Raw genomic sequence first — 72,089 nt, forward strand, 5'->3', positions numbered from 1 at the left:
CTTCATAGCAGAGAAATGATGATGACTTTGAGACAAACGGAACTTTGCCAGATTGACCTTGACGGGTGTGCTTAAGTGCTTGTCGTTACCTGTAGCAAGCCGTGGTGGCCGAGCGGTTCTAGGCGCTTCAGTCCCGAACCGCGCCGCTGCTACGTTCGCAGGTTCGAATCCTGCCTCGGGCATGGAAGTGTGTGATGTCCTTAGGTTAGTTAGGTTTAAGTAGTTATAAATCTAGGGGACTGATGATCTTAGATGTTAAGTCCCATAGGGCTCAGAACCATTTGAACGTTACCAGGAGTTGATCAGTTCCTCGTAGGCGTGGCCGTTGCAGGATATGTATGCTATACCTTTGAGATAAACTGCTTCTCCCGTCGGCTGCGATCTACTGTAGAACTAATCTGTCAGTTCAGGCTCTACTTCTCGCTAATCGGAAAATTGAAATTTAGGTGAATGTCATGATTGTACATTCTTTAGACGAAAGAAGAAACGGATGCCCAAAATTCGTTTAGTTTGTAATTTCTGCATTTCCACCAAAATAATGTAAACACTACGAAGAAATGAAAAAGCAGACCATGCGCATCATTTGAACGTCAGGCATAGACTCAGTAATGCTAAAATTGGTCAAGTATACAAACCATCACTGTTTCCCTGTTGAAGCTATAAAGGTTCCACCGTTTTCAATGTTTCCAGACAAACTGTTTTTTCTGCCTCCTAATTCATAACTAGCTGCACCAGCAACTTTGTTCGCGTGGAATTTTCTGTTTGCACAGTTGTCATCCAGACAAACATACCTTGTTTACAGAGGCTCATTCAGAAAGAGCAGCCAGCGTGCTCTTGCGCACGGCGCACGAGCTGCCGGTGAAATTTGAAGGTAGAATTTCTAAACACGGTATGTTTTTCAGGTTAATGTTCTGTTGAGTGGGATCACACAGAAGCACGAAATTGTTTCTGATTGGCACGTGCGTACACCAATGATTTTCGCCCACATTTTTCCAACGTGTAAAAAGTTAATAATAAATTAATTACATACAATCACGTACGCTGAAAGCGAATGGCGATTAACGACGATTCCGGCGAATTTATTGAGGAGTTCGTGCACTAGGGTAACTGAAGACTAGTGAATATGCACAAATACTGGAAATGTGAAGTGAATAGCATCCGATGTTAAGATATGGAGATGGTTTTAGTATTTTAAAGCAAATACTCAATATTCCACTATTGTGCACTAAACGGTAGTGACACACGAACTTGCGTGGTCATACTATCCTCAAACTGGAAATAACCCAACACTATGAAAAATACGCAGAGATATGCAAGAAAGAACATTAAGACGAATATGTGAGACAAGCCAGAGGAGTGAGGATATCAGGGTGATTATTATGAAGCTGATTATAGTTAAAAGAATATGTACCTACATAAATGGATCGAAAGTAGTTTGTTAAGTCCATATTCTTAGTTCTGCCTGATTTCCTGGATTGTTCTAATCTCATGGACGAATGGAATAAACACGTAGAAATTTTCTTCCTGGATTGTTCATGATCACTTTTTTAGAAGAAGGAATAAGTTTCAAGGTAGCAGGTAAATGTTTCAGGAATCACCTGTTTGGGTAATGCTGTGTATGAAGATTACGAATAAAAGCCTACAGTTTACAGAAAATGTAAAGATAGCAGCTGTTTGAGGATGATGTACACAGTTGCGATGCGAGAGAGAATTTCTGGAGCAGAAGTCACTTAAACGATTATGATGGCTAAATCGAAAGAATAGTTTTAAGCTGACGGTAGTACAAGGATAGAAAACAACTCGGCAAGTCTTTACACTTGCTAGAAATGTTAAAAGGCTATTCAGTTCTGGGTTGTTAACTAGAAATGCCTTTCGTCCTTTGTTGAATTTCAAGTTTGTGCGAAACTCTTCTTCGATGCTAGCGAAACTGTTAAATTTCTCAGTATGCACAGCACTTCTGAAAATTGAAATTCAGCTGAGCATAACGACCTCTAAACATAGTTGTAACACAAAAATAAGTACGTGTTTAGTTGGTGTTGATTTTTAGGTGTTTAACTGGTGTTGATTTTTATCTATCATGTATGTCATCTGTTACGGAATCATTGTCTCGTTTTCATTAAAGTGTGCGGCAAATTTATTCAGAGAATGGGCTCTACAGATTGTAATTTGGCTGTAGAGCGACTGACAGTAATCAACTTGTTCCACTTGTTTTCTTCTAAGAGCAAATTTCTCATATGACGGCGTAGCAACACTTGTGATTCATGTCCCCGTTAATATTAAAATCCACATACACTTTTCAATCACATTTTAAACGCAATTGAGTGTGCTGTGCATGATGATAAAGAGTTAACTACACCTGTTAGTTTACTAAATAGACTTATACAGCTCATGTAGGGAAATTGTTGCAGGAAAGTTGCCTTTGTTACTGGAAGTGATGACCTTGGCTACAAGATGGAATATGTACTGAAACATGTCTGTGCGTTCATACTATTACTTGTGCTCGTGCTAACTGAACTCAGTTACTTTCTTTCTTGTGTTTACCTTCGTTGTACATATTGCTAGGGACTTCGGGGGCATATCAAATATTTGGGAAGCACTGCAGCAAATACTTCATACCCTTCTATCTCATATACATTATAGATAATAAAGCGTGATTCCAATTGCGAGCACAGGACCGCAGCAAAAGTGGAAAAATATCAGTTAAATTATATGGAAATTATACACATTGGAACATTAGAAGCAAGCTAGCACAAGTGAAGATTTTACAAAACAGTAGTTGAAATGAGCTTCAACACGATGAAGAACTAAAGTAAGTAAAATAGCAGCAGGTGTTGACAAGACAGATTCGAAATTAATTTGCTGGCCGTGAATTCTTTGATATCGACTGTATTAGGTACAGGTCCAGTACAGTAGATACATGAAGTCTGTGCTGGACTGGGATTCGAACCAGCATTTTCCACTTCTCACCAGTGGTCATCTTAATCACTTCGGCTATCCGATCAATTGTCAGTAGCGATTAGCGGGAAATCCGGCTTTGAGTACCTGTTTGGCACAAATTTTCATATGTTACTATTATCCAGCTGACCTCGAGGAATTCATAATCAGCGAATTAGTTACGAATTATTTCGTACAGCTGTGGATGGTCAACAGTGTCTGTTCTATCAGGCATGTAAAGATAGATTATCTTTCTCAGTCAACACAACTCATCAGATATTCCTGAAGTTTGCCACCATAAAATCTTGTATCATCCGATAGAACAAATATCGGGAAACGACAAGAATATCGGAAATGAGCAGTGTTTATGCTAGCAAATCTACGACTCGATTCCTAAAACAATGTTGGCAGAACCCGAAACCGAGCGTCCTCAGTGGTTTTGTCACTTCAATGATCCTCATACACCAGCGGTTTACTTGTCAAACTACATAAATGAAGAAACTACAGGGCGATTTTTATTTTCAACATCCGGTCGGTCGCGAAATGGAAACAAAATAAACATCAAAAATACTTTATTTGCCAAATGTAGCTAACCCTTTCAGCTGCCAGCCTGAGAGGCCGAGCGGTTCTAGACGCTACAGTCTGGAACCGCGCGAACGCTGCGGTCGCAGGTTCGAATCCTGCCTCGGGCATGTGTGTTTGTGACGACCTTAGGTTAGTTAGGTTTAAGTAGTTCTAAGTTCTAGGGGACTAATGACCACAGCAGTGAAGTCCCATAGTGCTCAGAGCCATTTTTGAACCCTTGCAGCCACTTCTCGACATAGTCACCGCCCTGACTAAAACGTTTGTCGTGGTGTGGCATCACCTGGCCAATGATGTTGTTGTTGTTGTTGTGGTCTTCAGTCCTGAGACTGGTTTGATGCAGCTCTCCATGCTACTCTTTCCTGTACAAGCTTCTTCATCTCCCAGTACCTACCGCAACCTACATCCTTCTGAATCTGCTTAGTTTATTCATCTCTTGGTCTCCCTCTAAGATTTTTACCCTCCACGCTGCCCTCCAATACTAAATTGGTGATCCCTTGATGCCTCAGAACATGACCTACCAACCGATCCCTTCTTCCAGTCAAGTTGTGCCACAAACTTCTCTTCTCCCCAATCTTATACAATATTTCCTCATCAGTTATGTGATCTACCCATCTAACCTTCAGCATTCTTCTGTAGCACCACATTTCAAAAGCTTCTATTCCCTTCTTGTCCGAACTATTTATCGTCCATGTTTCACTTCCATACATGGCTACACTCCATACAAATACCTTCAGAAATGACTTCCTGACACTTAAATCTATACTCGATGTTAACAAATTTCTCCTCTTCAGAAACGCTTTCCTTGCCATTGCAAGTCTACATTTTATATCCTCTCTACTTCGACCATCATCAGTTATTTGTCTCCCCAAATTGCAAAACTCCTTTACTACTATAACGGTCTCATTTCCTAATCTAATTCCCTTAGCATCATCCGACTTAATTCGACTACATTCCACTATCCTTGTTTTGCCTTTGTTGATTCTCATCCTATATCCCCCTTTCAAGACACTATCCATTCCGTTCAACTGCTCTTCCAAGTCCTTTGCTGTCTCTGACAGAATTACAATGTCATCGGCGAACCTCGAAGTTTTTAATTATTCTCCGTGGATTTTAATACCTACTCCGAATTTTTCTTTTGTTTCCTTCACTGCTTGCTCAATATACAGATTGAATAACATCGGGGATAGGCTACAGCCCTGCCTCACTCCCTTCCCAACCACTGCTTCCCTTTCATGCCCCTCGATTCTTATAACTGCCATCTGGTTTCTGAACAAATTGTAAATAGCCTTTCGCTCCCTTTATTTTACCCCTGCTACCTTTAGAATTTGAACGAGAGTAATCCAGTCAACATTGTCAAAAGCTTTCTCCAAGTCTACAAATGCTAGAACCGTAGGTTTGCCCTTCCTTAATCTAGCTTCTAAGATGAGTCGTAGGGTCAGTATTGCCTCAAGTGTTCCAACATTTCTACGGAATCGACACTGATCTTCTCCGAGGTCGGCTTCTACTAGTTTTTACATTCTTCTGTAAAGAATTCGCGTTAGTATTTTGCAGCTGTGACTTATTAAAGTGATAGTTCAGTAATTTTCACATCTGTAACACCTGCTTTCTTTGGGATTGGAATTATTTTATTCTTCTTGAAGTCTGGGAGTATTTCGCCTGTCTCATACATCTTGCTCACCAGATGGTACAGTTTTGTCAGGACTGGCTCTCCCAAGGCCGTCAGTAGTTCCAATGGAATGTTGTCTACTCCGGGGGCCTTGATTCTACTCAGGTCTTTCAGTGCTCTGTCAAACTCTTCACGCAGTATGGGATCTCCTATTTAATCTTCATCTACATCTTCTTCCATTTCCATAATATTGTCCTCAAGTACATCGCCCGTGTATAGACCTTCTATATACTCCTTCCACCTTTCTGCTTTCCCTTCATTGCTTAGAACTGGGTTTCCATCTTAGCTCTTGATGTTCATTCAAGTAGTTCTCTTATCTCCAAAGGTCTCTTTAATTTTCCTGTAGGCAGTATCTGTCTTACCCCTAGTGAGATAAGCCTCTACGTCCTTACATTTGTCCTCTAGCCATCCCTGCTTAGCCATTTTGCACTTCCTGTCGATCTCATTTTTGAGACGTTTGTATTCCTTTTTGCCTGCTTCATTTACGTTATTTTTATATTTTCTCCTTTCATCAATTAAATTCAATATATCTTCTGTTACCCAAGGATTACTACTAGCCCTCGTCTTTTTACCTACTTGATCCTCTGCTGCCTTCACTACTTCATCCCTCAAAGCTACCCGTTGTTCTCCTACTGTACTTCTTTCCCCCATTCCTTTCAGTTGTTCCCTTATGCTCTCCATGAAACTATGTACAGCCTCTGGTTCTTTCAGTTTATCCAGGTCCTATCTCCTTAAATTCCCACCTTTTCGCAGTTTCTTCAGTTTTAATCTACAGGTCATAACCAATAGATTGTTGTCAGAGTCCACATCTGCCTCTGAAAATGTCTTACAATTTAAAACCTGGTTCCTAAATCTCTGTCTTACCATTAGAAAATCTATCTGAAACCTTTTAGTATCTCCAGGCTTCTTCCATCTATACAGTCTTTTTTTATGATTCTTAAACCAAGTGTTAGCCATGATTAAGTTGTGCTATGTGCAAAATTCTACCAGGCGGCTTCTTCTTTCATTTCTTAGCCCCAATCCATATTCACCTACTACGTTTCCATCTCTCCCTTTTCCTACTACCGAATTCCAGTCACCCATGACTATTAGGTTTTCGTCACGCTTCACTATCTAAATAATTTCTTTTATTTCATCATACATTTCTTCAATTTCTTCATCATCTGCAGAGCTAGTTGGCATAAAACATGTACTATTGTAGAAGGCGTGGGCTTCATATCTATCTTGGCCAAAATAATGCGTTCACTATGCTGTTTGTAGTAGCTTGCCCGCATTCCTATTTTCCTATTCATTATTAAACCTACTCCTGCCTTACCCCTATTTGATTTTGTGTTTATAACTCTGTAGTCACCTGACCAGTAGTCTTGTTCCTCCTGCCACCGAACTTCACTAAATCCCACTGTATCTAAATTTAACCTATCCATTTCCCTTTTTAAATTTTCTAACCTACCTGCCCGATTAAGGGATCTGACATTCCACGCTCCGATCCGTAGAGTGCCAGTTTTCTTTCTCCTGATAACGACGTCCTCCTGAGTAGTCCCCGCCCAGAGATACGAATGGGGGACTATTTTACCTCCGGAATATTTTACCCAAGAGGACGCCATCATCATTTAACCATACAGTAAAGCTGCATGCCCTCGGGAAAAATTACGGCCGTAGTTTCCCCTTGCTTTCAGCCATTCGCAGCACTAACACAGCAAGGCCGTTTTGGTTATTGTTACAAGACCAGATCAGTCAATCATCTAGACTGTTGCCCTTGCAACTACTGAAAGGGCTGCTGCCCCTTTCAGGAACCACACGTTTGTCTGGCCTCTCAACAGATACCCTTCCGTTGTGGTTGCACCTACGGTACGGCTATCTGTATCGCTGAGGCACGCAAGCCTCCTCACTAACGGCAAGGTCCATGGTTCATGGGGGGTTCACCTGGCCAATATCGTCTTCATATCGTCTATCTTATGAAGACACCTGGCCAATATCGTCTTCATAAAAGGTAGCCGACTGCGAACTCCGCCAATTCTCCACGATCGTAGTCTGTACGAAAGTGCTGTCCCCGTAACCATCGGTTCGCGTGAGCGAAGAGATGAAAATCAGTTGGAGCCAAGTCTGGGCTGTATGGTGGGTGATCAAACACTTTGCATCCAAAATACTGCAGGAGCGTCTTCTTTGCCCTTGCAGTGTGCGGCCGATCATTTTCATGAAAAAGGAACTGTAAGACAGTTAAATTACGTGGGCTCGTTGAAATCAGGCGAAACCACTCATCAAGAAATGAAACTTGGCGGAGACACTATTTTCTAGCAATATTTGCCATTTTACTATGCACTCAGAACAAAAAAGAGATCGTGACGCGATAGAAGGGCATACTAGAGACACTGCAGAGCACATCTGCACAAAGTTTCAGCAGATTTTCACTGTGGTTTTAATTTCGCGGCCGATTGTAAGTTGGAGAAATAGAAGGCAATCCTCGCACCAAGCCAAAGTTATTACGTGCGACAGCTGGACATGAGTGATGATAAAAAGAGGTGAAAAAAAGCTTCCGTTCAGTATTTACGGAATGATGGAGTCCAGACATAACTTATGCACTGGTTAACACACAATTTACATGTCTGATAAGTTTTTGGCCGATCACAAGTCGCTGGGTCCTATTCCAGCATATTTTTGTTTGTGGTAACGCAAAGTCCTCAGAGAAAAGATAAACCAGGAAAAACGTTAGGCATTTGTCATCCGGGAAACACTTACACATAATGAAGCGAAAGGAAATGAAAACGATTTTGAGGAGGTTATTGGAGTTTACAAAGACTTTCTTTAGTATGTTCATTACTTTTTTTGTATGAATAACATGCTCTAATATGTATGTAATTCTCGTGGATGAGATACGGAACGGTGCTTGTATTAAGGACATTCAAATCACAGTAAAAATTTCAAATTAGAGAATACGTATATATGAATTTCCCAATTCTAAATTAAAATCACAGTTCTGGTGGAATACACATAGAAATAATGTATTTAATATAATTTATTGCATCCACAGAAAAGCGTATGCAAAAATATTCCTTCTGGAACGCCTCTCACTGCTCATCGAACGCATAGTACAACAGAACATTAGCAAAAACTAACACCTGATACGTGCTTTGGACAGCGATGTGTTTTGAGAAACACTAGCGGTGTTGCAGAGTGAGTTAGCGTCGAAACCGTGGAGGCGTTTGCGGGCAGGCGTCCATCGCTTGGAGCGTAGCCTAAAGTAACCGGCAGTAAACCGGGGTGCAGTAAATAAATGGAGGCCAGCCACGCTACCGTGCCAAGCCTAGGCTGGTGTGGTGGGCTGATGTAACGGCTTTGCCGTCACTCCGGCCCACTGGCGGCCGTCCGTGCGTCACTCCAGTGACGTCAGCCGCAGCCGCTGTCACGCCAGCCTTCAGGCCCTTCCGGCGACTGTTCGATGTTCCGTCAAGATTCCTTAGATATACTGCGACAGCTGCTGTTTTCTATTGGCATCCGATTTGCGGTAATCGGTACGTGCGTGCTTCCACAATCGCTACATGTCCAACTACAAAATCTCGATTGATGTACTTGTTACAAAGGGTGATGATAATTAAAGTTCCGGTTACAAAACGCTGTAAAAAACGAACCACTGCTCAGTATGATTTCAAATTTGACGGAAACGTTATGAAAACAAAAAAAATCTACAAAAATTTTACCACTACGTGGCACTGTTAGCGGGAGAACATGCAAAACAAAAGTCATGGTGTACAAGACTGTTCGTCAGGTTGCATCTGAGACGCTGACTCTCTGAAGGCAGGATCGCGCGCTGCTGATAAAGTTCTCTTACAAGAAGATGGCTGTGCGATTGCAGAATTTCCGACTCAGGTGTCTGAATAAAAAAATTGAAATGACAGGTTCTTTAGAAGTGCAATGTGGCAGAGAGAGGAAAACAGTTGATCCAACAACAGTAGGAGATGTGGCCACAACACTGCAGGAGAGATCGAGGAGTGCAAAAAACAGTGCATGGGGAATTGTCTGATCTTTGGACATGCCTCTGAGCACGGTGCATAAAATTACACTACGCTATCTGTAAAAAATTACTCATCTTCCAGAGTTGCATCATGTTGACTTGCCAGTAAGACAAACACTTGTCCTAAAATTTCTCGCTCACATGAGGGCATAAATGGCCATGGATCATTTGGCAACAACTGCAGAATATTAGCAACGAAAAATACACTCAGATATCAATCGGTACTGCTTCATTCTGCAAAGAAACTAAGTGGTGTGGGTTGAGAGCATCGTTTATTGTGGCGTCTTTCTTTAGTTTCGGAAAGAGCGATCCTCTTTGGTAAACGATGTGAGAGTCTTTTGCGTACCAGTGTCATTCCTACCCATCAACAGCGAAGATGTGTGGGTAGGATCATTTTTATGCAATGTGGCTCTCCCATGCAGATTGCAGAGACACTGAAGCACCTGCTGCAGAGGCATTTTCGAATTGCTAGAATCATCAGTCGTCATTAAGCTAACGCCTGGCCTTCCAGATCACCTGATCTTATTCCGTGTGACTTCTCGTTGTGTCGTTGTCTGAAAGATGCTCCTATTATGAGTGTAATGCAATTGAAGGCACACATGGGTAAAGCATTCTGAGACACTCCGAACTGTTGTGGAATATGGTGTTTCTCGATTTCAACTTTTGGCAGAAAATAGTGAGCAGTATATTGAACAGGTCTTGCACCAGTCTCACGACAGTTAAAAACCGAGTTCATTGTTGTCTTTTACGCTGTATTTCACCTCAGTAAATTAAAATCTGATTTTCCCATGTGGTTTGGGACAACTTTGCCGTGGTGGATGCGCTTACATAAATAACATTGCCACGACTTAGGACGCCAAACTTGTGCGGTCACGCACACTGCACTGTAAGGTTGGTTTAATGTGCAACCCACACCTAACCGTCGTATTGCTATTCAACTGACATTTGCAGCTTACAGAACTATCTAGAGGAAAATTATTCTCAATTTTTTTTTTCTTTCCATCAAGTGTTCCAATTCTTCGATAACGTTCCGTTCAAACTTGACGTTATTCTTAGCAGCCGCTCTTTCTTCACAGTGTTTTGAAACTTTAATTACAATCATCGTGTAGATTAATATACTGGGTGTGTAAGAAACAACTGCCTCTTACTGGTTGTGGTACTAGTCTAAATGGGAAAAATACCACGAGATTGTTAGTAGATGATGCGGTTTTCTATTAAAAGGTAGCTACGCCACAATACTACAGTCAACTGCAAAAAGACTTGCGAAGGATTCACAAATGGTGCAGCGACTGGCAGTTGAACCTGAACATAAATAAGTGTAAGGTTTTGCGCATAGGTAGGAGAAGAAATCCACTTCAGTACCATTACAGTACTGGTGATAAACTACTGGGAACATCAACTACCGTGTGATATCTAGGAGTAACCATCCAGAGCGGTCTTAACTTCAACAGACACATAGAACAAATTCTAGAAATTGCGAACGTCACACTGAAGAGTCGTAGGCAGAACTCTACGAAAGTGTAATTCATTCACGAAAGAAGTGACTTAAAGACACTTAGTATACCGATTCTTGAGTATTGCTCATGAATTTGTGACACTTACTAGGTTGAATTAATAGAAGAGGTGGACAAGATCCAATGAAAAGCAGCGCGTTTCGTCACGGGATCGTTTAGTCGTTGCGAGAGTGTTACAGAGATGCTCAACAAACTACAGTGGCAGACGCTACAAGAGATGCGATGTATGTGGCGAATGGTTTTACTACCGGAATTACTCCAACATTATTCTCTCAAAATGACCACAACGAGAAAATTCGAGAGAGCTAAAAGAATGGTTCAAACGGCTCTGAGCACTACGGGACTTAACTTCTGAGGTCATCAGTCCCCTATAACTTAGAACTACTTAAACCTAACTAACCGAAAGACATCAAACACATTCATGCCCGAGGCAGAATTCGAACCTGCGACCGTAGCGGTACAGCCGGCGGAGAGAGCTAACAGAGAGGTTTACCGACAATCATTCTTCGAACGCGCCTTTCGCGAATGCAACAGAGAAGGGGGATAATTTAGCGATGTCAGAAGGACCCTCGGCCACACACCTCAGGTGTCTTAGGAGCATACAGAGGTTGGACAAATATACGAAAGCACCGCATGCCAGCCAAGCCTGCAGGTGCCCTATTCTATTTGACAAAAAACGGCGCAATGTCCTCAGTAACTGCAACTCTCAGCAGTGGTCAGAACAGTGTTCCAGGAAGTTGTGAATGCATTACGTCGGAGCTAAGTGAATTCGAACGTGGGAAAATAGTTGGTGCTCTTATGACGGTGGTTCCGTACCCACGGTATCCGAAGTGTATGGTGTTTCAACAGGTTCCGTATCGAAAATCTATTCCGCATACAGGGAACGTGAAAAACATCACCCGTTAAGTCACAACGCGGACGAATATGCGTTTTGGGTTATCGTAACAGAACGGTCATTGAAGAAGATTGCCGGCCGCGGTGGTCTAGCGGTTCTGGGCGCTCAGTCCGGAACCGCGCGACTGCTACGGTCGCAGGTTCGAATCCTGCCTCGGGCATGGATATGTCTGATGTCCTTAGGTTAGTTAGGTTTAAGTAGTTCTAAGTTCTAGGGGACTGATGACCTCAGAGGCTAAGTCCCGTAGTGCTCAGAGCCGTTTGAACCATTTTTTTAGCTCTCTCGAATTTTCTTGTTGTGGTCATTTTGAGAGAATAATGTTGGAGGAAGTAGGTTTAAGTTCCAGGGGACTGATGACCACAGTTGTTAAGTCCCATAGTGCTCAGAGCAATTTCTGAAGGAGATTGTGAGGAAAAAAAGGGGATGACAGCTGCAAAAATAACTGCAGAACTGAATGTCGCACTCGCGGACGCTGTCAGCACTAAACCAAGACGAACTCTTTAAGTTAGGAATTGCAGGAATAATTGCAGTTCGAAAACCAGCCATCAGTGATGCACACGTTCGTAAAACGTGGTGTCTATGCCCCAAAACCTGGACTATGCAGAAGAGGAAAAAGAGTAATTTCACATTTCATCGTATGAATCTTTGGATAGTTTCTAACTTCTAGCCGAGTTTGTGTCCCAATAATGAAACATGGCGATGATTTGGACAAAATCGGTCTCGGACGATGCGATCTGTGCGAACTGGGGCCTAGCAGTCTTGAAACGCAACATCACCACTGCCCAAGAAACATTGTATCATGGGATGGACCCGACCAGCCAAAATGGTCAAGTGGTTCAAATGGCTCTGAGCACTATGGGACTTCTGAGGTCATCAATCCCCTAGCCATAGAACTTCTTAAACCTAACTAACTTAAAGACATCACCACATCCATCTCCGAGGCAGGATTCGAACCTGCGACCGTAGCAGCAGCGCCGTTCCAGACTGAAGCGCCTAGAACCGCTTGGCCACAATAGCCGGCCCAAAGGATCACATAATCATTGGTAGCAATGTGTCGTTGCAGAGTAACCGTGGAGCCCTTCCAGTAACACGATATGGCTGTCCAAATCACCACCGAACACCCATCATGTTTCGCTCTCTGAAAGTGAATTTGGCTAAAAGTTGGAAAGAGTGTGAAACAAGACTCATCCGACCAAATATCTTTCTTCCATTGGTCTATAGTCCGGCCCTACGTGATCCAGTTCCTAGCATTCGCATCACTGATGAGTCGTTTTGGGATTCAATCTCATCCTGCAGTTGTCAACTAATAGAGCTATGTTCGTGTTGTTTTGGCGCTGACAGGGTTCGCGAGATCAGCATTCAGTTCTGCAGTGTCTTTTGCAGCTGCCGTCTTCTTATTTATTGTTTCAATGCCTTCCAATCACAGTCTGTTACGATCACTCAACACGCACTTTCGTGCACGTCGTGACCTATATTTTTTTCCTGTTTTTTCCTGTACGCGGAAGAATACTCCGATATGGGACCTACGGAAACACCAATTTGGCTACCTTGTTTACGGTAACCGGAACTATACGAGCACCAACAATTTGTACACGTTCAGATTCATTCAGTTACGACATAATGCAGTCAAAACTACACAGAACGTTGTTCTGGTGCTGTTGACACTTGCAAAGTACTGAGGATGTTGCACAAGTACCATTCATGGCCGAGTATAACAGCGCAACGTGCGGGCTTTAATAGTACCCGCAGTTCTAGTATGCATTTCTCAGGTTGTTTTAATATTTTGGTGCAGCCCCCTTTTTTTTTTTCGGTCATCAGTCTACTGACTGGTTTGATGCGGCCCGCCACGAATTCCTTTCCTGTGATAACCTCTTCATCTCAGAGTAGCACGTGCAACCTACTTCCTCAATTATTTGCTTGACGTATTCCAATCTCTGTCTTCCTCTACAGTTTCTGCCCTCTACAGCTCCCTCTAGTACCATGGAAGTCATTCACTCATGTCTTTGCAGATGTCCTATCATCCTATTCCTTCTCCTTATCAGTGTTTTCCACATATTCCTTTCCTCTCCGATTCTGCGTAGAACCTCCTCATTCCTTACCTTATCAGTCCACCTAATTTTCAACATTCGTCTATAGCACCACATCTCAAATGCTTCGATTCTCTTCTGCTCCGGTTTTCCCACAGTCCATGTTTCACTATCATACAATGCTGTACTCCAGACGTACATCCTCAGAAATTTCTTCCTCAAATTGAGGCCGGTATTTGATATTAGTATACTTCTCTTGGCCAGAAGTGTCTTTTTTGCCATAGCGAGTCTGCTTTTGATGTCCTCCTTGCTCCGTCCGTCATTGGTTATTTTACTGCCTAGGTAGCAGAATTCCTTAACTTCATTGACTTCGTGACCATCAATCCTGATGTTAAGTTTCTCGCAGTTCTCATTTCTACTACTTCTCATTACCTTCGTTTTTCTCCGATTTACTCTCAAACCGTGCCCCTATACGTGCATAATCATGGAAATTTAATAGCTTTAGGCGAACAGCGAGTGAATATGCAGCTTGAAAGCGACTGCACCAGGAATCAACAGTCCGATAGGTTTGAGCAATTCCCCGGGGCAAGTTTGGCGCGCACGTACTGAGCATATGTGCAGCTGGTGACAGGGGATATTGCATTATCGACCACTACCTCGCGTCTGTGAGTTTGGTTTCATAGACACACAATTTAAATTTGGCTTATACGTGGTGTCGTATGGACGTTATTAATACTTTATAAACATAGCGCTACACTGAAAAATGGTTTCCAATAAGTGTACACCTACATACATACATACTGCGCAAGCGACTCTTCGGGGATTAGTGAGTATATGTAAATTGAAGATGGGTGGGGGGGGGGGGGAAGGATGTCAGCTGCATCGGAACTTTACGCGGAATCAGTGGTGACGAGTGAAATTTTGTGCCGGGCCGGGATTCGAAACCAGGGTCTCCTGCATACTAGACAGCTGCTTTGACTGTTGCGACACTCGGACACACTATTTATCGCAACTGCGGGGACTATTGTGACACGCCTCTCGGCCGACCCACACTCCCACCTAGTGCCACCTATCCACAGTACTTGTCAAATGGTTCAAATGGCTCTGAGCACTATGGGACTGAACTTCTGAGGTCATCAGTCCCCTAGAACATAGAACTACTTACACCTAACTAACCTAAGGACATCACACACATCCATGCCCGAGGCAGGATCCGAACCTGCGACCGTAGCGGTCGCACAATTCCAGACACAGTCCTTGTCCATGTCCTCCATGCTCGCTACTTGGAAATTCCACAGGAGGTAGGACGTAATTATGCATCTTCATTGAAGAAGGTGGATTCGTTGCCCATCGAGGTATCGACTTTCTATATCGTTCAGTTCGCATGTTTGATCAGGAGAAATATTGTATGCGTCTATAAGCGACTTACTTACCTGACTCTCAGTATCATTAAGGGAAAAATCCTATGATTGCAGTAAAGTGCTCTACAAGGCCTTCCGCCAAAACACGTTCTCTAAAATGGCTTAAAGAGTTTCGTATCAGTTAGCACTGTCTTTCTTCCAAAGATTCCTATTTAACTTCCCCAGCATTTCTGTTACATTTTGATATGGACTACATCAATCTAATTCCGTGCCTGTCGTCATGTCTGCTTGATAAGGACACCGAACACTGGAATAAAACTGCAGGATTGTTTCCAATAGCGACTTGTACGCATTTTCCTTGAAATGAGCACTGCACTTTCCCAGAATCTTTCAACAAGTCTATCGGTATCCTTGCTCAACTTCGATTCACTGTGTTTACCTCACTTCATATCGCTTATTAGTACTGTCTCTAACCATCAACACGTGTGACGCGCTCAAGACGTTCATCACCCATCTTTTAATCGGTTACTATCAGGCTCTTTCTCGTTAGCTGCGGGCATACTCTTGCACTTATTCGCTTTTAGAGACAGCTACCATGTATTACAGCAAACGTAAATTTTTGTACAGGTCTTTCCACATATCCTCATGATCTTCCATCGACGAAGCTGTTACTGTAAACCATACTGTAAACCACAGGTGGGCAACATACGATCCGCAATAGTTTTCAATCCGGCCCTAGGAAGAGCGATAGATAGAGGTAGAGGCGCTCGCGCAGTACTACGCCCATTACGCCTTTTCAGATACTTGCCACTCTTTTGCTCACATTATTCTAGTTTTGCCTCAGTGTAGTACAGAACATGCATGCCAAGTTCAAGAGATTTAGACATTTCAATTTTTGTAAAACGAACAGAGAAATGTTGGCTTAATTTATTTAGCGTTACAGAAACCACCATGCCTATGCAGTCAGTCAGAAAAAAATATTTTTTGACATATATTTACAATGCCAACTATCAGTACTTGTTGGTACTAACGCATTGATTTTTAAACACTCGGATGACGTACCTGTGGTCAAAAGTCACAAAGTTACTCCTGACTGCTTGTAAATTGAGACTGCTGTATTTTGTTTTTCCTCTTCTTTCTCGTATTAACCTTAGCAAATAATTCTTGTCCGTTGTGAACGTGCTAGAATACTTAAACTATAGAAACTGAAAGTAATTTATAATGAATTAGTTACAATCAGTTGCTTTAAACAGGCATTTATTTTTCCGTGATCACATTTCAAGTTGCCTGGCATCACAACTTCAGATGTTTACATTACTTACGTACCGCGAAGATTTTTTCTTTACTAAAAGCGTTGCAGAATTTTGCAACGGATGTTTTTATGTTAAAACATCGTAACTAAAGAAACAATGCTTACAAAGCATAAATAAATGCGAACATCTACAGATGGGGAGAACATAAAATGTATAAACTCTCAAAAACGTGTTTTTAACGCTCAGCTTGTTGGCGTGGCGTGTCAAGAAATGGGTGCCATTGATACTGGTGTGTTATCCCGTAAACATAAACGTCACGGGCGCTATAGTTTTGACTTTAGGAGCGCTGCTGTCACGGCACGTGATGAGCCGGCGTGCGATCTTAAGTAAGTATGCGAATCAGGCCAGCGGGTCACCCAAGGTTGCCCATATCTGATGCAAACAATAAATTCGTCAACGGATAATCTTTTAGTGTAGAGGGGGTAGGGGTAGAAGGAGATTAGTGCTTAACGTCCCGTCCGCAACAAGGTCGTTAGAGACGGAGTGCCGGCCACTGTGGCCGAGCGGTTGTAGGCGCTTCAGTCCGGAACCGCGCTGCTGCTACGGTCACAGGTTCGAATCCTGCTTGGGGCATGGATATATGTGATGTCCTTAGGTTTTAGTAGTTCTAAGTCTCGGGGACTGATGACCTCAGATGTTAAGTCCCATAGTGCTTAGAACCATTTTCTAGAGACGGAGCACAAGCTCTAAATAGGGGAGGATACAGAAGGAAAGCCGTCATGCCCTTTCTAAGGAATCATCCCGGAATTTGCCTCAAGCGATTGAGGGAAATCACTGAAAACATAAATCAAGATAGCCAGACGCAGGTGTGAATCGTCGTGCTCCATAATGCGAGTCCAGTGGGCTAACCACAGCTCCATCTCGTTCGGTAACTGGTAAGCCTCTTCCTATTTCTAGGCGTTTGTCCCGTATCTTCAAGAGGTTGGGATGTTAATTATTGGCTTTGACAGTGTTAGTCGCCTGATGCCCTTTCTGTTGCCACCCTTTTTCCCTCTGGGAGCTGAATTCATGAACCCCATCTGTCTGCCTCTAATGTTACTTGACGAGAAAGTTTGTGAATGTTTTCCAACTGTTTGCGAATCGTGTAATTGAGGCCGGCGAGGGTACCAACCCCGTATCACGTAATCTGATGTGGGAAACCGCCTAAATACTACATCCAGGCCGGCCGAAGTGGCCGTGCGGTTAAAGGCGCTGCAGTCTGGAACCGCAAGACCGCTACGGTCGCAGGTTCGAATCCTGCCTCGGGCATGGATGTTTGTGATGTCCTTAGGTTAGTTAGGTTTAACTAGTTCTAAGTTCTAGGGGACTAATGACCTCAGCAGTTGAGTCCCATAGTGCTCAGAGCCATTTTTGAACCACATCCAGTATAGCCAGCAAAAAGGCTCTCGTCGTTAGCCCGAATCCCCAAAGTGGCGTGCTTACGAGCACAGCTATCCAGGCGGATAAATCGTTTACGGATATTGAGAACAATTTTCCAATTTATAACGCTTTCTTACAAAATAATCGCTATTACTTACGTTTCTGTCGAGATTTCGCCGCTCACTTAATGTAACGAACTCTATTATTTAAATATTTTACGAATCATTCGTAGATCTGTAAAGATATTCCACACGACGGTATCTCGGTTAGCAGCGCCTCTCCGAAATCTAGGGAGACAAAATCTTTTGTAATGTTCTTTTCATCTCATAAAGTGAGTCGCAACATTGAACACATGTAACACGTCAGCCACAGATGTTACTAGAAACCAAACTTTACCCATGTTAAGGTTTGGCCATGTCAAGTAGTTTAGTGTCACACGCTTCTGAAAAAGGCCAAATTATTTTGGCTGAAACCTGGGTAAAGTTTGGTTTCTAGTTGCAAATGAGGCTGACGTGTTTCATGTTCAATTATCACAGTTGCTGACAGGGCTACACAATGTTAAAAATTCTTGAGTCGGAACATATGGTACCTTCAAATAATTTATGTTGTTAAAAATTTTCCCATTCCATCATGGCTGGCTGATACAGCAACCGGCTTAAAAGTGTACCAGAGCAAAAACAGTCTCGGTTGCAAAATCATTTAATGTTAATGACGCGTTTCACCGTTTTGAGGCACCATCAAATAGTGTATAAGTAGCTGATGGACCCCGTACCCAGCTACTTTTTCACAATCTGATGATGCCCCAAAACGGTGAAACGCATCATTGACATTAAATAATTTCGCAACCGAGACTATTTTTGTCCTGAAACAATTTATCTTTGTCTCCAATGAACATGAACAGCGTAGTAGTGACTAGTTAGTATTTGTTATCATATCATATAAACAGATCAAATAAAATGGTACGTTTAAATAATTTATCTTGTTGTCCAGCAGATGCCAATAATGTTGAAAACTTTGAGCGTACGTGGAAACATCAAGAACGGCATGAATGTTATTCGTTGGCTCGCCAGTACTAACGTACCATGAATTTATTGAAAGCATGTCTGACATTATTCCTTCCGAATCTGCGTCTTTTCAGTGTTGCATTCAGTCCTGATAATGGATGAGAATGCGCAAACGCATCGAATAGTGCAGGTGGAGAAGCTCTTGATACGAGAAGATATTCGGCAAATAGACTCACCTGCCGTTTCCCAGATTTGAATCCCATTGAGCACGCTTAGGTGGCGTACGTGGGACGTATTGCAGCACGTCCGCTTGCACAAACGATCATCTACCGAACTGTTGAAGAAATGCAACGCCGTACCACAGGGACTCCTTACCAACCTCGGGATCAGCATGGGAGCACATTGCAGAGAATGGTTTAAATGGCTCTGAGCACTATGGGACTCAACTGCTGAGGTCATTAGTCCCCTAGAACTTAGAACTAGTTAAACCTAACTAACCTAAGGACATCAGAAACATCCATGCCCGAGGCAGGATTCGAACCTGCGACCGTAGCGGTCTTGCGGTTCCAGACTGCAGCGCCTTTAACCGCACGGCCACTTCGGCCGGCCACATTGCAGAGAATCCATTACTGTCCGTGGTGATCACAAGCACTGTTAACAACAATTTCCGTTCTTTTTTATGTCCAGGGAATCGTCGTAAATAGCGTTGACTTTGTAATTATTGTTCTTGAAAAAAGCGTCATTCCTTTTCGTCTCACTGAGCTTTCAGTTACCTCCTGCACCATGCGGGCTTTCAAATAAAACGAAATGATGGTCCTCAGCTACGTACACTCAGCCTCAAGGTTGCAATACACTACTGGCCATTAAAATTGCTACACCACGAAGATGGTGTGCTACAGACGCGAAATTTAACCGACAGGAAGAAGATGCTGTATATGCAAATGATTAGCTTTGCAGAGCATTCACACAAGGTTGGCGCCGATAGCGACAAATAAAAATGGTTCAAATGGTTCTGAGTACTATGGGACTTAACTTCTGAGGTCATCAGTCCCCTAGAACATAGAACTACTTAAACCTAAATAACCTAAGGACATCACACACATCCATGCCCGAGGCAGGATTCGAACCTGCGACCGTAGCGGTCTCGCGGTTCCAGACTGAAGCGCCTAGAAACGCTCGGACACTTTTTTTTTTTTTTTTTTTTTTTTTTTTTTTTACCGTAGCGATCTTGCGGGTCCAGACTGCAGCGCCTTTAACCGCACGGCCACTTTTTTTTTTTTTTTTTTTTTTGCATTTACGTGGCAGACGCTCTATCCAACTTTTTTTTTATTTATTTTTTTTGTATCCAATGTCAGGCTTACCACCTTTGCTGACATACATGTTGTTGTACTATCGCATAAATAGTGTCTACAAAGTCCATATGTTGACAAATAGTGGCGAATTAGAAAATTAATTAATTAAGGAAATGAATAAAACTGAAAATTCCCAAATGAAAGACATGAAGACATTGTGGATAGTACAAATACAAAAGAAACATGCTCCTGTAGCAATGAAATGAAATTCGTGTCGGGGGCGACACCTGCTCACGACCCGACGTTCGATAGAGCAAGAGAGCCATCTATCGACTCGTTCTTCAGACGTTGGTGTAAGACTGGGTCGTCTTCTCGAATATAACTAAGGGTCCGTAAGTGTGATCGGTGTCTGTCTCGGCTTCTTCGTCTATCTCATCTCTCACCCGTCACACCCCATATGGCCGGCGGGTCGGTAAATGTAAGTCGCAAGTAATTAGCGAACTCTTGTCTATATTTCTTATGCTGTTGCAGCTTCGTGTGTCCATCCAGGAGAAAATGCCAAAAATCAATTTTGTCCTTTTCCGATTCGTTATACACGTAGCCCACCACCATTCCCCGCACCCATGTCACTGCATTGGTTTTTTGGACCGGGAAATAATATTCTTGGGGGAAAATAAGTGTGTCTGATGAAATTGTGTGAGGGGCGGAGCGTAACAGGAACGCCAATATCTGTTGTGCCAAGTGCCACACTGGAGCCGTCCCACTACATGTTAAACGATGTTCATCAGTGTCCACTGTTGCGCAGCCTAAACATAGTGGAGTGTCTGCCAAATGAATCGCGTGCCGCCGTTGATTCGTTGCGAACTTCCTATTTATCACCACATACCATGTTGAGCGTACCGACGTTGGGAGGTAAACGTTCCGTATAACGCGCCATATCTGTCGCCAGTTGTTGTCTGGGTACTTCTTTTCCAGTGTATTCCTGGGGCACCGGCGCAGTAGGAGTTGGTATACGTCTCGCGTCGTCGGTAGTCGTGTTGTTGGGAAGGAATCTCTGACATAGCTAAGCTCCATAAAAAATGACTTGAAATGTGACAGCTTCGGTGAAATATGGCCCACATCGACTGGGGGCAGCATTGAAGTGGGCGCTAGTACATCGGCCAACGCACCCGAGATATTGCGAAATTGACCGCGCCACTGTCGGAAAATCGTACTGACGAATAACGCCCGTGCCTTTTCATATACGTTCACTAGACCAAGTCCACCCTCTCCAGGTGGTAGTGTAAGCGTTGTGTATCGGATCTTAAACAGGTGTCCCACACTCACGTAGGTTCCGAAAGTTGCTTGTATCCGTGATGCCATTGTGCGCGTTAAAGGCAGGACATGCGCTACGTGAGTGAGTCTCGGTGCTAGGTATACGTTAACATAGGTCACCCTCTGAATCATATCCAACGCTCTTAATTTCTGTAACAGCACCATTGTCCGCATCAGCTTCAATATGCGTCGGTAGTTATCCGCTGCTGTCCGCTGCACATCCGTGTGGAACGTAATGCCTAGGCATTTTATGGTCTTAACCAAGATAAGCGGGCCTTCCTCCCCCGGTCGTAATCCTCGACCGACATTCATGCAGCGTGTTTTTTGTAGATTAAGCACGCTTCCTGCCGCCATCCCATATCGCTGTATCCATGCCAACGCCGTACGTACTTCTTCGCCTGTCCGTGCCACCAGCATCATATCGTCAGCATAAGCGCGGCAATGAAAGGTCAGTTGTGGCAACGGCACTCCCTCCAACCGTCTTCGGAGACCATATAGACAGGGTTCCAAAGCCATTGCATACAAAAATATCGAAAGGGGGCAACCTTGACGAACTGACCTTGAAATAACAACGTAATCAGTGCCCCGCCCATTCACCGAGACCTTTGATCGTACGCCATGTAACAGTCGCATGATCACTAGGATGAAGACCTGTGGGATTCCCAATCTGCCCATCACCGCATGCAAAAAGGTATGATCCACTCTGTCGAATGCATGATCGAAGTCAATAGCGACGAGTGCCCCACGCACTCGGCATGCCGCTGCTAATGCGATGATATCTCGGTAGTCACTGAGCGCCGTATGTACGTTGCTCTTACCGCCGAGGCAAGTTTGATCTATGGGGAGTCTATCAGAAAGTGAAGACCGCAGGCGAGCCCCAAGGATGCGCGCGAAAATCTTATAGTCGCAGTTCAAGAGAGTGAGTGGTCTATAATCTCCTGGATTTCTGCCACCGCGTGGTTTGGGTATTGGGATGATGATACCCTCCGTGATTTCGACAGGTATTTCAGTCTGCGGTAACAGGAGTTCGTTGTACATCTGAATCCAGGTCCGTCCCATGAGGTATGCAAAGGCGCGGTAAAATTCAATTGGGAAGCCGTCCTGTCCTGGGGACTTGTTCGGAGCCCCCCTGGCAATTGCGTCTGTCAGCTCGTCCTCTGTTATCGCTGTGATGAAAGTCTCTGCATCCAGTGGTGGTCCTCTATCTGGCATTTCCGAGATGACATCATGTAGTGTCTCGTGGTTCACATGTACAGGTCCATATAACTGACGGAAATAGTCGGTAAACACATGCGCAATATCACGCTGGTGCACAACTTGCTGGCCAGTTTCAGAGATTAGTTCCCTGATCAATGTCCTGCGTCGTCGTTGGCGTTCACGTACCACGTGGTGCATGGAGGGGGTTTCCGCAGCAACTGTGTCCGCCAATCTCGCCCGGACCATTATACCTTCCATTCTTAGTCTCGTCAGCTGTAATAACTTGGCTTTTATCCTGCGCATGGCCGTGTGCCTTTCCGGCGATGGTTGTTGGGTCATCAGCTCCCTCAGGGCTGTAAAATAAAAATCAGCCGTTGTGCGGTTCCACTGCGATTTGTCCTGCCCGTATCGTATCAACGTTCTCCGTAACGTTGGTTTTGCGCATTTAATCCACCACTGGAGAACCGAGGTGTATGCTCGTTGGCGGCGAACGCAGGTCTCCCAGGCCGCCTCTATCGACCGGTGACATTCAGTGTCACGTAAAAGTGCACAATTCATTTTCCAGTGACCTTTACTCCGCCATATCTTCTGACGCGTTAGTGAAATCGTACAGACGTACGCCATATGATCCGTAAAAGCCGCTGGCCAGATTTCGGCATCCAGTATCGTCGTCCGTAGAGCTCGTGTCACGTACACTCTATCAAGTCTACTCGCCGAGTGTCCCGTGACAAACGTATAACCCGGTCTGTCACCATGCTGCAGTTCCCAGGTATCCAGAAGCGCCATTTCGGTAATCAACGCACGCAGTTCCATGCATGGCACGTAATGAGGTATTTGGTCCTTTTTGTCGACGACACAATTAAAGTCGCCGCCCACTATATAGTTATCAAAGCGTCCAGCGAACAACGGTGCTATCTCTTCGGTGTAAAAAGTCGCCCTTTCTCTTCGTTTTGTGGAGCCAGATGGTGCGTATAAATTGATGAAACGAACGCCGTCGACAGTGATCGCTATGCCGCGTGCCGAAGGGAGAAACCTGACGTCCTCCACTCCTATTCCTTCCCTGGTGAGAATCGCCACACCGCATACACTTTCATCGTGCACTGAATAATGTGCCTCGTAACCGTAGAACTCTGGCGGCGATGTGAAACGCACTTCTTGTAGGAGTACAATATCCACGTCCGCAGCGCGTAACATATCTTTCAGCATTTGAATTTTAAGCGGTGTCCGTATGCCATTAATGTTTATCGTGGCAATGCGGTACGCCTGGCTTGTGTTCATCAGTTGTAGGGCGGTGCCATTAAGCGTCCATCTGCATCCCCGGTGCTCCTCAACACACTGAGTTGGTCAACATTTCCCGACCCCTCCCGGCCTCTGGCCAGGACTGTCCTCAATCGTCGCGTTCGTATTTTCATCCTGTTCCTGTTGGTCCATTTCTTGCGCCCAGTCCCCCAGCATATTTCCGGAACTGGTCGAAGGATGGGAGGTAACGTTGTCATCGCTCTGATGTTGGACAGTTGTCATCTCCACTTCCGCCTTCCGGTCACCAGAAGGAGAGTTCAAGTTATCGTCGCTGTGTAGTTCCTGCATCGTCATCTCGTTATCTGTTGAATCCACTGGTCTCAGGTCGATACTGTCGTTGTCGTCCACTTTCCCCTCGGGACTATGGCTATCTTCAGCAGAAGTCAGTCGACGCTTCTTTCTTCTCTTCGGCGAACGCTGTTTCCGTTGCCTTGCTTCCGCATCGGCTGTTGGGGTTGCGTATCCTCCGTCTTGGGCCTGGCCTATCACGCTCTCGGTGGAAGCACTGGCAGCCACCACGGATGAGCCTGGAGCGGCCGTCAGCTGCATCTCTTCTGTGGTGTCCTGTGTCTGCTGTGGTGGAACCGGTGGTCGGGGTTCTAGCCCGTTGGTGTCCATGTTCTCTATAGGGGGCAGCTGCTGGTGCCCACCGGAAGTCTCCCTCACGTCGCCTCTCAGGGCTTCCACAAAGGTCAACGGTAAGACAGTCGGCGGTTGTGGCGCCTGAACGTCATCCCGTGGAGTTTGCACTAAACGTCGCTGGAGGCATTCCGAGCGGACGTGACCTTCTTTCCCGCACCCCGAGCAAGTGCGAGGTTGCCCATCATAGATTATAATCGCTCGACAACCTCCTATGTACAAATAAGAGGGGACGTGCTTGCGCAGTTCTATCCGTATTTGTCTCACCCCATTTAAAACGGGGTACGTGGTAAAACTCGTCCATTTTTCGGCCACATGGGATAGAACTGTACCGTATGGTCGAAAGGCGTCGGTAACAAGTTCAGACGGGACCTCAAACGGAAGTTCGAAGACTCGTATAGTGCGGATCCCCATTCCCGCGTGATCGACTGTAACCGCACCAACATTCCCGTCGGCATGACAGAAACGATACCCGTTCGGTGATCGTTGTAGAAGTCTTTCACAAGCAGCCTCGTCAACAAGCTTGACATAGACGACGCTTGAAACGAGCGATAAATTGATTCCCACGATTTCCTGTGGATCGATTTTTACCTCTTCTCTGAAGAAACGTTCAATCTCGTGTGCCTTTGGTCGTGTATAGTCGTTCGCAAAACTGAACTTCAAAGTCGTTTTTCTGTACGAGTGTGCCATCTCGTTCTAGACTCACAACACTGCACACGCGAAGCTGCTCCGGCGTAAACAAACAGGCGCGCGCACCACAGCGCGGCCGGCAGGCAACACGGTCCGCACTGTGTCACTGCCGAAGGCAGACTGCCACTTCGGCCGGCCCGGTGGCGACACCTGCAACGTGCTGACATGAGGAAAGTTTCCAACCGATTTCTCATAAACAAACAGCAGTTGACCAGCGTTGCCTGGTGAAACGTTGTTGTGATGCCTCGTGTAAGGAGGAGAAATGCGTACCATCGCATTTCCGACTTTGATAATGGTCGGATTGTAGCCTATAGCGAATGCGGTTTCACGCATCGCGACGTTGCTGTTCGCGTTGGTCGAGATCCAATTACTGTTAGCAGAATATGGAATCAGTGGGTTCAGGAGGGTAATACGGAACGTCGTGCTGGATTCCAACGGCCTCGTATCACTAGCAGTCGAGATGACAGGCATCTTATCCGCATGGCTGTAACGGATCGTGCAGCCACGTCTCGATCCCTGAGTCAACAGATGGGGACGTTTGCAAGACAACAACCATCTGCAAAAACAGTTCGACGACGTTTGCAGCAGCATGGACTATCAGCTCGGAGACCATGGCTGCGGTTACCCTTGACGCTGCATCACAGACAGGAGCGCCTGCAATCGTGTGCTCAACGACGAACCTGGGTGCACAAATGGCAAAACATCATTTTTTCGGATGAATCCAGGTTCTGTTTACAGCATCATGATGGTTGCGTCAGTGTTTGGCGATATCGCGGTGAACGCACATTGGAAGCGTGTATTCGTCATCGCCATACTGGCTTATCACCCGGCGTGATGGTATGCGGTGGCGTTTGTTACACGTCTCGGTCACCTCTTGTTAGCACTGACGGCACTTTGAACAGTGGACGTTACATTTCAGATGTGTTACGACCGGCGGCTCTACCCTTCATTCGATCTCTGTGAAACTCTACATTTCAGCAGGATAATGCACGACAGCATGTTGCAGTCCTGTACGGGCCTTTGTGGATACAGACTGCTGCCCTGGCCAGCACATGCTCCAGATCTATCACCAATTGAAAACGTCTGGTCAATGGTGGCCGAGCAACTGGCTCGTCACAATACGCCAGTCACTACTCTTCATGGACTGTGGTATCGTGTTGAACCTGCATGGGCATCTGTACCTGTACACGCCATCCAAGCTCTGTTTGACTCAATGCCCAGTCGTTTCAAGGCCGTTATTACGGCCACAGGTGGTTGTTCTCGGTACTGATTTCTCAGGATCTATGCACCCAAATTGCGTGAAAATGTAACCACATGTCAGTTATAGTATAGTATATCTGTCCAATGAATACCCGTTTATCATCTGCATTTCTTCTTGGTGTAGCAATCTCAATGGCCAGTAGTGCATTAAAAGTTGGCTCTGAGCACTACGTGACTTAACTTCTGAGGTCATCAGTCCCCTAGAACTTAGAACTACTTAAACCTAACTAACCTAAGGACATCACACACAACCATGCCTGACGCAGGATTCGAACTTGCGACCGTAGCGGTCGCGCGGTTCTAGACTGTAGCGCCTAGAACCGCTCGGCCACCCCGACCGGCTATTAAGAGTTCTGGCTGATTTCGTTGTCTTGGGGCTGGCATACGTAGTTGCCACATTACAAGCCAAAAGACTGCTGAGTCTACAGCATACAATATGAATATACACATGAACCGAATGGTCGAAGGCTCCTATCATTCGTAAATTGAGAATTTTGAACGTAACCTACACATTTATATATGAAAGACTGCAATTAAATAAATTCTGCAGGTACTACTTTAACGACTTTAAATGATGAGTGCGATAGCGGAAGTACCTTTAAGAATGCCCTTTATTACTGTAAAACACTTAATGGAGTAGATGGTCCTGCAATTAAATGTAAGTTGAATAACAGGGAAACAATAGATTCCTACTTCACGTCATTTGTTATGAACAACAACAAAGCTCGCGAAATATTCACTTCTAAACGCATACTACGTCTTCACTGCAAAAGCAACGGAATTCTCACAAGTGCGCAAGTCAGCACTACGAAATATTTCTGTCACCCGCGACAACGCGCTAACTTCTGCACTCTCCAAGTCTCTCCCGCCACCTTGCGTCCGTCGCGCCGTACTACCCAGCACTCTCTGTGTTCCGTGCGACTGTCCCTCGTGCCGCACTGTTCAGAACCGCCCTCTCCTCTCTCGATGCTCCTCCCCCACTTCCATACAGTCGCTCCACGTGTTCTCTTTTGAACGATTGCTGTGATTGGTTAGAGCGCTCCCGCCCCGTTTCCAAGCCAACGCACTCTCACAAATATAATGAAACACATTCGAAATACTGAATTTACATTTAAATAACATGAAATGAAATAAATATTCCTACAGCTGGACCATAAAAACGCTCTAACATACATTATTAAATACATAAACAAATTAAATAAACATATATCAAGGAATAGAACAGAAGTAAGCCAGTATCCTAATGTCTCAGTGCTTTCTAAAACACGATAAATAATTGAGCAATTTCTTCATGAATAGTATATATCTGATATAAACAAATACATGGGTCAATAAATATATTTATAAGCACGTTGCTATCGTTTTTCCGTTTAAATATGGAATACTTATGGCCTCGCTCGATCGATAGTAATCTGCCCCTTTTACCTTCCAATAACTCAGGTACTATTAAAGTAACATGCCTGCAATTTATACCAGTTTAGATTTACACTAACAGCTTTCTAAAGACACGTCGATCGGCAAAATCGGACGAACCGTTTCGATTTTGGAAATCCGTTGCTGCGTGTTACTTGTATAATTTATCGTCAGATACTAAAATTTAAACTAATAAAGATATTGAAAATCTGATTACACCATCAGAACGTCGTGGTAATGTACATGTTTCTTTTTGAGGTATCATGATTCATCTGGCTACTATTTATTGCTACATGAGCTGTGTAATGTCTGCCATTGTGGTTTCACAAAGTACGCAATCTTTGGCCCTCCGCGGCATACGAATCTCCTTCTTCGACACGAAGCTTATTCTGAGACACATCGTTAACATGGAATTCCCAGCCACGTGGTCGGCCTGGACCACGGGCTGGTGCTACCCCTCCTGCACTGGCTAGCGTACGGTACCGCGCGGTCGCTGACGAGCCCCGGCTTCCCGAGAGGCCCCAGCGCAGCCACGCCAACTCCGAACTTAGAATATTTTCAGGGTGCCACAACTCACCCATTACCTCACAACTATAGATTAGCAGTTCTTTATATGTACAGTCCAAGTTCTGTCGAGCTATGTTACTTGGCAGTGACAGATTGAACGAAAGTTACTTTCGTCCATGAGCTTTGCACATCAGTATATTTGCAAAAAAATGGTTCAAATGGCTCTGAGCACTATGGGACTTAACAGCTGTGGTCATCAGTCCCCTAGAACTTAGAACTACTTAAACCTAACTAACCTAAGGACATCACACACATCCATGCCCGAAGCAGGATTCGAACCTGCGACCGTAGCGGTCACGCGGCTCCGGACTGTAGCGCCCAGAACCGCACGGCCACTCCGGCCGGCCAGTATATTTGCAATTTGTGATATTGGAGACGCCCTGAAAAAGGATATGTAGTAAACTTTATTGTTAGTGACCGCAGTGAAATTTAATCGCTAGAGAAACCAAGAAGTATGCTAAACTTGGACACTTAGTTTGGCAGAAGCAGCCCAATTTCACCTTTATATCTATACGAACATCTCATAAATGAACTCCATGAGAAAGGAAGGAGGGTTAGAAGTCAACGTCTCGTCGGTGACGAGGTTATTGAAGGTGCTGCACAGAGGAGCTGGAACACGGCCGTGTTCTTTGTAAAGAATCCACTCCAGCATCGTCTGAAGAACAAGGTACCATGACAAAGTTGGCGCCTCAAGGCCAAACCACAAGTAAACAAAGTCAGCGCCAGACGCAGAGGCGAGAGGGGGATGTCGGCATGGAGGCACTATCAAGGGTTTCCAAACGACCCTGGTGCTGAAGACTGACTTGCAACAGACCGGAGTGCCTCTCAGTCCTCCCTGCAATCATCGACGGAGACAACAGCATCGTCCTTTTATTGATCCAGCAATGCGGGAGTTGTATTAGACAGAGCTATGTAGCACAGTTTATAGTCACTTGTACATGTACTGCATCAAGTGACACATAAACAGCCGTATGGACATTAATTCTTTTGAAGCATTTCATCTTCTTGAAGTTATAATAAAGTGGTGTAATATTTTGTGTCTGCTGTAGTATACACACTCGGCCTCCTCCAGAAATGAACCGAAGAACCAACGACAGTGCCGACAATTTTTTTTCGTTTGACACAACAAAGCGACCATCTCAGACTGAAACCCGATGTCCGGATATGCTGCATGTTGCCAGTCTTTAACCATGGTTCATATCTGAATATCTAGATAAATATTAATATCCTTCTAGAACGAAGCCTAAATTTCTGGAAGCTCGCATAGAAAAAATGAAGGACGTTTTCTTCCTGATTATGCAAAAGGAGTAGACGGGATAATTCTCATTTATATACTTAAGATAGCGAAGCGGTAGCGTTATCGCCTACCACGCAGGAGTTCAGGGTTAGATTGGGTCTTGTGTAACCTTCATCACCATAGATCCCCAAGCCTCCAAAGTGGCGTCAGCTAAAAAGGACTTGCAATACGGCGGCCGAACTCCCCCGAATGGGGAAATGCCCTACGATCATTTCATTTTCTTTTATTCATTTCGGTGATAGTGGATCATCTTCAGATCTAAGACAAAGTAAAACTAAATATGTAACATCTAATATTTTACAATAGTAGAAAAAACTGTACATAGAAGGCGAATCTACTTAATAACATTAGCAACCTGTTTTGTCTACTCAGCGCAATATATCGTAATACTGTATTTTGCGGCTACGGTCAATGTCTTATGTAGGTAGATGTTCGGCCGGGGGGGGGGGGGTGTTAGAGGGGGAGGGAGGGGAAATTGAGAGACACTGACTGGAGGAGGGGAAAGGAAGCAGGGAGGGAATGGTGGGATGTCATGAGTACAACAAGAGAGGCTTGTTTAAAATAATCGAACGTATAATTATGTCAAAACTCTCTTTGAAACAGTAATAGTATAGAATAATGCGTACGTAAAATATAAACGGTATGAAATACTGAAATTACAGATGAACCGAGAGGGACTGAGACAGGGCAAAAATGGCAGGGGAAAGGGGCGAGGGCAGGGATGGATAGTGGTTCAAATCAAATGGCTCCAAGCACTACGGGACTTAACATCTGAGGTCATCAGCCCCTAGACTTAGAACTACGTAAACCTAACTAACCTCAGGACATCACACATCCATGCCCGACGCAGGATTCGAACCTGCGACCGTAGCAGCAGCGCGGTTCTGGCCTGTAGCGCCTAGAACCGGTCTGCCACAACGGCCGGCTAGTTAGTGGTAGGGATGCTATATGGTCAATATGATTCAAGATTACAAAAATTAGATAAATTGCCTTAACAGTTCATGCTCCCCTTTTAACATGGCGTTCACGGGGAAAACCCGAGTGCCGCTAAGTTTGTGACTGTTTTGTAAATATCTGTACCTTCTGATCTAGTTGTGAATCGTAGAAAACCCGTGGTACATGGTTCTCGTAGGAAAGTGTTTCTGCACGCATCTTATTTTCGACAATCGCAAATAACACGATGATCGTATGAAGAAGAGCAAAAAAAATGGTTCAAATGGCTCTGAGTACTATGGGACTTAACTTCTTAGGTCATCAGTCCCCTAGAACTTAGAACTACTTAAACCTAACTAACCTAAGGACATCACACACATCCATGCCCGAGGCAGGATTCGAACCTGCGGCCGTAGCGGTCGCGCGGTTCCAGACTGTAGCGCCTAGAACCGCTCGGCCACCCTGGCCGGCAAGAAGAGCACTAGCTGCAACTAAATGCTGATTATTTCAACAAATAGAAATACAGTTGCTGAACGTGGCTACATTAATAGTCTCCCATTGCTTAACATTGAGCCCTGGCGCGGTTGTCTTGTCCCAGTGGTTATCTTGGTTCGATGGGTCGTGCTAAACTGAAGCTCTGATTGCTAGAGGAACTCTGATACGGCTAATTTTAAAAGGTTGAGCACTGTGTCACTGAAGGGTGAGTGAGACCAGAGATCGTGCACTTCCTTGCGGAGAGGAGAGATGGAGCCACCGTGCAACTAAAGTACGCCGCGGCTTGTATGTTGTGTCCTGTGTGGACTTGCGGTCGTATGTGCCGGTCTTGGGTTCGGCCAGGCTTAACGAAGTACACAGTGTCTGCACTCGGCGCGTGCGAGCTTGGCTTTGTTCAAAGTGTGGATCGCGCCAACGCAAATGCAGTTGCTGTTTATTTCCTATTGAAGGCATCGCTACAGATGTTAACTTGTGGACAAAGTTATTGCCGAGAGTGTGTGGAATGCAGTCAGTTGCTGGATAAGCCTTTAAATGTGGCTAATGTATGTGGTTATGGAATTACACCAATAGCGACAAAGGATGCAGTGAGTATTTATTCACTATTGAACACTGCCTTGTCCTAAATACAGGTGTGAAATTGTCTATCCTGGTTACCACAAATTTTCAGTATTCGCGTAGTAATGAGACGGAAAGATCTATCTTTAAATTTCAGGAGTGTGGTGCGCGAAGTGATTCAAATATTTAAATTTGCTAGTTGCTTTTGTTAATTAACAGGGCCACGCTGCTTCTCTTGCTAGGCAACGAACATTCTTGGTAAATTAAATTCATTGCTTGAATTCTGCTAATTACGCTCAACCCTGGTGGTTTCAAGGTTAGAAGTACTTTATTCACGTGCTGAACAGTTGCTGTATTGCAGGGCTATTACTACGTGCTGAAGGTATATCAGTAAAACTGATGTTAGGTCAAATTGGAAACCGTAGAGACGGCATGTATAATTCATACGAGCCGGGTGCCCAATCCATGTTTAATGACGTCAGGCAAATGGGTCCCTTTCGGAAACAAAAGGCCCTATTTGCCATTTCATTGATTATTTTTCAGTTGATTTGAATTTGTTGATAAATTTTGAATATTTTTTTGTTTATTGTAAAGCTAGCTGTACCTAAATGACTTTTAAAACTGATGAAACCTTTGAAAGTTGAAAGCTTTGAATTTTTGGTGTTTTTTATTTATTGTAAAGTTTACTTAAAGTTGTGGATATTTGTTTCATTCCAAAGTTTATTTAAATTCAAGCTTAAATTCTCATGATTTGGTAATGAAAGTAAACGAACACATTGCTTAAGGCACAAGAGATTTCACCAAGTAGTAATTTTGAAATCACCATTTCCTAGTATTTAGTACAATAAATAAGTTTTTCTAAAATATTCGTTAAATGTTTCTTGTCCTGGCACCTCTCCCACTCCAAGCTTAAAACTGTCAGTCTAAAACTTTCCTTGAATTCATGTTTTTGAAATTGTGGCACCAAATAGGGTACGTTGATTACCCCTGCACGATAGTTCTTGGTGTGAGTTTCACCACCAACTCACAGTCCGGCCCACATCACAGTTGTCTTCCATCAGGCACACATTTCTCCAGTTTTTCCCACTCAGTTGTCTTTTTCGACATACGTTTGCACGGGAATGTTCAAGAACTACATCATTTCTACTTCGGCTGTCCTTTACATCTAGTCCTCCTGTGCCGTATTGTGGAACTGTACCCCATTCGTATTCTTGTCTGCGTAGCTTGGTTTGTTTTTCAGTTTTAACATCGCACCAAAGGATGGCGATACTGTACTACACAGACACAGAGAGGACGAAGCGTCTTTTGCTTTGTAGCATTGCCTCATCGTATTTTGTAACGTGAATGCAGAGTTCGAAAAAATAGTAGCCGACGGCTTCTGTGACACAGGATCAAGCGTATGAAAGGAAGAGATTGCAGTGCGCATGGAGCCTACAGATACGTGATACCTTTTCACTCTAACGTTCATGTCTGTCACCTAGTGTGTATGCGTGTGTGCGCGCGCCTGTGCTCGGTTTAGTGCGGCGCGCGCTTTAACTCATGACCCAGTGGTCTTTCCTTCAGATAACATACATGGACAGCGACGAATCAAAGCACGTAGGACCCTATACCCTAAATGTGCTATAGTAAGCCTGGTTTCTTAACTTTCAGACTTAAATCTTTAAATCACTGAACTATAAAGAATAACTTGTCATACAAAAGTCCGGTAAAAGTGATTTCTGAGAAAACATGACTCGTTAATGGTGCATACGATCTTCGTTTCGCCTTTTAAGGACGTGGGATAGGACTATATTTTAGGATTAAATTTTAAAAGCCAGTCGATATCCAGATCGTCAGAGATTGATGTGAGACTATGGTGAAATCAAATCCATCCTCGTAGCGCAAGTGTGTAGACACTTCAATGTGTCATACATCAATAGATCACATTCACAATAGACATTATAGTCTTCGGCATATCAGTTATATTTCTTTTAAGAGTTACTGTTGGATGCCAACACTTTTGTCATAAAATATTTACTTCGATTCAAGGATTCCTCTACAACATAGACTTCTTATAGAAACAATTTTGTTCAGAAATATTTTTCCTGAGTATGAGACATTTTATTTCATTGAAAAGACTGCCAAAGAGTTTGCCTAGCAGCATTTTCCACAACATTTTTCACTCTGGTATTTAATTTTTCAATCTGTGCTCTCAAATTCCAATTAGTAGTTTACAACAAATTTCTTCATTGCATAAGTATGCGGTGAGGCTGCAGTTATAGACTAAAACGATGCCTACAGAACATTGCTTTTGAAGTCGAAGCAATGATTTGCTATGTATTCCATGGTGGATAACATTTCCAAGAGCAGACTGTCTTTTAAGAGCGCGTGGAAAGTAATGTGAAGAGAGCTTGATGTCCCGCAATACATGTTAATGACATAAACTCACTCACTTGAAAATGGCATAAAAGATCGGAACCTAGGTCGTAATTAAATAAACAAGAGTATAGTCAAATGGCGATGTGTTCATTTAAAAATTATTGTATAACCGTTTCTCAGCAACATTAAAAACTGTTTACTGAAGAGAGAAAATTGTTGGTGGTTATGGACAGCGGTGGGATCACCTAGAAATGGCGTGTTTTCATCTACGTAAAATAATTGCTTCAATTATGTATTACACACGTGATTAACCATGTTAGAATGCTATACACTACCATGAAGTGCAATAAGCTATACTGCCAGCCTTATTAAGGAGTTATTTGTCGCGGGGGAATTAGTGTATGACGTTTCTTTACCCTTGTCTTTACGTCGTAGGAGGTTTAGTCATAATCGATCAAGTCAGTGTTAGCGGGCACGTAGTTTAGTATACGTGTGTTCTTGTGACCCACTGAGAGGCAAACTGCACAGACTCAAGGGAAACGACATGGGAAAATATTTCGGCCGGTGAAAGGGACGAGTGCAGACGTTGTGGACTCAAATGGAATTTGCTTTGAAGGCGACCAGCGCTAACTGAAGAACATGTGCTACTGGCCTCCCATGACGGTTCATAGGGGCAATGGAGCTTGGATATCACTGACCAAGGTAGCCAACCCAATTATTTTGTCTGCGACTGAATACTTTGAAAAATAAAGTCAGGAAATTTATTCATTTTTGTCGGAGCGCCGTTGATCCGGTAGCTAAATCGGAAATACTTTCGCTATTTCCACAGCTGCTGGTAAATCTTGTGGTTTTCATGGTCGTGGTCGATAAAATAATGGCTAAAAACGTAAATAATCACATACAGTAACTATATAGCAAGTATGAGGTAGTGCCCTCGTATGTGAAAAACTTAAGCACTGCTACAAATACAGGATTTCCAACAAAAAAGTAATTCGCCGTAATTTTAATGTTTCCTGCTCACCCGATCTTCAGATAATGAGAAGGGCGTAGCTAATTGTTACATTCGTAGCTGTTGTTTGTTGCTTGAAAGTGTGGTGAGCAGCGTTTCGTAAATCAAAGGAAAGTATACCGTATTCTGTGAGTACAGTTGACGTCTAGACCTATTGGTTCATTTAAGAAGACCCAAGTGTTCAGCAATACACATCAAAATGGCGCCAATGTCTACGATGCTAAGTGTAACAGTAAGCCTTCAGTTCGTATGTAGGACGCGACTGTGAACGTTTTGAAGAAAATTATTGCTAGTGCAAAAAAAAAAAAAATAAATAAATAAATAAATTGAAACTTCCTGGCAGATTAAAACTGTGTGCCCGACCGAGACTCGAACTCGGGACCTTTGTCTTTCGCGGGCAAGTGCTCGTAGGAGAGCTTCTGTAAAGTTTGGAAGGTAGGAGACGAGGTACTGGCAGAAGTAAAGCTGTGAGTACCGGCCGTGAGTCGTGCTTCGGTAGCTCAGTTGGTAGAGCACTTGTCCGCGAAAGGCAAAGGTCCCGAGTTCGAGTCTCGGTCGGGCACACAGTTTTAATCTGCCAGGAAGTTTCATATCAGCGCACACTCCGCTGCAGAGTGAAAATCTCATTCTGAAAAAAAAAATTGTCAGGCGTCTTTCGCAAGATAGTGGTTACACGTACATCTTATCAATAGGTACGTACGTGCTTAAACCCGAAACCTTGCTGCTTTCATGTGTTCAAGCAGTACGCCCAGCTGGTAAGGAAAAAGAGAGGTTGCTTAAAAGGATTGTACACTCCGAACTAGTCCCGACACTATATTTTATGAGTGAAGTATGTTTATTCACAAAATTCCGACAACTACTGCGTTTTCCAACAAGATGGATCTATGTTTTGTCAATCGCTGTCTCGTATTCGGAAGCCTTCAGACAAGAACGCACAGAAAACAGTTTCCTGCTACCTCATTCGACGGACAACTCTCCTTGCGATTTCGGAAAAAAGGAAGTGTGAAAATAGCACCAAAATTATAGACTTTCGTATACCGGTTTCATCGTACAATTCTGGATTTTCACCCGTTTATTCTGTTATATCGGCATTACATAGGCACGTTTCTGTGCTTAAAATTTCGACTCCAAGCGTTGGAGACATCCTCAGACTGATTTTCGAACTCGAACCTCAGCAAGCATATCTGCGTGAATGTGAATGAGATTTCAGGAGCACGCAGGTATAAACAGATGCACTGGAATCATTTTGCGACATATGCAGCAACTTTTAAATTACAGTTTTTGAAAGAATTTTCATTATATTTTTCCTGAGAATGTATGGGAGTATTTATCGCTTTTATCTTGGACGTATAACAGCTCATATTTTGACTGCTGGCTTATTAAAATGGGCGATCAAAAAGTTTCCGTTCGAAGACCGTACAGTCAACAATCAGTGTGCCAAACAATCCACTTCGCCGTGAGCATTTGTGGAAATCATTCCAACGACGCACCAGGTTGAACATACTCGTTCTGTGAAACATCCTCCTCCTGTGTGAATAAATCCCCGAGATACATCTTCGTCCGACAGCAATCGTCTACCCTTCAAGGCCGTTCTTGAGGGACCGAAGGCGGTGTACTCGGACAGGGAAAGATCAGGACTACAGTGCGACTGATTGTCTCCCACTCGAGTTCGTCTAACTTCTCTCCCTCCGAAATCGACCAGCATTTTGTATCGAAACGCGATCAGCACTGAACTTGACTCACGTACTAAGCGAGTTGGCGCATTGGTTAGCACAATGGACTCGCATTCGGGAGAACGACGGTTCAATCCAGTGTCCGGCCGTCCTGACTTATGTTTTCCGTGATTTCCCCAAACTGCTTCAGGGAAATGCCGGGATTATTCCTTTGAAAGGCTACGGTCGACTTCATTCCATATCCTTCCCTCATTCGAGCTTGATCACTCTGTCGACGGGACGTTAAGCACTGATCTTCTCCTCTTCCTCCTTTACGCATCATTTCACCATGGTGGTTTTCAACGGACTTGCTGCCCCATAATCATCCTCCATTCTCCCACGGATATCCACCAGAGATTGTCCATCGGAAGCCGAACTTTCAGGACTAGCACTCTCGGAAGAAATGATATTGCGGAGACATGGCTTAGAGAGAGCCTGGGGTGCACCTCCAGAATGAATTTTTCACTCTGCAGCGGAGTGTGCGCCTATACGAAACTTCCTGGCAGATTGAAACTGTGCCTGACTTTTGCTTTCCGCGGGGAAAGTACTCTGCCAATTGAGTTACCCAAGCACGACTCATGACCCGTTCTTACAGCTTTACTTCCACTGTAATGGACATATTCTATTCGGAGTCAGCAGCCTTATTGATATTTAAAATAATTACCATTTATTGTTAAGTCTCTGTTGCACATTCAAAATAATTACTGTCACGTTTCGATCGACAGTACTCCCATATATGTTTCTTACAAGGGAACCTCCCCATCGCACCCCCCTCAGATTTAGTTATAAGTTGGCACAGTGGATAGGCCTTGAAAAACTGAACACAGATCAATCGAGAAAACACGAAGAAGTTGTGTGGAACTATGAAAAAAATAAGCAAAATATACAAACTGAGTAGTCCATGCTCAAGATATGTAACATGAAGGATAGTAGTACCTCGGTAGCGCCGTGGTCCTGTGATTAGCGTGAGCAGCTGTGGAACCAGAGGTCCTTGGTTCGAATCTTCCCCCGAGTGAAAATTTTAATTTTTTATTTTCAGACAATTATCAAAGTTCAGGCAAACACACACACACACACACACACACACACACACACACACACACACACACAAAATCAACTTCGTTCTCCAAAATTCTAGGACACGTTCAGATTTGCTTGGACATATGCAGGATTTGTCGGTCTACACACGCAAAAATTTGAAAACGTTAAAAAACATATGTTTTGACAGAGCACAGGAAAAACTGTGCGACTGTTGCAGTCATTTGTTGCAGTTTATGTGACAAACTCTTATTTTTTCATCACTTTTTTGGGAGTGATTATCACATCCACAAGAAAACCTAAATCGGGCAAGGTAGAAGACTCTTTTTACCTATTCGCCAAGTGTACAAGTTAGGTGGGTCGACAACATATTCCTGTCATGTGACGCACATGCCGTCACCATTGTCGTATAGAATATATCAGACGTGTTTTCCTGTGGAGGAATCGGTTGACTTATGACCTTGCGATCAAATGTTTTCGGTTCCCATTGGAGAGGCACGTCCTTTCGTCTACTAATCGCACGGTTTTGCGGTGCGGTCGCAAAACACAGACACTTAACTTATTACAGTGAACAAAGACGTCAATGAACGAACGGACAGATCATAACTGCGAAAATAAAGAAATTAAATTTTTCTCTCGAGGGAGGACTTGAACCAAGGATCTCTCGTTCCACTGCTGCTCACGCTAACCACGGGACCACGGCGCTCCTGATCTCACACTGTCCGTGATGTTGCATATTTTGCACATAATATTTTGCTTATTTGTTTCATAGTTCCACACAACTTCTTCCTGTTTTCTTGATTGATCTGTGTTCAGTTTTTCAAGGCCTATCCACTGTGCCAACTTATAACTAAATCTGAGGGGGGTACGATGGGGAGGTTCCCTTGTTAGTAGACAAGACGGGCTCAGCTGACGCTACTACTTGGTTCTGAAAGTGATCCAGAGCGATCGAAACACGTACTCTGGTATGAAGGACCGAAGAGACAAGACGGATTGCTGATGCAAGAACTTATATCTGAAGATGATCCAGAGCGATGGAAACATGTAGTCTGATATGAGGTTCTGAACAGACAAGACGGGTTATTGTTGTAACTACACTCCTGGAAATGGAAAAAAGAACACATTGATACCGGTGAGTCAGACCCACCATACTTGCTCCGGACACTGCGAGAGGGCTGTACAAGCAATGATCACACGCACGGCACAGCGGACACACCAGGAACCGCGGTGTTGGCCGTCGAATGGCGCTAGCTGCGCAGCATTTGTGCACCGCCGCCGTCAGTGTCAGCCAGTTTGCCGTGACATACGGAGCTCCATCGCAGTCTTTAACACTGGTAGCATGCCGCGACAGCGTGGACGTGAACCGTATGTGCAGTTGACGGACTTTGAGTGAGGGCGTATAGTGGGCATGCGGGAGGCCGGGTGGACGTACCGCCGAATTGCTCAACACGTGGGGCGTGAGGTCTCCACAGTACATCGATGTTGTCGCCAGTGGTCGGCGGAAGGTGCACGTGCCCGTCGACCTGGGACCGGACCGCAGCGACGCACGGATGCACGCCAAGACCGTAGGATCCTACGCAGTGCCGTAGGGGACCGCACCGCCACTTCCCAGCAAATTTGGAACACTGTTGCTCCTGGGGTATCGGCGAGGACCATTCGCAACCGTCTCCATGAAGCTGGGCTACGGTCCCGCACACCGTTAGGCCGTCTTCCGCTCACGCCCCAACATCGTGCAGCCCGCCTCCAGTGGTGTCGCGACAGGCGTGAATGGAGGGACGAATGGAGACGTGTCGTCTTCAGCGATGTGAGTCGCTTCTGCCTTGGTGCCAATGATGGTCGTATGCGTGTTTGGTGCCGTACAGGTGAGCGCCACAATCAGGACTGCGTACGACCGAGGCACACAGGGCCAACACCCGGCATCATGGTGTGGGGAGCGATCTCCTACACTGGCCGTACACCACTGGTGATCGTCGAGGGGACACTGAATAGTGCACGGTACATCCAAACCGTCATCGAACCCATCGTTCTACCATTCCTAGACCGGCAAGGGAACTTGCTGTTCCAACAGGACAATGCACGTCCGCATGTATCCCGTGCCACCCAACGTGCTCTAGAAGGTGTAAGTCAACTACCCTGGCCAGCAAGATCTCCGTATCTGTCCCCCATTGAGCATGTTTGGGACTGGATGAAGCGTCGTCTCACGCGGTCTGCACGTCCAGCACGAACGCTGGTCCAACTGAGGCGCCAGGTGGAAATGGCATGGCAAGCCGTTCCACAGGACTACATCCAGCATCTCTACGATCGTCTCCATGGGAGAATAGCAGCCTGCATTGCTGCGAAAGGTGGATATACACTGTACTAGTGCCGACATTGTGCATGCTCTGTTGCCTGTGTCTATGTGCCTGTGGTTCTGTCAGTGTGATCATGTGATGTATCTGACCCCATGAATGTGTAAATAAAGTTTCCCCTTCCTGGGACAATGAATTCACGGTGTTCTTATTTCAATTTCCAGGAGTGTACTTAGATCTGAAAATCGTGTAGGGTGACTGAAACATGTCATTTTATTTTTAAATACTGTGTATCTGAGACTGAATATAAAATGAGAATTATTTTAAGCCGGCCGCAGTGGTCGAGCGGTTCTAGGCGATTAAGTCTGGAACTGCGCGACCGCTACGGTCGCAGGTTCGAATCCTGCCTCGGGCATGGATGTGGGTGACGTCCTTAGGTTAGTTAGGTTTAAGTAGTTCTAAGTCTAGGGGACGGATGACCTCAGATGTTAATTTCCATAGTGCTTGGAGCCATTTGAACCATGACGAAGTGCGGGGACATTAATCGTCAGTGCTTCCGGTCGCAACACCATTCCAAACGCAGCTATTTCTGTTGTATCGTGAACAACAGCCTAAAAGTTCGATGGTAATTCCCTAGTGCGGCTGCAGCTGTTCCCCAAACGACGGTGCAAGGCTACACAGGATATTGCAGGTGCATATCTAAATAGATTATAATGTTACCTTTGTTTGAGTGGCAATCTTCCGCAGCAGCTGTTGAAATCTGTTACTTTGGTTATCCGTCTTGAGCTGACTGCAACTTAATTAAAAAGAATTACGCTAGAGGCGTTTCGCTTTCATTTTTAAAGCACCTTTCGTGGTTATTCAGCAAATTGGATACGCACGTTTTTACATTTTTGGTTCTTTTAGGTCAGAAACATTGTTTTGTTCATAAAGTTGGTGTGCCAGTTACTTACTAAGAATGGCAAAAACTACCCAGTGCAAATGTTAATCGAAGTCTTTCGACGTTAGCCGCTGCCATTAAGGTAGTAAGAAGCAGAATATGTAAAGAAATACGGTAAGTAAGTCGCACACCGCTGTTTTCAATACAAAAGAACGAAAAATTTACAAACGTATTTATCCATTTTGCAGAATAACCACGGAAGATGCTTTATAAATAAAAACGAAACGTGTCTGGTGTAATCCTTTTTAATTAAATTGCAGTGAGCTCAAGACGGATAACCGATAGTAAGAAATTATGATGTGCTTGGTGCGCAATATGGCGATCCTCTTTTGTGCTGGTCAGACGTGGCCAACCGGGGCCGTTATTACGTCCCATGCCGTCCAACATCGGGCACTGTCACATTCGTATGCCCCAGATTCGCACGATTCGACCATCCCTCCAAACCGAAACTCAGAATGTAGCTCCTTTCGAACTCTGTCAGGTGCTGATAACACTGTCTCAGAGAGCATGGAATGTCACTGAAAATCTGATGCTTCTCACGCCCTTGTATCCTGTACTGCTAACAGCACTAAATGTAAGCAACTTCTAGTGCAGTCTGGGGAGGATATAACTGTCACAGAGAATTGTAACTTCACACACCCACCGATAGTGTGTACCTGTACAAAGTTACACTGACATCCAGCCGCGTCTTCTAGGGGCTTTACTTTTTTTGTCAGGCAGCGTATAAATTCCGTCATGGTGTGGTCGTGTGCAGACAGACGGCCGTATGTGGAGTGGGGAGTGGGAGGTGGCCTGACGGATCGCCTCGGCGGGCGCGACCTTTGCTGGCTGACTTTTACGGCTGGCGTGCAGAGGTCGATCTCTGCGGGCGACGGCAGCCGGCGGGCGGCCGTCTTGGGCGCCTGCTGGCCCGGGGCGAGCACGCCACCCCACGATACGCCACGCCATGTCACGCCGACTACACTGGATCGCAGCTGCGGGCGGGTTGGGCAGCCGGCCAACACCATTTGTTCTCTGCAGCTGGCGACCTAGTCCCACAAACACGCTGCCTGAGGCCGTTGTGTACGACTTAGTACACAACGGTAAGCATAGGTGGTCTACACAGTTGTGTGGAAACTGTCGTTCTAAGAAAGCTGGAAAGGAGCAGAATTGACTAGGAAACAAGTTGACCACGTTAACAGAAGATTTACTTACCTTGTATTTTTGCAAGCGTACGAAGACTCATTACAAGTAATGCAGTAAGAAACAGTCCAGATATAACAATAGCAACTGTAACACGCCCGGGGGTACAATGGGTGGGATGGTACCTTAAACTGATTTATCGTTTCGTGACCGTGCGCCCTGTCCACACCACGTGCCTGATAATCCCGCGGCGGTCGTATTGTCCTGCTCCACACTGCTGTTGGCTTGCATGAAATTATCTATCGAAATATGCAAGCAGGTTTAGGGGAACCACTCAACGTTAAAACACAACACTGTCCTATGTCTGGTATGAACATCTATATTCTGAGACGATATGGAAACCACAGGTTGCACTGGAATCAGATTTTCACACTGCAGCGGAGTGTGCGCTGATATGAAGCTTCCTGGCAGATTAAAACTGTGTGCCCGACCGAGAGTCGAACTCGGGACCTTTGCCTTTCGCGGGCAAGTGCTCTACCATCTGAGCTACCGAAGCATGACTCATGCCCGGTACTCATTCTGGAAACATCCCCCAGGCTGTGGCTAAGCCATGTCTCCGCAGAATCCTTTCTTTCAGGAGTGCTTGTTCTGCAAGGTTCGCAGGAGAGCTTATGTAAAGTTTGGAAGGTAGGAGACGAGATACTGGCAGAAGTGAAGCTGTGAGTACCGGGCGTGAGTCGTGCTTCGGTAGCTCAGATGGTAGAGCACTTGCCCGTGAAAGGCAAAGGTCCCGAGTTCGAGTCTCGGTCGGGCACACAGTTTTAACCTGATAGGAAGTTTCACAGGTTGGACTGTTTACACTCTAAATCGTAAATGTTAATCCCAATCAACAATCTTGATGATTAACAGTCCATAATATCATTCAGACGAGCGTACGCGTAACCGACACGACGCGGGTGATTATTGATGAGCCGGCCGTTGTGGCGCTTCAGTCTGGAACCGCGTGACCGCTACGGTCGCACGTTCGAATCCTGCCTCGGGCATGGATGTGTGTGATGTCCTTAGGTTTAATTAGTTCTAAGTTCTAGGCGACTGATGACCTCAGAAGTTAAGTCGCATGGTGCTCAGAGTCATTTGAACCAGTTTGATTGTTGATGATGCGGAATCCGAATGATCGAACGAAAGTTCTTACGCTCGTCACACATACAGATATATTGTAATATTCCTCCTTGTCACTAGTAATGATATAACACTGTTTGTAAAGTTAATTTACACTTGTACGAGCGTGCGCATAACCGTCGCGGCGCGGCTGATTGTTGATGATGCGGAAACGCGATGATCGAACGCACGTCCTTAACGCTCGCTACAAGACATTGGCACTTGACTGCACTCTTTTATGGTAACTAATTTCTATTGATTCACATCAGTTCACTCTGGGAGATAGAACACGGGCCGGATGATTGATACTGTGCGACATGCAACGAGAGGATACACAAATACGATATCGGCGGCACTGCTCGTTTTTAATTACATTTAGTCGCACTTTCCTCTGAATTACTTCCATATTTAATCATTTTACTGAAATAGAAATTGTAGCAACACTTCAACCTGAATACTAACAATGCTTCTTACATGCAGAGCTACACACTACACAACAGTTTCGTGTCCCTTGCTTGACTCTCTACAGACGCGGCTGCCCGCAAAAATACTCCACAACTAAACCAGCGATATTACAGTACAGAAGATGGCGCTTTTTGAACTAAGTATGATGAACTAACCGCGGCTACGGGGCGTCTGCGTAGCGTCACGTAGCGAAGAGGCTCCAAATGCGAGTGGGCTGTGTTGTTGCCGCCAGCCGTTCTACTAGAAGGAGCCAAAGAAATTGGTACACCTGTCTAATATCGTGTAGAGCCCCCAGGAGTACGCAGAAATGCCGCGAAACGACTTTGGATGGCCTCCACTAATTTCTGAGGTAGTGCTGGATGGAACTGACACCATGGATTCTGCAGGGCTGTTCATAAATCCATAGCGTACGAAGGGTGAAGATCTCTTCTGAACAGCGCGTTCAAAGGCATCACAGATATGCTCAATAAGGTTCATTTCTGGCGAGTTTGGTGGCCAGCGGAAGTATTTAAACTCAGAAGAGATTTCCTGGAGCCACTCTGTAGCAGTTCCGGAGGTATGGGGTGTCGCATTGTACTGCTGGAATTGCCCAAGTCCGTCGGAATGCACGATGGACATAAATGGATGCAGTGATCAGATAGGAATCTTACGTACGTGTCACTTCTCAGAGTCGTATCTAGACGTGTCAAGGGTCCTATACCACTCCAACTCCACACTCCCCACACTAATACAGAGCCTCCACCACCTTGAAGAGTCCCATACTGACATGCATGGGCCGTGGATTCATCAGGTTGCCGCCATACCGCACATGTCCATCCGCTCGATACAATTAGAAAGGAAACTCATCCGACCAGGAAACATGTTTCCAGTCATCAACAGCTCAATGTCGGCGTTGATGGGAACAGGCGAGGCGTAAAGCTTTGTGTGCAGCCATCAAGGATACACGAGTGGGCCTTCGGCTCCGGAAACCCATATCGATAATGTTTCGTTGAATGGTTCGCACGCTGACATTTGTTGAAGGCCCGGCACTGAAATCTGCAGCAGTTTGCGGAAGGGTTCCAAGGGTTGCACTTCTGTCACGTCGAACGATTCTCTTCAGTCGTCGCTGGTCCCAATCTTGCAGGATCTTCTTCGGGCCGCAGCGATGTCGGAGATTTGATGTTTCACCGAGTTCCTGATGCTCGTGGAATGGTTGTAAGGAAAAATCCTGACTTCATCGCTACCTCCGAGATGCTGTGTCCCATCGCTTGTGCGCCGACTATAACACCACATCCTAACTCATTTAAATCTTTATAACCTACCGTTTCTCAGCAGTAACAGAGGACGCTCGTAGACCAGAGCCGCTGTAGGAGTGGCTCAGTGGGCGTGCTCTATGTAGTGCGTCAGACATCTCACGGCCGCTATACGGAAATTTGCAATTCCGCTGCCTACTTTGTCATATCGGTGGAATGGTATCCATACGTGCTACCATAGAAGCAGCGTTTTCTCCATCCGACAGCTACATATTCAATAACGACTTTCAGTTCACGACCATATTAGCTCTATGATGGATGTAAAGACATATTTGTAATTCTTGACGTCCTCGTTCGCCGATAAAGCAATGGACATATCAGCCACAGTGCCTACATGAAGAGAACGCACGCGGGTCGGTATCTGCCCGCTCTCAGCCACCACCATCGTGCACAAAATCATCGCTTCCTGAACACTCTCGTCCATCGTTCTACAGTCGTCCCAGACACAGTAAACCTGCCAGTAGAACTAAACCACCTCCGAAGAATCGTCCGCGAAAATGGCTACGATTACAACTAGATACCATAAGCCATTTCTGGTCAGATGCACTCTTATAACACTACCGTAGAAGAGAGCAACAACCTTGCGTTTTGAATGCCTGTGGCAGAGTGTCGGGAAAGAGACTCCTGAAGAGACACAACATTTTATCAGTGTTTATGCCCCCCAGAAAAAACAGGACTGCTCATGTGGCCTGAGACTGACTTTTTTGGGCTCATAACGCCTGGAGTGTATAACATGTCGTGTCATTCTGACGGCTACTAGGGCGAGGAAGTAGTACGCTTCGGACGCAAGACGAGATGACATACGTCTACACCATCCTGCACTATTTGCTTATTGCTTATCTTATTAGGGCCTTAAAGCCCTATGTTACATCTCTCCAGGAACAACACATACCAAATATATTACAAAAACACTCACAGAAATAAATAGTGTCTATATATCATTGACACTAACAATGATAATAATAATTAACACTAATAATGTTAGTAGAGGACATTAAAAGTTCAAAAATGGTTCAAATGGCTCTAAGCACTATGGGACTTAACACTGAGGTCATCAGGCCCCTAGACTTAGAACTACATAAACCGAACTAACCTAAGGACATCACACACATCCATGTCCGAGGCAGGATTCGAACCTGCGACCATAGCAGCAGCGCGGTTCCGGAATGAAGCGCCTAGAACCGCTCGGCCACAGCGGCCGGGGGACATTAACTGTGATATAAATTAGTTTAGCAGGTTTAAGTACATGTTTAGTATTATAGACGCGTAAGGTATAAAGAAAGAGGGGAAGACTGAAATGACAGTGGCTGTTAGGAAGGAACAGAATTTAAATATAGAACTATGCCGACGTGCTGTGGGAGGAGGGATCCTGTTGGGGGAGGAGGGATTGCCGAGAGTGAGCTGCGGACTAGTATGGGGGAGAGATGGCTGTTGTGTAGTTAGGAAGGAGTTTAACTTCACTGATTTTTTTCAGCTTCCTCATACAGTTAACGATTTAGGGAACATTGCAGTGTTGCGTGATGGTGCAAAGAGAATTGTACTTTGTTGAAAACTACTATTTCTGCAATGCTGTTCAGATAGTAGTGTAAGAGTTGAAGAGTGCAATGATTGAGAAAACGATAGAGCAAACATAGATTATAATAGTCTGTTCGTTTATCGGCATATAGCCATAATAACCAGCCTTGGCAGAACACAGACAATAGACTTGCATTAGGGAGAACTGTGGCTCAAATCCGCTTGCGGCCATCCTGATTTGGCTCTTCTGTGATTTCCCTAAATCGCTCCAGGTAAATGCCGGGATGGTTCCTTTGAAAGGACACGGCAGATCTCCTTTCCCATCCTTGACACAATGCGAGCTTGTGCTCCGTCTCTAAAGAGCTTGATGTCGAAGGGAAATTAAACGCAACCTTCCTTCCTCTTTAAAATGCTTTAGAAAATCGACACTGGGCTATGATCGACGATACACCTATCATTATGAAGACGAACGGATTTTGAGATAGAATTATAAAAAGAGCTATGGAAATAAAAATATGTTAAAACACAATGACGTCAGAAACACCTTGGTCGTATATAGCTCACGATCGTAATTCATAACAAAAATGCCTAACGGAAGCCTATATCCTGCAGTAGATTGAAAATGGCTAATTACAATATTCACTCTTCAGTGGGAGTGCTGTTCACTGGCATGTATCCATAGTCACCTCGACTGAAATAACAGAAGTGTTGATGCTATTTTTAAAATGTTTGCCGTATATGTAAGCGATGCAAAACGCGTGACCTGTGAAGCAGATTGTTTATCGAAATTCGACAGATGATGAAAGACTGCCCGATAACAATAGGAATTGTGAAGACTTCGCATGGTATGGCCGGAACTATTTTTAAGGTGTTGACATTGGTTATGTTTGATTGGCACAGTAACTTACACTGTTTACGGCAGCATTCCTCGGGTCTGTCGTGGCCAGCGGCACTTTAAATGATGTGATCATTCTTATCCGATCCAGTCAGTAAGGAGCTATAGTGAAAGTGGCGAAACGTTACAAAACGAAGCGCTAGAATCTCCAATATGCTACGCAGTATTAAATATTCTTAGACAACAGGCGCTTGCTTTGTCTCACAGTTTATTTCTCGTGTGCACCAGTCTCTGAAATTGTATAGTGCCATTTCATGCGTGGAAGATTATAGACGGAAGTTTAGTTGATGAATGAAATTAATTCCTTTTAGGTAACACGAACTAATCGCATCTCTCAAATTTATTGTACGACAATTTTTCCGCACTATAGCGTATGTAACGCAGTAAACAGCAGCAAAAGAAGACGACAAATTTGTCTTTCTTAAGTTTCCTAAGGACCCTGACGGGTTTGACTCAACACCTTTTACCACTAAATAGTTTTGACTCTCCTATAACTTACAGACATTTACTGAAAAATGAAGATTTCCTTGAGAACAGTAAATGCCTAGTAAATGTCATAAGACATCCTTTGTTGCAGAAACAAACTGTGTATCTACACAATAATGTGAGGTTTTGTCGGCTACACTTCGAACCAAAGAGAAAACTGCCACACAAGCATCATTATAATAAAACGTGAAAACTAATGCAACTCTTATCCAACACAGAGGAAACTAATTCAGCAATTCTGGCTACAGCAGGACAAGCTTCAGAATCTTCAACCCCTTGTGTTTTGGAGAAGTGATTACACATAAAAATTATTAATGTGTTATCAAGGCGCATACATTATTATAAAGTGGAAATCACTAATCTCTGAACAAAAATGTTACGTGTCAAGGGCTCCGTCGGTCATAATAATGACAGCAACAGAAGTAAACGCTTCTTATGCATGAGATACGGTTGCTATTTTCTTGCTTTCAGGGGGCAAGCTGGAATTATATGCGATTTCTATAGTATTTCTTCAAACTGACGTTGTAGCGTACGTCATTTAATTGGTGAGTTTTAGGTATACATTTGATTAACCATCACACGTGTCTCGCGTACTTCGAAGTCCTTTCTTAATCATCTTTTAGTTTCCCAATTAATCTCCAAATGTTAGATTAGTTAATTATTACGTGTTATTACACGGGGTGTTACAAAAAGGTACGGTCAAACTTTCAGGAAACATTCCTCACACACAAACAAAGAAAATATGTTATGTGGACATGTGTCCGAAAACGCTTACTTTCCATGTTAGAGCTCATTTTATTACTTCTCTTTCAATCACATTAATCATTGAATGGAAACAGACAGCAACAGAACGTACCAGCGTGACTTCAAACACTTAGTTACAGGAAATGTTCAAAATGTCCTCCGTTAGCGAGGATACATGCATCCACCCTCCGTCGCATGGAATCCCTGATGCGCTGATGCAGCCCTGGAGAATGGCGTATTGTATCACAGCCGTCCACAATACGAGCACGAAGAGTCTTTACATTTGGTACCGGGGTTAAATGCCCCCTTAAATGAAAGTCAAGAGGGTTGAGGTCAGGAGAGCGTGGAGGCCATGGAATTGGTCCGCCTCTACCAATCCCTCGGTCACAGAATCTGCTGCTAAGAAGCTTACGAACACTTCGACTGAAATGTGCAGGAGCTAGATCGCGCATGAACCACATGTTGTGTCGTACTTGTAAAGGCACATGTTCTAGCAGCACAGGTAGAGTATCCCGTATGAAATCATGATAACGTGCTGTATTGAGCGAAGGTGGACGAAACTAAAATGAGCTCTAACATGGAAATTAAGCGTTTCCGGACATTTGTCCACATAACATATTTTCTTTATTTGTATGTGAGGAATGTTTCCTGAAAGTTTGGCCGTACCTTTTTGTAACACCCTGCCGTGAGGTTTCCCTGTCAGGCACATAGTCAGTTCTTATCATAGCTCTTACGGAATTTATATGACAACTGATGACATCGATGAGGTATGGTGACACATATCAGCTTCCAAATAACAGATACAATGAGTCAGGCGGGTGTCAGGCTAGGACACAAGCTTTTCATTCTGTAGGAATAGGGTTCAAATCACAGTCTAGCAAATTCGTCTAGCCACATAACTATATACCGAGGATGCTACTGCAAACCAATATTGATCATTTCCTGTCCCGCTAATCAGGTAACGACCGAGGGAAATATCTCTATTTATGTCGAATCGACTCGCTAACTGTCTCTTAATGTTTAACATACACCACAGAAAACTCAGTTATGATAATTTAGATTAGCAGTGAACACTTGGTGTGTCGTGGGGCGGTCACTCTGTTTTTTAAATAATTGAAAAGCCACGATCGCTTCAATATCGTTTACTAGATGACCCGTTTCAGCACTCTGAAGGTACCATAATCGGATCTGTGAAGGTATAACATAACAGGTTTGAAGGAGGGCTTACATGAGTTAACTCTATACATTACAATTATTACAGAACCACATACCTGAAATGTGGAGCCGCGCGGTAGTAGCCGAGCGGTCTCAGGCGCTGCAGTCATGGACTGTGCGGCTGATCCCGGCGGAGGTTCGAGTCCTCCCTCGGGCATGGGTGTGTGTGTGTTTGTCCTTAGGATAATTTAGGTTAAGTAGTGTGTAAGCTTAAGGACTGATGACATTAGCAGTTATGTCCCATAAGATTTCACACATATTCTATTCTGAAGTGTGATTAACATTTATAAAACCATATGGTCATCATGGCACATGAGGCAGACCATCTGATAAAAGTCATTGTCACAACCAATAAAAAATAATAAATAATAAAAATGAACCGCTAGAATCACAGGTAAGCCTGCGCGGAATAGGGCAGTGATGATGCCGACCGGTGTTAGGTGAGCAGTGGTAGTTTCATCTGGTGACTTCAGTTTTATTTTTTATCGAAAGAACGACCATGAGAGCAGCTTTTTATTATTTTTTATTGATTGTGACAATGATTTTTATCAGATGGTCTGCCTCACGTGCTAATATGTACACATGGTTTTATAAATGTTAATAAACGTTTCAGGCATGTGGTTCTGTAATAACTGTAATGTATATAGTTAACTCATGTAAGCCCTCCCTCAAACCCTTTTAGGTTATACTGTCACAGATCCGATGATGGCGCCTTCAGAGTGCTGAAACCGTTCATCTAGTAAACGATATTGAAGCAATCGTGGCTTTTCAATTATTTTAAATTTAGATTAGGCCTGATAACGTGCTTTTGTACAGTTATCGAGAGGTTTACCGGTATGTGTTACGTGTCAGGGGATACAAATGAGAAAAATGATGTAGAGTGTACTCCAGTACACGGACATCATTCGGTGGCACCCTGGAGCTGGTGAAAAGACGATCATCCATTCAGAATGGTCACGGTAGGAGTTGCTCAGTGAAGTATCGAAGACCTAAACATATTCAGTAGAGGTTATAACACAGCACTGAGGGCTGTGACCATGATGGCGGACGTCTCTCGACCCTTCACGGGGTTCGCGTCCCGAGAGCAGCAGCTTTCAGTTTCCATTAGTGTTTCGGGCACAAATTGTCACTCTAGATATATGCGAAGAATTCTCTTAGTATAGTCCTCGGGCACTAGTTCTGGTAGTTAGGTGTTGCAGAGACCATTTCAGCGATTCGTATACTGAAACGATGTGGAACGAGTCACCTAAAACGGCAAAAACTAAACCAAACTTCATCCGAACATGCCTCAGAAGGCCCAATGGCACCGACCGACCACCGTGTCATCCTCAGATGAGAGGGGCACCGGAAGCGGATGTGGAGGGGCATGTGGTCAACACACCTTTGCCAGCTTTCGTGAACGGAGCTGCTATTTCTCAGTCAAGTAGTTCCTCAAATGGCCTCACAAGGGCTCAGTGCACCCCACTTGCCAACAGCGCTCGACAGATCCACGACGATTAGCCATCCAACTGCCAATCAACACCGACTGCGCTTAATTTAGGTGATCTGACGGGAACCAGTGTTACCACTGGGCCAAAGCCGTTGGTTGCAGGGTATGTATACGAGATTAACGTTACCATGAATCCACACAAATCCTTTTAGTCTGAATCATGTTTTACACTTAAAAACGAGGATTTTTTTCTTATTTTTCTTTGTTTTCCTTCTGCTGGCAGATTCAAACAAAAGTTTGGCTGTGGAATAAGAAGAGCTGTCATGAGAAATTGTTAGGTTAGATTAAAAGTTTCCTTCCATCTGTCAACCTTTTTGTGTTTATGGCAAATGATCAAAAAAATTTGTATCTGCATACTGAACTTTTCTCTAAGACACTGACTGCACTAACAATGGGTAATAAAGGACATTTTTGTCCTAGTTTAGTAGACGTGGACATCACTACTCTTCTCAAATGATGAATTATGTATGACGAATTTGATTAGCTAATATATGTATTGTGTTGGTGCAGATAAAACGCCTAACACCTTAGGAGGTATCTACATGACGAAGCGCGTGAACATCACGTATTATTCTTTTATACAATCAATACTTTCTTTCTAAATGGTGAGTTACACCAGAAAATTCTTCCCTTAGATATTGTTGAGTGGGAATGTGCTAAATACGTCAGAAGGTTGATTCGTCTGTTTCCAAGACTAGTTATGATACAAAGACAAAAATAGTTGAACTTAATTTTTTGAGCAGTTCAGTAATATGCTACAGGATGATTATAATTAACCTTTCACTACTTGAGCCATTGAAGACGGAAATCCATTGAATGAATGTGTACGCAACTGTACAGGAACAATAACCAGAGTGTGCGCTGCATAATACGTTGTCGGTAGTACGAATGTCATGACTTGCCGTCGGGCGCCGGTACTGGAACGTGACGTAAGGTTGAAACACAAACAGCATTGTGCTTTACAGTTACAAACAGCATGGGCCTGGACAAGGAGTGCAGGACTTTACTGATAAAGCTGTCTTGTTAAAACAACAGCAATACCACTACAACACCCGCGAGCATCGATGGATTAAAAAAATATACAGAGGCCGAGTATCAGCACCGAATTGAAGTACGGCACGCGGAAGTCCGAATTAACTGTGATTTTGGAACTGCCCCTGGGAGAGGCCGACAGCCAGTTGCGCCAGAAATTGTTGAAGAAGTTACTGTTGTCATAGCTGAGAATGCTAGATACAATGTGCTACCGTCGAGCAGTGCACGAACTGTGTGACGACAGCTGAACATTCCGTAGTTTCCCATCATTTCGGACAGCAAATCAATCTCAAGTGCAGTTCCAGGCTGTCATGTATGCAGAAGGTCCTCACATCGAACAATGTTTGTAACCGGTAACCTAACCCTGGTGCCTAATTAACAAATGTTATCCTGTCAAGTGAAAATAGAAACATGTTTCTTTCAATGGTTTATTCGTCGTTTCTCTTCCTCATATCATTACAAACATGTCATTGTCCTACGTTATCCCGTTTTCCATGGGGGGCTTTTCAAGCACTGTACTTCTAGTTCACGTTTTCGTCACAATACACCCAAAAATTTGGGGCATTTTCCCTAAATCTGTAAAGTTCGCCTAGAGTTTCCAGTGAAATCAGTGTCACATTTCTCAGAGATACCCATTTACGTTCGTTGGATATCTCAGTTACGCTTCCAGCTTTTATATTTATACCCTATACCTGATGAACGCATTTCACATTCCCTGAATTCTCCCAGTAAATCTGAATTTGGCATTTGCTATTCCTTTTACTAATAACTCGCTTACCTTAACATTTTTGACTGTAGTATACCGATATACACAAATGTAGGACATTTAAGGGCGAAATGAAATTTTGCAACATGTGTCACTGACAAGTAGCATAGCTCGATAAAAAATGGATCATAGAATTGCACAGTAGAGCAAGGAAGTAACTGGAAGGAGAACGCCGTGAGACGAACAGATATAACCCTTTAACACGAAGACAATACTTTTACTTAAATCACCGGGATTCATGATGGCTTTCTGGACGTTGCAAACGGCGGGACATGATAGGGCGTGTGATCAGCAACTGTGGTAATGCATAATATGCAACGTACGAGTACTTCCATGCAGACCACAAGGCAGGGGAGCCGCGCGGATTGGCCGCGCCGTTTAATGACACCGGCACGGTGGCTCAGCATTTTCGGTCATAGGTATAGCTGCCTTCTGTAATAAAAAAAAAAAAAACTGAGTGACTGGATCAACGATGAACTTGAACAAGCGTCATGGGACGTCCACCCCGAACAAATACAACTACCAATAACAAACAAAAAGAGACTTTAAAAAAAGGTACTTTGTCACGGATTGCGCGGCCCCGGAGGTTCGAGTCCTCCCTCTGGCATGGGTGTGTGTGTGTGTTTTGTTGTTCTTAACATAAGTTAGTTTAAGTAGTGTGTAAGTCTAGGGACCGAGCCGGGCGGTGTGGCCGAGCGGTTCAAGGCACTTCAGTCTGGAACCGCGCGACCGCTACGGTCGCAGGTTCGAATCCTGCCTCGGGCATGGATGTGTGTGACGTCCTTAGGTTAGTTAGGATTAAGTAGTTCTAGGGGACTGATGACCTCAGATGTTAAGTCCCATAGTGCTCAGAGCCATTTGAACCATCTAGGGACCGATGATGTTTGGTTCCTTAGGAATTCACACACATTTGAACATTTGATTATTGTAGGTAAGGCGTTCTTATGGCAGGGCGTTAGATTCCTCCAACAGTTCAGTTGACAACTGCCAGATGATCATTGGCGCATGTGGATATGCTGTAGTACGTCTCGACACAGCATCCTGTAAGTGTTCGTTGGGACTTAAGTTGGCGGAACGGACAGGAAAATCAGTTCGCCGAATATCCTTTCGTGCCAAGAGCTCCTCCATCTACACTGTTCGATGCGGTCGAGCATTGTAACCCATAAAAGTGAAATCAGGTTCAAATTCACCTCTGAAAAAACGCACATCCGTAACGTGTACAGTGTCATAATAACGTTGACAGGTGAGTCTACCCTGTGCTAAGATATATAGATGAGTATGTCGATGCAACATTATATCTTCCCACATTATAACACAGGGAACACCAAAACGTTAATGTTCGACAATCCTGGGCCTACCGTCATATGCCAAAAGGTGAAAACTCATGAAGCATCCAGAAACATTGCTTTAACAAACAGTTTTACTAAAAGCTAGTTTTTCACGCATCTCAGTGAACTACACTGAAGCGCCAAAGAAACTGGTACAGGCATGTCAATTCAAATACAGAAATATGTCAACAGGCAAAATATATATATGACAAGTGTCTGGTGCAGTTGCTAGCTCGGTTACTGCTGTTACAATGGTAGGTTACCAAGATTTGAGTGAGTTTCAACGTGGTGTTATTGTCGGCGCACGAGCAATGGGACACGGCATCTCCGAGGTAGCGATGAAGCGGGGATTTTCCCGTACGACCATTTCGTGAGTGTACCGTGAATATCAAGAATCGAGCAAAACACCAAATCTCCGACATGGCTGCGGCTCGAAAAAGATCCTGCAAGAACGGGATCAACGACGACTGAAAGGAATAGTTAAGCGTGACAGAGGTGCAACTCTTCCGCAAATTGATGCAGATTTCGTTTCTGGGCCAACAACAAGTCCCAGCGTGCGAACCATTTAACGAGACAGAATCATCGATATCGGCTTTCGGAGCCGAAAGCCCACTGGAGTACCCTTGATGACCGCACGACACAAAGCTTTACGCCTCACCTTGCCCCGTCAACACCGTCATTGGACCGTTGATGACTAGAAACATGTTGCCTAGTCGACGAGTGGCGTTTCAGATTGTGTCGAGTGGATGGAAGCGCACGAGTATGGGGACAACCTCATGAACCCAGGGACCCTACATATCAACAGGGGACAGTTCCAGCTGATCGAGGCTGCGTAATGGTACGGAGTGTGTGCAGTTGAAATGGTATACCTGATGTCTGATACGTCAAGGTACGACTTTCTGACAGGTGACATGTATGTAAGTATTCGGTCTGATCACCTGCATCCACTCATGTCCATTGTGCATTCCGACGGACTTGGGCAGTTCCACCAGGGCAATGCTACACCCCACACGTCCAGAATTGCTACAAAGTGCCTCTTTGAACACCCTTCTGAGTTTAAATACTTCCACCGGCCACAAAACTCCTCAGACGAGAGCATATTGAGCAAAGCTGGAATACCTGGAACGTGCTGTTCAGAAGGGATTTCAACCCCGTCGTAATCTTACGTATTTATAGACAGGACTGCAGGATTCGTGGTGTCAATACCCTCCGGCAGTACTTCAGTCATTAGTCGAGTCCATGCCATATGCTGCGGCATTTCTGCGTGTTCGCCAGGGCCCTACGCCATATTAGACAGGAGTACCAGTTTCTTTGACTCTTTAATGCATGCGTACTACAATGATATAATTTTGCAGGTAGATTCAGTGGTATATGTGTTGCGAGTAAAATTAGCAATAATGATGCAATAAGTTAAAATATCACGCCTGTGCTGAAGTTTAACTTTACGAAAAGAGAAATGTAGTAAGAGGTAAACTTTTTCCTTTCATTATTGAGTGCTGGTGTCAGCGAGAAAAAGTTTTGAACACGCTTGAAATTGTGTGTAAAGTTTTTTGAAAGTCGCCAAGTGCCCTCATTCTTAAATATTGGATGGTAATTTGCTCACTGTTAGCTATGCTGCCTCAAGAGTTCTACCAAGTTTCTAGCTCGAATGTTTAACATACTGTGTTAAATTTTTAATGTAAGTTCAACGAGTAAATTACGACAGCAAGTGTAAGGCTCAGTTGATAGACCGATTACTGCTGCTACAATGGTAAATTATCAAGATTTAAGTGAGCGTCAACATAATATTGTAGTTGGCACACGAGCGATGGGACACAGCATCTTCGAGGTAGCGATGAAGTGGGGACTTTTCCGTACGGCCATTCACGAGTGTACCGTGAATATCAGGAACCCGCTAAAACAGCAAATCTCCAACATCACTGCTGCCGGAAAAAGATCCTGCAAGAACGAGACCAATGACGACTGAAGAGAATCGTTCAACGTGACAGAAGTGCAACCCTTCTGCAGACTTCAGCAGATTTCAATGCTGAGCCATCAACAAGTGTCAGCGTGCGAGCCATTCAACGAAACATCATCAATATTGAATTTCGGACCCCAAGATCCACCCGTGTACCCTTGACGATTGCACGACACAAAGTTTTACGCCTCACCTGGGTCTGGGAAAACCAACTTTGGACTGTTGATGACTAGAAACTTGTTACCCGGTCGGACGAGTCTCGTTTCAAATTGTATCGAGCGGATCGACGTGTATGTGTACGGAGACAACCCATGAGCCCATGGAACCTGCATGTCATCAGGGTACTGTTCAGGCTGGTGTAGACTCTGTAACGATGTGAGACTTGTGCTGGAGGAGTGATTTGGGACCCCTGATATGTCTAGATACGACTCTGATAGGTGACACGTACCTAACATCCTCTCTGGTCAAGGGCATCGTTTTATGTCCACTGAGCTTTCCGACAAACGTGGGAAATTCCAGCAGGACATTGCGACACGCCACACATCCAGAATAGCTACAGAGTGACTCCAGGAACACTCTTCCGAGGTTAAATTGTTCCGCTGGCCACCAAACCTCATATACATGAACATTATTGAGCAATTCGTGGTGCCTTGAAACGTCCTGTTCAGAAGAGAGGCCGGCCGAGTGGCCGAGCGGTTCTGGGCGCTACAGTCTGCAACAGCGCGACCGCTACGGTAGCAGGTTCGAATCCTGCCTCGGGCATGGATGTGTTTGATGTCCTTAGGTTTAAGTAGTTCTAAGTTCTAGGGGACTGATGACCTCAGAAGTTAAGTCCCAAGTGCTCAGAGCCATTTGAACCATTTCAGAAGAGATCTCCACAGCATCGTACTCTTACGTATTTATGGAGAGCCCTGGAGGATTCATGGTGTCACTTCCCTCCACTAATACTTCGGAGATTAGTCGAGTCCATTCCACAACATGTTGCGGGACTTCTGCATGCTTGCGGTGGCCCTACACGATATTAAGCAGGTGTACCAGTTTCTTTGGTTCTTAAGTTTTATTTCCATCCATAAAGTGAGGATCAGTGATGCCAAATGTTGATAGACCAAGAGGTTATTTTAATTCACTTCTTTGAGGCAGCGTTGATTTTCAACTGACGGTTATTGGATATTGCGAAAATTGACTTGTCCATGGTTTGTAAGCAATACTTCTTCCGTAAAAAAAATATTGGATAGATGTCCCGCATAACTCTACACTTTTGGTAATCAACATTCGGAGAACTTTAACCAACTCTGGAAGTCGCTGGTGAGACTGTAAATGCAGCGAAATGTGAAGAGGCTGAAATGGGAAGGAACGTGGTGTTCGCAGAACACTCGTTTGATTGTTCCCTCTCGTACTTCCGAGACGCCTCTTACTGAAATTTCCACTGTGTGTTACGGTTACTAAAAAAGTCAAATTCATTTCTTTCGTCAACTGCTCTGTTTTTTTTTTCTTGCCGTATTTTATTCTTCAGATTTCCATTTTCTAGAAGTTCTCTATAATATTTGCAAAGAGTGATCGTGAGTGCTTTGCTCGACCTTGGATGCTCTTCGGCATGTAACCGCGCCGCTGCTGTAATAGTTTACCGACATTCGCCATTAACAGTATTCACATTGTGAATGCTTCAGTAGCTTCACAAAGAAGTTATCTGATTGCTACAACAGAAGAAATCAGACTGATGGGTTTCAAGCGCACAAGTAAGCACAAATACCATATGTGTTATGTGTTTGCTTACATTTTGTGTAATAGACCAGACATTTTGGATTATGGAACCTCTTCTCATAATGGCGGGACGGTAATTTGTGTCACAGAAAAATGTATACAGTTCCATTAGGAAAGTAATAAAAAATAAGAAAAGTCGGTGTCGTAATTGGGCGACTGTAAACAATGAAAATTAGCTGCGAATCTCAGGAAATTTTCCATATTGTCCACTATAACTTGACGATAACGTCACCTCAGTACATTTATTCATTTTGGATATATTAGGGGCAGCCTGTCTTAGTTGCCTATTCTAATAAAATGCAAATCTAAATTAGTTTGTACGTAATTGTACACAACTAATCCATTTTATCTTGTTCTCATGAAACCCAAGCGACATATGCGACATCTTTAGTCCTTTATATGTTACACACAAATTCTCCAAATTCGATCACGGTGGTTTCTCGAGATTTTCTGCCAAAGATAGCTACTTCAGATCCATTAACATTCCTGTTTCAGTGTCATATAGGCACAACAAACTTGTCATGATCCTAGTATCACATCCCGTAAGTAAGTTGATAAAGGTTCCATGTACTGGACCACTCTTTGGCATAGAGCTGAATGTAGTTTTCGTAACATTACACTATATGCCACCGGCGAAAGTAAGGTTGTAAGGGTGAATGGGAAGTCATGCCTGAATGGCTTAATTGTTCAGAGGATCGCCTCGGGCAGGCAAAGTTCCGGATTCGAGTTCCGTTCCGACACAAAGTTTTAACGTTCTCTGAAATGTTAGATGTTGTTCACTTTGCTAGGATCCTGCCGACAGGTTTGTGTTTGCCTGTTAATGAGTTCTCGTGTTTGTTTCATTTCGTGACACGTGACTAACACTACTATTCGGTGTACAAAGATGTTTCAGGCTCCATAAACTTAGCCAGCCGGAGTGGCGGTGCGATTCTAGGCGCTACAGTCTGGAACCGAGCGACCGCTACGGTCGCAGGTTCGAATCCTGCCTCGGGCATGGATGTGTGTGATGTCCCTAGGTTAGTTAGGTTTAATTAGTTTTAAGTTCCAGGCAACTGATGACCTCAGAAGTTAAGTCGCATAGTGCTCAGAGCCAAGCCATAAACTTACTACTGTAGTCTGAACCACCCGATTTCTTCTTTGGCTTCTAATAAAATTTAAATACTTCACATACGCTTTGAGGGACACCAGTGCAAACCATTTCAAAATGTCGCCATTTTTCTTTAAGGTCGGCGTATAGGATTTCTGGACAGGCCAGGGTTAACAACGGCCTCTCTTGAAGCTAATCTGTAGTAGCTAATCTGTAGAATATCGATATAGTTGTCGATGTTGCGTGCAGATACACGCTGCTGGCTTGGTATTACGCACGGCAGTGATATTGACAGCACGTCAAACGCTTTAAATTAACGAAGTGCCGCGCTGCTTAACACAAAACGGATCAGCGGCTGGTTGAACGAAAAAGCTAACGAACAGCAATGAGTGATTAACTATGTTACGGAACACGGTCAAAGGCAATAAACTGGCTACAACGGCGCGTCATCAACGATTATTGGAGAATAATGACTTCACAGCCATACAAGGGGCAAAGCATGGAACTGCAGACTGTTCATTTCACTTCGGTTTGGGGATTGCAATGCAGCGTTGACGGTTATTCCGTTTTTCTCATTTCATATTTTCATTAGTATAAAATGACAAATAATGTTGATGCAGTGTAATGAATCCTGGCACATTCAGATCCTGAAAAGGGGTTCGATAATCCATTTATGTTTGAAATTCTTAGAATAGAAGTACAAGCTATACGGAAAGACAGCTTACGTACAGTAAATGCGAGAATCAAGGGGGAACAAGGAGAACAGGAGACGAAGAAAGAAGTGCTTGGGTTAAAAACGTTGTGAAACAGGCATACGGCCTTTCTGCACTGTTGCTCAATATGAACATCAAAGAAACATTGATTGAGGTAAATAAAGGTTCAGGAAGGGGATTAAAATTCAAAAAAAAAGATATCAATGATAAGATTGTATGATGACAGTGGTATCAGGAGTGGAAACGAGGAAGAATTAAGTGAGCTGTGGAATCGAGCGAAGAGTCTAATGAGAAGGCGAAGTATGAATTGAGATTAAATCTAAGAAATAATTTATCATTTATGGGTTCACAGACTCAGTGTATTGGCTAAGTCATGGAAATACTTTAACCACCGTTAGCTGTCAGTTTTATTAGTGCATCATGCGTATAAATCACATTAGCGGCCAGTGCTGCCCTTAAACCATTTTCAGGTGTATGCAATGTAATTCCGAAAGTACAATAGATAGTTAAAGACACATTAATGAACAACATTATGCTTGCATATTAGAAGTGTTGTTCAGATCATTAAATAATACTGATGATGTGTGTGTGTGTGTGTGTGTGTGTGTGTGTGTGTGTGTGTGTCACGTTAAAATTTTATTTATCATGTATGTATCTAAAGGCACGTTTCCCACAGGCGAGAGTGACGATGAGTTCCAGATAGGACATAATATTAAACATTGACGGCGATAGACTAGACGCAGTGAAGAAATTATACAACCTGTAAATAAAATAACGCCTGTTGGACAATGGCAGGAGGAGAAAAGAAGCAACTAGTAGGAACAAAGAAGGCATTTTTCACTACAGGAAATCTAATACTATCAAGATTGACCTTCATTTTAGGAAAAACGTTCTGAGAATGTACGTCTGTATTATATAGATGTGAAATATGATCTGGAGAAAACTGGAAAAGAAGAAATTCCACGCATTTGAGACATAATACTACAGAGGACTACTGAAAATTGGGTGCACCTCAAAGAAATGAGGTTTCCCGTAGAAGAGGCCAACCGTGGAACCGGATGATAGGGCATACGTGAGAACATTGGGCATAACGTCCATGGCGTCAGAGGGCACAAATAATAGGCTCTGTCAGAAACTCGAACGTATCCAATAAATAAATAAAGACGTTAGGTGTAAGCGCTACTTTGAGATTAAGAACTTGTCTCAGAAGAGGAAGTCGCGGTCGATCGCATCAGAACTGTCGGTATAATGACAACCCAGAAAATACACCATTCAGCTGATCATATATTATTGAAACAGACCTGTTCGTCTGACGCAAGATTGAGTATTCTTGAAGGGGGACACCCAGTATCTTATGAACTCATAAAATCTGAAGACCGATTGAAGAGTGACAGATAATGCCTTTGAATTCTTGGAGAGCTTCCTGCATATCACTTGTATAGTACCTATGAAGTTAAAACTGAGCTAGTAATAATCCCACAGAGGCACGTAGATTCAATAAGAAAATGATTTGATCAAATGGAGGGAATAGTCTAGTGAAGACGATGCAGCATCTGTATATGCCTTGAATACAAAAGCTCTGCATTCACTCAATAGTTGTTTTGTGCGAGAACCACTTCACCTTTTACCGAGAGAGTCCCATTTCACTTCCTTTAACAAGTGCGTAAGCGAGTATCTAAATGATTAGTGTAGTTACTGCTGATGATGGGTATAATGGCAACCAAAGTGTGTAAGCTTTGTCATGTGACCATGTTATCGGGACTTATAGTATGTGTTATGGACGTGGAATGTATCATCCTGTAAGTGATAAACTGATCACTGTGAAAGATCCTGGATAATACAGCGCGTTCTCGTGGGATCTTATCAACACTTCATATAGTTTCGAAAGGGATTCGTTATGGGCCCCCTTGTTGTAGTCTGGTTGAAATGTGCAAGGACTGCTGACACGTGCTACAACAAAACTTTCAGCTATGAATCTCTAATGTGTGCTACACTGGTGGCCATAATCTGTGAGCACAGCGCCTGCGAGCAAAGAGAACAAATTGTGGACTTGTTCTCATGAAACACATCGGTGTTTTTTCGAGTGTAATGGTCTGGAGGATCAATTCATCTGGCGGTAATTCAGGAATCTCGGGGGGCAGAGCAACACGCCACCGACTTCCTGAGCCCTCATGTGTTACCTCTCAAGAGACCGTACTCTGATACGATTGTTGATCAACTCTCAAGGGTTGCAGAACTGCTCCATTTGCTAATCAGCCCCTTCTTATTTGCAATAATCAGGTTGTGAAGTGCGATACACAGCCTCTTCCATCCATACTTCCATTGCTACCCACTGAGGAATCAGACAACGCTTTAGCAGGCGACGGGACCTCAATTTGGAGGGTCGCACTTCACCAATGAGTGCAGATTTCCTCCCACAGAGCAGTTCAAAAATGGCTCTGAGCACTATGGGACTCAACTGCTGAGGTCATTAGTCCCCTAGAACTTAGAACTAGTTAAACCTAACTAACCTAAGGACATCACAAACATCCATGCCCGAGGCAGGATTCGAACCTGCGACCGTAGCGGTTTTGCGGTTCCAGACTGCAGCGCCTTTAACCGCACGGCCACTTCGGCCGGCCAGAGCAGTTCCTACGAGGCCACCTCGGCTAAGTCACACTGCATCATGCATCGATGTAACCCACGTCGCTATTCGTGTAGTAAGCACTGTGTCGAAATCCAGCCTGTAGTACTCACATAACGTAGTTGACAAAATCTACCCGTTGTCGAGCTATGACTCTTTTGGGCTCACAAGTTTCTAGCTCTGAGTATCTAGCCATGTTCCCATGTACTCGCACTTGCTTTATTGTATGTTTGCCACTCTTACCACACGTGTTGATACGATTTCTGTTACCGTGTTTGACGAGTCACCATCGTGGACGCTTGCGTGCTTCCTCTAGCAGACATATCATACTGTTTCAAAATGCCAGTTGCCTGGTATCAGGGACTGGGTAGATACTGACAGCCATACTGACTCTCTAGAAGAAGACATGTCTCCGAAAGGAACTGTGATACCAGCAATGTCTCGACACCACAAACGACTGTTCCACCGAATTACTCCTTTTTTTTCCTAGGAGAGAAAGGTAATCGTATCTGCAAGATTCTTCTCATCATACTGGACGAGTCACTGTCACTAGTGTATCGACTTTGTTTCTTCTGCACCTCTCAGTTCTGCTGGAGGACTCCCACTGGCCAACCCACAAAAGCTGGTTGTTTTCGATCGCTTTGACGGCTAGCAGTGTTCGATATGCTAAGGGACTTCATCTTGATCCCAGAGGTCCTCGGATACTCGCCAGTGCACCATCGCGTTGCACAGCAGCTCAAATGTTACTAGCAGCGTTTTCCACTTCTCATCAAGTGACAGGAGAGGTTCCCCAGATGTCGACAAGTTTAGCGAGTCACCGCGGAAGACACTTTCCAGAATCTCTTCTGCGCCTCTTATGCTGCCAAGAACGACCGTTACCCTCTGTACCGGCATTAAGTCGTCAAGCGTTGCGGCGACTTGAATTCCCGCGCCGCGTCGTCAGGACTTCCTGTGGCGCGACAACGGGAACGGTGCGAGAGTGGCGCCGCCTGCTTGCAGCCGGTCATTGCCGGCCACATCGTGACCTCTCTTTCCATCCAGCTATCCGTCAGCTAGCCGTCCGCTGTGGCCGAGCGGTCCTAGGCGCTTCAGTCCGGAACCACACTGCTGCTACGGTCGCAGGTTCGAATCCTGCCTCGGGCATGGATGTGTGTGATGTCCTTAGGTTAGTTAGGTTTAAGTAGTTCTAAGTTCTAGGGGACTGATGACCTCAGATGTTAAGTCCCATAGTGCTCAGAGCCATTTGAACCATTTTGTATTTCTTTACAGATTCTGCCCGTTCCCTCTTTGCCAGAAGCTGTTGACGCCATTTACACTTCGCAGTTTTTGCCATTCATGTAGTATTTTTTGCGCTGCATTACTTACACTTAACTTTTGTAAGCTGTTTCTCACTCGGCACAGTAACAGTGTTTATATCTATTCGTTTTGTTTTCGTCCACGGTATGAGTGTTGACAGCCAGTGAAACTTTCTTTCCCTCTCTCTTTTTTTTTTTTTTTTTTTTTTTTTTTTTTTTTTTTTTTTTTTTTTTTTTTTATTGACGTGCGTGTGAGTTACAGAGAACTTGTGAAATTGTCTTGCATATTAGGTAGAGATGTGTGTGGAGAGCGGGTGGTTAATTTTCCTTTGGGGGGGGGGGGGAGGTGTAACGGGGATGAGCCTGGACGGTGATTGTAGGACAGAATCTGGGAGGAGATAGTAGAGGTAAATGGAGCCTGTGGTTATGTGTGTATATTTAATGGTTATATTAAGTGATCAAATAGTTTAGAGAGTGTGTGGTTTACCAAGTTGGTCTGGTCATTTACGAGTCTAGGGGACTGATGACCTCGGATTTTAAGTCCAACAGCGCTTAGAGCCATTTGAACCACATCCGTCTGCAAGGGTCGATGAGTCGGCTCGCCTTCCTGCAGCACCACCGTGTTAACATTTTGGTCGGTACCGGTGTCACTGCCGCTGCTATTGAACTTTATGTTTTGACGAGTAGTTAAGGAAAACTTCCTACCGGTAGTGGAAACTGTTGGGCGCGGCTGAAAGACTTGCCCGATGTACTTTAGCGGCAGTTGGGTCTTCTTGTTGTGCGGGCGCTGTTTAAAGCAAGAAAATTTGTTCTTTTGGTAAAAAGACACGTAGTACGGCCTGCCTTGTGTACAGAACTTTTGTAGCAGTCTAAATTTTCCGTGATTTAGGGTGGTGCATTCTCAAAAGCACTTAACTCTGTACTAGCTGGGGTGTTCAAACATTCAATTACACGTTCAACTGACCTAAGTCATTGGAATCAACTGTTTGAAATCATGTGTCAGTATTAGATCAATATCATTTATAGAGTCCAGGGTTATACACTCCTGCAAATGGAAAAAAGAACATATTGACACGGGTATGTCAGACCCACCATACTTGCTCCGGACACTGCGAGAGGGCTGTACAAGCAATGATCACACGCACGGCACAGCGGACACACCAGGAACCGCGGTGTTGGCCGTCGAATGGCGCTAGCTGCGCAGCATTTGTGCACCGCCGCCGTCAGTGTCATCCAGTTTGCCGTGGCATACGGAGCTCCATCGCAGTCTTTAACACTGGTAGCATGCCGCGACAGCGTGGACGTGAACCGTATGTGCCGTTGACGGACTTTGAGCGAGGGCGTATAGTGGGCATGCGGGAGGCCGGGTGGACGTACCGCCGAATTGCTCAACACGTGGGGCGTGAGGTCTCCACAGTACATCAATGTTGTCGCCAGTGGTCGGCGGAAGGTGCACGTGCCCGTCGACCTGGGACCGGACCGCAGCGACGCACGGATGCACGCCAAGACCGTAGTATCCTACGCAGTGCCGTAGGGGACCGCACCGCCACTTCCCAGCAAATTAGGGACACTGTTGCTCCTGGGGTATCGGCGAGGACCATTCGCAACTGTCTCCATGAAGCTGGGCTACGGTCCCGCACACCGTTAGGCCGTCTTCCGCTCACGCCCCAACGTCGTCCAGCCCGCCTCCAGTGGTGTCGCGACAGGCCTGAATGGAGGGACGAACGGAGACGTGTCGTCTTCAGCGATGAGAGTCGCTTCTGCCTTGGTGCCAATGATGGTCGTATGCGTGTTTGGCGCCGTGCAGGTGAGCGCCACAATCAGGACTGCATACGACCGAGGCACACAGGGCCAACACCCGGCATCATGGTGTGGGGAGCGATCTCCTACACTGGCCGTACACCACTGGTGATCGTCGAGGGGACACTGAATAGTGCACGGTACATCCAAACCGTCATCGAACCCATCGTTCTACCATTCCTAGACCGGCAAGGGAACTTGCTGTTCCAACAGGACAATGCACGTCCGCATGTATCCCGTGCCACCCAACGTGCTCTAGAAGGTGTAAGTCAACTACCCTGGCCAGCAAGATCTCCGGATCTGTCCCCCATTGAGCATGTTTGGGACTGGATGAAGCGTCGTCTCACGCGGTCTGCACGTCCAGCACGAACGCTGGTCCAACTGAGGCGCCAGGGGGAAATGGCATGGCAAGCCGTTCCACAGGACTACATCCAGCATCTCTACGATCGTCTCCATGGGAGAATAGCAGCCTGCATTGCTGCGAAAGGTGGATATACACTGTACTAGTGCCGACATTGTGCATGCTCTGTTGCCTGTGTCTATGTGCCTGTGGTTCTGTCAGTGTGATCATGTGATGTATCTGACCCCAGGAATGTGTCAATAAAGTTTCCCCTTCCTGGGACAATGAATTCACGGTGTTCTTATTTCAATTTCCAGGAGTGTATTAACGATTTCGTTTACTGATGATCTTGGGATTATAAAGAGTTTGCTGTACTTACAATGGTAATAAATAGAAGTTGTTCAAAAGAATGTCACATCCACTTTTTCCTAGTCCTTCCACTCACTAGTTCTATTACACCTCAGATGTGAGATTTGGCAGTACACGGCCTTTGGGTAATCACCATGCTGTCTGCCAAAGGCACATTACATCAGTGTAGGGCATTAGAAATCCCACGGAGAATTCGTGGACCGACACATCAAACAACAGCCCAGCGGTTCCCGCATTCACGGCCAGAAGCAGCCTGTTCAGTGATTCAGCAGATATTCAGCGACAGCCCTCTACTATGAATCACGCTTGTGATGACTCGTTTGATCTGTCCCAGTGAAAGCATCGCTACCCAATGGACAGCCTAGCTTAGGGACTGTAGGTATTGCAGTATGACTGGACTACATTTGTCCTCACACGGGACCTGTCTCGGTTAAATGTTGAGGGACTCCATTATCCAGCTAGGTCCTTCGCGTGGGACCAGACCGTGCACCAGTTCAGTGACTGCTCCAACATACAGGATAGTAAGATCATATGGACTATCAGACCTATTGTGTGATTGGATTGAAGAGTTCCTAGATAACAAAACGCAGCATGTCATTCTCGATGGAGATATGTCTTCCGAAGTAAGAGTGATTTCGGGTGTGCCGCAGGGGAGTGTAGTAGGGCCGTTGCTATTCACAATATACATAAATGACCTTGTGGATGACATCGGAATTTCACTGAGACTTTTTGCGGATGATGCTGTGGTGTATCGAGTGGTTGTAACAATGGAAAATTGTACTGAAATGCAGGAGGATCTGCAGCGAATTGACGCATGGTGCATGGAGTGGCAACTGTATCTCAATGTAGACAAGTGTAATGTGCTGCGAATACATAGAAAGAAAGATCCCTTACCATTTAGCTATAATATAGCACGTCGGCAACTGGAAGCAGTTAATTCCATAAACTATCTGGGAGTACGCATTAGGAGTGATTTAAAAAGGAATGATCATATAAAGTTGATCGTCGGTAAATCAGATGCCAGACTGAGATTCATTGGAAGAATCCTAAGGAAATGCAATCCGAAAACAAAGGAAGTAGGTTACAGTACGCTTGTTCGCCCACTGTTTGAATACTGCTCAGCAGTGTGGGATCCGTAGCAGATAGGGTTGATAGAAGAGATAGAGAAGATCCAACGGAGAGCAGCGCGCTTCGTTACATGATCATTTATTAATCACGAAAGCGTTACGGAGATGATAGATAAGTGGAAGACTCTTCAGGAGAGACGCTCAGTAGCTCGGTACGTGCTTTTGTTGAAGTTACGAGAACATACCTTCACCGAGGAGTCAAGAAGTATATTGCTCCCTCCTACGTATATGTCGCGAAGAGACCATGAGGATAAAATCAGAGAGATTAGAGCCCACACAGAGGCATACCGACAATCTTTCTTTCCACGAATAATACGAGACTAGAATAGAACGGAGAACCGATAGAGGTACTCAAGGTACCCTCCGCCACACACCGTCTGGTGGCTTGTGGAGTATGGATATAGATGTAAATGTAGATAGCGACGGTCAGTCACGATAGTAATGGGACAAGTTAACTCAGAACACACTGTCACATGTTACTAGAATAAGAATAGGTTCTCAGGTATGTGAGTGGTTTGAAGATGTTTTAAATAACGGCATCCTAAACGGTGAGTGTTCATAGGAAGTAAATGTATAGTCAGGTGTGTCCCTGGGAAGAGTGATACTACCGCTCATATTTATGTGCGTAAGCGATCTGTTGGATAAAGTGAGCAGCAATCTACACTCCTGGAAATGGAAAAAAGAACACATTGACACCGGTGTGTCAGACCCACCATACTTGCTCCGGACACTGCGAGAGGGCTGTACAAGCAATGATCACACGCACGACACAGCGGACACACCAGGAACCGCGGTGTTGGCCGTCGAATGGCGTTAGCTGCGCAGCATTTGTGCACAGCCGCCGTCAGTGTCAGCCAGTTTGCCGTGGCATACGGAGCTCCATCGCAGTCTTTAACACTGGTAGCATGCTGCGACAGCGTGGACGTGAACCGTATGTGCAGTTGACGGACTTTGAGCGAGGGCGTATAGTGGGCATGCGGGAGGCCGGGTGGACGTACCGCCGAATTACTCAACACGTGGGGCGTGAGGTCTCCACAGTACATCGATGTTGTCGCCAGTGGTCGGCGGAAGGTGCACGTGCCCGTCGACCTGGGACCGGACCGCAGCGACGCACGGATGCACACCAAGACCGTAGGATCCTACGCAGTGCCGTAGGGGACCGCACCGCCACTTCCCAGCAAATTAGGGACACTGTTGCTCCTGGGGTATCGGCGAGGACCATTCGTAACCGTCTCCATGAAGCTGGGCTACGGTCCCGCACACCGTTAGGCCGTCTTCCGCTCACGCCCCAACATAGTGCAGCCCGCCTCCAGTGGTGTCGCGACAGGCGTGAATGGAGGGACAAATGGAGACGTGTCGTCTTCAGCGATGAGAGTCGCTTCTGCCTTGGGGCCAATGATGGTCGTATGCGTGTTTGGCGCCGTGCAGGTGAGCGCCACAATCAGGACTGCATACGACCGAGGCACACAGGGCCAACACCCGGCATCATGGTGTGGGGAGCGATCTCCTACACTGGCCGTACACCACTGGTGATCGTCGAGGGGACACTGAACAGTGCACGGTACATCCAAACCGTCATCGAACCCATCGTTCTACCATTCCTAGACCGGCAAGGGAACTTGCTGTTCCAACAGGACAATGCACGTCCGCATGTATCCCGTGCCACCCAACGTGCTCTAGAAGGTGTAAGTCAACTACCCTGGCCAGGAAGATCTCCAGATCTGTCCCCCATTGAGCATGTTTGGGACTGGATGAAGCGTCGTCTCACGCGGTCTGCACGTCCAGCACGAACGCTGGTCCAACTGAGGCGCCAGGTGGAAATGGCATGGCAAGCCGTTCCACAGGACTACATCCAGCATCTCTACGATCGTCTCCATGGGAGAATAGCAGCCTGCATTGTTGCGAAAGGTGGATATACACTGTACTAGTGCCGACATTGTGCATGCTCTGTTGCCTGTGTCTATGTGCCTGTGGTTCTGTCAGTGTGATCATGTGATGTATCTGACCCCAGGAATGTGTCAATAAAGTTTCCCCTTCCTGGGACAATGAATTCACGGTGTTCTTATTTCAATTTCCAGGAGTGTATGACTGTTTGCTGATGATGCAAAAGTGTACGGGACAGAGTCGTCTATAATTGACTACAGTAGAATACGGGTGTCTTGGACCGAATTTCTTCTTGTCGTAGTGAATGTTAAATTTGTTCTAAATGCTGAAATATGTAAATTAATCTGCATGAGTATGAAAAAGAATCTTGTAGTATTCAAATACAGTATTAATGATGTGCTGCTTGCTTCTCCTCACGTTGATTAAATACCTAACCTTGACATCCTAACGCGACGTGAAACACAAGAAGCACATAAGGTCTGTTGTATGGAAGGCGAATGGTCGTCTTCGATTTAGTGGGAGAAAGCGCAGCTCACCTGTAAAGGAGACTACGTACACAACACTTGTGCGAGACGTCATTGAGTTCTGCTCGAGTCTCGGGGATCCAAACTAGGTGGGATTAAAGCAAGACCTCGAAGCAATTCAGAGACGTGCTGCTAGATCGTCAGTACAATTTTTAGTATTATTTTTGTTATGTACCATAAGGCGTGCACCGAGTCACACTAGGCAGACTAAATTCTTAATGTGGTGTCACCGCCAGACACCACACTTGCTAGGTGGTAGTCTTTAAATCGGACGTGGTCCGTTAGTATGCGGCGGACCCGCGTGTCGCCACTGTCAGTGATTGCAGACCGAGCGCCGCCACACGGCAGATCTAGTCTAGAGAGACTCCCTAGCACTCGCCCCAGTTGTACAGCCGACTTTGCTAGCGATGGTTCACTGCCTACATACGCTCTCATTTGCAGAGACGACAGTTTAGCATAGCATTCAGCTACGTCATTTGCTACGACCTAGCAAGGCTCCATATTCAGTTACTGTAAGTGCTGTCTTCAAGAATGTATTCTGAACAGATAATATTGTGAATCATGTACCGTCAAGAGCGACGTTCATCATTAATCGATTAAAGTTAAGTATCAAACTAATTTCGTCCGCTTTCTGAATTCTCATTCCTTGTCATGTTCCAGACCTCACGTCAGTATAGTTCTTAACTCCTCAGGCCAGCCTGCCTGAGCTAAAACGCGTGCATTTCGGCCTCCTCTAGTAGCACGGTGTTGGCTCTTCTGCCAACACAACACTTAATAAATCGGACAACATCAAAGCTAATATTATAGCCTTTTAATTCACTACCAAACAGAATTTCACTTTTGTTCTAAAGGATCTCGGCGCCCGTAAAAAGAAAATCACAAAGCTCAAAGACTAACAACTATAAAACATCTCTTAAAATACAATTCTGGTTAAATGCATTAGACACTACATATGTTAAACATATATGGTCTGATTACTTATAAGGTCTGACGACTCATACATTAATGCTGACTACACGCGTGACAAGACGTTCGCAAATCCAAGCCTGAATGCTTACTGTTTACATGATTAACAGCCAGTGTCAAAACGGACGGGACCTCTGCAAGAGCTGTAACAATAATTTGTCCAAGTGAAACATAGAATTCGTCAAGAAAACTCGAATGGAGTTGCCAAAGTCACAAAATGGGAATGACAGCACTGAGGTATATACACTACTGGCCATTAAAATTGCTACACGAAGAAGAAATGCAGATGATAAACGGGTATTCATTGGACAAATATATTATACTAGAACTGACATGTGATTACATTTTCACGCAATTTGTGTGGATATATCCTGAGAAATCAGTACCCAGAACAACCACCTCTGGCCGTAATAACGGCCTTGATACGCATGGGCATTGAGTGAAACAGAGCTGGGATGGCGTGTACAGGTACAGCCGCCAATGCAGCTTCAACACGATACACGGTTCATCAAGAGTAGTGACTGGCGTATTGTGACGAGCCAGTTGCTCGGCCACCATTGACCAGACGTTTTCAATTGGTGAGAGATCTGGAGAATGTGCTGGCCAGGGCAGCAGTCGAACATTTTCTGTATCCAGAAAGGCCCGTACAGGACCTGCAACATGTGGTTGTGCATTATCCTGGTGAAATGTAGGGTTTCGCAGGAATTGAATGATGGGTAGAGCCACGGGTCGTAACACATCTTAAATGTAACGTCCACTGTTCAAAGTGCCGTCAATACGAACAAGAGGTGACCGAGACGTGTAACAAATGGCACCCCATACCATCACGCCGGGTGACACGCCAGTATGGCGATGACGAATACACGTTACCAATATGCGTTCACCGCGATGTCACCAAACACGGATGCGACCATCATGATGCTGTAAACAGAACCTGGATTCATCTGAAGAAATGACGTTTTGCCATTCGTGCACCCAGGTTCGTCGTTGAGTGCACCATCGCAGGCGCTCCGGTCTGTGTTGCAGCATCAAGGGTAACCGCAGCCCTGGTTCCGAGCTGATAGTCCATACTGTTGCAAACGTTGTCGATCTCTTCGTGCAGATGGTTGTTGTCTTGCTAACGTTCCCATCTGTTGACTCAGGGATCGAGACGTGGCTGCACGATCCGTTACA

The sequence above is a fragment of the Schistocerca americana genome, chromosome 2, assembly GCF_021461395.2.
Source record: "Schistocerca americana isolate TAMUIC-IGC-003095 chromosome 2, iqSchAmer2.1, whole genome shotgun sequence".
Classification (NCBI taxonomy): domain Eukaryota; kingdom Metazoa; phylum Arthropoda; class Insecta; order Orthoptera; family Acrididae; genus Schistocerca; species Schistocerca americana.